General features: G+C 36.3%; 2 protein-coding genes across 2 annotated transcripts in view; both read right to left on the minus strand.

Annotated features, from left to right (window-relative positions):
* The window catches only part of LOC110686351, a 2458-nt gene extending 150 nt beyond the window's left edge, over positions 1 to 2308 (minus strand). Inside the window, exons 1-2 of the mRNA XM_021862944.1 lie at positions 1816 to 2308; positions 1 to 998 (exon numbers count right to left, since the gene is read on the minus strand). The exon at positions 1 to 998 is cut by the window's left edge and continues 150 nt beyond it. Coding sequence (XP_021718636.1) covers positions 1 to 998; positions 1816 to 2308 — 1491 coding nt within the window. The remainder of the gene's footprint in view (positions 999 to 1815) is intronic.
* A 17420-nt stretch (positions 2309 to 19728) lies between these two features.
* LOC110686323 (gibberellin-regulated protein 11-like) lies at positions 19729 to 22259 on the minus strand. The gene is made up of 3 exons (XM_021862913.1): positions 22182 to 22259; positions 20731 to 20770; positions 19729 to 19910 (listed from the first exon to the last, which is right to left on the minus strand). The coding sequence occupies exons 1-3, from the start codon at positions 22257 to 22259 to the stop codon at positions 19729 to 19731; spliced, it is 300 nt and encodes a 99-aa protein (XP_021718605.1).
* Positions 22260 to 72089: the final 49830 nt, after the last annotated feature.

The following is a 72089-nucleotide window of genomic DNA, read 5'->3' on the forward strand; positions in this document are numbered from 1 at the left end:
AAATGGCTCGTTGTTATTCACCGTGGCACTTGTGCTCGGTCCCGCCCGCACTGCTGGACGTTGTGGTCGATCTTCTTCGTAGTATCGTCTCAAAACATCTGCCCGTGTGTAGTTGTGTCGTTCATCCTCGACGATCATGTTGTGCATTATTATACAGGCTTTCATAATGTCACAAAGAATATCTTCGTCGAAGGCCAGTGCAGGTTGTCGTAGTATAGCAAACCTAGCTTGTAAAACTCCGAAAGCCCGTTCAACGTCTTTCCGAACTGCTGCTTGTTGATCAGCAAACAACTTATCTTTTTGAACTTGAGGATGTGTAATACCTTGTATAAAAGTTGGCCATTTCGGATAAATCCCATCTGCCAAGTAGTAGGCCAACTCATATTGATGTCCGTTTACCCAAAAATTTATTGGTGGTGCACGACCTTGTAAAACATCATCAAACACCGGTGAACGGTAAAGGACATTAAGATCATTACATGAGCCAGGCATTCCAAAGAACGCATGCCAAATCCATAAATCCTGATCAGCAACGGCTTCAAGAATGAGGGTTGCAGTCTTGCTACGACCAGCATATTGTGCTTTCCAAGCCGTAGGACAATTCTTCCACTCCCAATGCATGCAGTCTATACTACCAATTATGCCTGGAAACCCACGCAATTCATTTTGATGAAGGATTCTCCTTAAATCTTCATCTGTATGTTTACGTAGATATTCACTTTCAAATTGTGAAATAACCCCCTGACAAAAATGTTGCAATGCATTCCTTGAGGTTGTTTGGCCGATACGTAGATATTCATCCACGACATCGGGGGCTACGCCATACGCTAACATTCTTATTGCAGCGGTGCATTTCTGCAACGGTGATAAACCAAGCTTTCCAGCTGCATTCGGACGTTGTTGGAAGAATTGATCCCCTTCAACCACCTTATTCATAATGCGACAGAACAAAGATCTTCGCATACGAAATCTACGGCGGAATTGGTTGTCGTTATACACTGCATTACTCGCAAAATAATCGTTATATAGTTGTACATGCCCTTTTTCTCTTTCCCTATCCCTTTTAGGCTCCGGACATTTGCTATATCATTATTAAGCTGGGATTCTTGTGATGAGTGTTGGGGAATTAAAATATGAGGTAGGTGGTTAGCAGCATAATCATCAACTAACCGATCAAATTCAACGTTATTTGAGAAATCAGAAGAACTAGAGCTTGAGGTGGAGGAAATGAAAGACATGTTTTGGTTATGGTTTGATAGTTGGTTTGTTTGGGATTCTTTCCGTTTTGAATAACACTTGCATGTATATATAGTCCAAGTGACTATCAATGCATGTGAGTTGCTCTGATTTTGCATGTGAGTAACTCTGAATTGAAATTCATGTATCATTGCAATCTCTGCAATGAAATTGATGTGTCATGCATGTATATATAGTCCATATGACACTTCAATGCAATCTCTGCAATGAAATTGATGTGTCGTTGCACTCTAAATTGCAATTGAATTATAGATGCATGTGATGTATGACACTTGAACAGTTGATTTGACTCTTCAACATAAAGTTGTGGAGATTTTATTGGGAGATGTTTATTTGTCATTAACCATTACATGTGATTTTTATTAAAAACAAATTTCATAAAGTAAATAAATAACTGCATAATTAATGTTATAAAAAACATAATTCATTTCACATTAATGTAAATAAAAAGGAGTACATCTTAACATTAATTAAAATAAAAAGGACTACATTAAACATTAATTAAATAAAAACAGTAGCAAACACATTAAGCTGATCTAAATTATATGTTCCTTCTACCATAGAGTAGTGAACGTAATTCTTCCTTGTAAGCCTCTTCATCATGAGTTAGGTCCGGTCCCTTTGCCATTAGATCTTGCAGCATTTCGTAGTTAAGCCTTCTCTCTTGAATTTCGACTTGTTTTTGGTGAAGCTCTACTTGTTTTTGCTTCCTTCTTTCCCTTTCCATGTCGAAATCCATCTTCTTCAACCGCATTTGTGCCTCGATTTCCCTCGTAGCATTATTCTGCTGCATTTGCTCGGTAATGCTTAAGACGTCAACAACCACTCCTTTTCCCTTATTACGCCTGGACTTTGCCTTTTTAACGCCATCAGGTCGAGCAAGACCCCCAGAAGTGAAACCGGTAACGTGAACAACATCTTCATCATCAGTTCTACACCGCTTTTCACTTCCACTACTGTCATCCTCGACAGCATTACCGCAAGCTAATCTTTCCTCTCTTGACAACGCCCATCTCAGTTTTGTCCTCCACTTCGGGTCATTTTTAACCATTTCCCAACCATGGTGACAATTAAAATTATGTGGAGTAGGCTTGGAGGAAATATAGAATAACTTACTTGCATTATTAATTCGGTCTGCTTCGTTGTAACCAATTCCAGTTGCCCTACCAGCTTCGTCATAGCAACTACTCCATTGTATTTAAATCAGTTGCCATCCTTCTCCAACGGCTTTCCAAACTCCTCAAAGGTCTTGGCGGCAGGATGTGGGGTCTCTCAGCCTGTGCTTGATCATATGCTGCAGATATTTTTCGCCATAGCGCAGCTGCTTTTTGGCTTGTACCAACAATTGCATCCTCACTAAATTGAAGATACAAACCAATTAGAGCTTCATCCTCCGCAACAGACCACATTCGACTTCCTTTTGTTAGTGGTTGGTTTTGATTCACAGACACTCTTGAAGGAGGTGGAGAGTATTGAGGAGTGTCTGGAACATTTTCTTCCTTTTCATCATCTAATTGAGAATCAGTGCCTTGATAAACAAGAGGTAAATGTGGTTCATAGGTAGTGTTTTGGAAAGGAGTTTGATGAGGTGTTTGTTGTGTTGAATTTTGCAAAGAATTGTTTCCAGGCCTTTGTAGGAAAAGCTGAAATCGAGGATTAGTGACAAAATCATCACCCAAATCAGAGAAATGATTAGAAAAATTAGGGTTATTAGGATCCATAAGTTAATAGAGTAGAAAAGTAATAAAGCTTTTTATTTTTGGAAAAATAAATAAAGCTTTAAACAATAATTAGTAAAAAAATCAACAGTTACTAAAAGAACAAAAACTAAATTATATTTTCAAAAAATAAAAACAGCTACAACAGCAATAACATTAATGATAATTATAATAATAATAATGATAATAACAATAATAATAATAATAATAATAACACTAATAATAATAATAATAACACTAATAATAATAATAATAATATTTTTTTTTTCAGAAAAACGTAAATAATAATTATAATAATAAGAAGTGAGGATTAGGAAATTAGTGAATATAGGAGATTTTTGGTGTTTTTGAAAGTATATCAAAATATATCAAAATGCATGTCTATTTATAGAGAAAAAATTTTTATGGCCGTTGGTGAAATTTTTTTTTTATTTTATATTTTTAACGGCAATATTACCGTTTTTTTAATATAACCGTTGGGAAAATCAGAAAAAATCTGATTGGTGGAAGCAATTGATGCGTGTCGCAAGCCCATTGGCTGGCCTGACGCGCGTCAGTTGCCAGGGAGTTCAAATTTTTTTTGCTGAGAAAACACCAAAACGACGTAGTTTTGGCCTGGGAATGCACAAAACACGTCGTTTTGGACGTTTTCTCAGCCATTATAATGGGCTTGCGTCAGATTTTGCTGGGTCCCACCAATTTACTGTTCATTCTCATTTCTCCTCAACTCTTGTGTGTTTTTGGTTCTCCTCAACCGTGAGAGCTATTTTCCTCACTGATGTAGTGTTCGGGTTTTTTTTTTACACCTTAATTTTCACTCGTGAGGGCTTTTTCCCTCATTGCTGGGAGTGCTCTAATAAGCGTTCGTCACAAATGATGTTTAGTCATTTTCTTCTTGAAAAAAATGAGGCCTAATCAATTCCAAAATGTAGCTAAATTTTCATAATGGGTTAAATAATTTTTTTTAAAAAAAATAATTAAGTGACCACTTGATTGTGTAAATAATAACCAAGTATTAAATAATGTTGCATTTCAATCCAAAAGTATTTGTTACGAACAAGATTAGGGTAGATTAATTCAATCAAGGGATTAATAGAATTAACTCAAGAGTTTAGGAATGAACAATTCCCTAATTTTGTGCGTATATAATAATTAACCCTTTGTTTTTTATAATGTTCGATGCGGATGATCAATGTAATAGATATAATTGGATTATTAGATTACAACAGGGTGGGGTTCGATTCGAAAGAACAATTGCGACTATGATTACTAATATAGAAAGACTTGACCTTTTTGCTTAACACCAATCCCATTTAAATTGTTACGACCAAGATTAGGGTAGATTAATTCAATCAAGGGGTGTAGATTAATTCAATCAAGGGATTTATAGAATTATCTCAAGAGTGTAGGAATGAACAACTCCCTAATTTTGTGCGCCTATAATAATTAACCCTTTGTTTTTTTTATAATGTTTGATGCTAATTTATTAGTTGCCTAATTACTAGTACAATCTTTTAAAGCTAATTGGATTAAAAGATTGCGAATTAGCAACGTAGTTAAAAATTACTTATTAGGGTGATTTAATTTACGATTTAGGGTTATCAGGGGTTTAGGGTTATTTGGGGGTTAGGGTTAAGGGTATTTTGGGAATTTTAAAGATGGCCTATAATTGAAAGAATTATCAAGGTTTTACAGAAATTGCTACTTTTATTAAATTTAGGAGATAGTACTAATTTGTAATCGCTTTGGAGTTGGGTGATTGACATATAATTTATGTTTTTGCATCTGTATGTACCAACAGAAACTCATCGGCACCTGCTTGCTTTCTAAATCAAAGTACAGTTAAAACAATTCAGCATCTTTTTTACACTGCTTTTCCATTCCCACCATCAATGACCACATTCGACCCTGAAACCCTGTTTTCCCCCGTGGTTGCTATCTTGTTCCAACCACTGATGAGATGAGTTTCTAGGAACCAAATTTCAACACAAATCAGGAAATAGATTTGAATGACTATTCCTACTTTGTTGAACTCGAGTCACAACAACTAGTGAGGCTGAAAGATGAGGTCATGCGTGACATTGTTCGAAGTCTTGAAAGTCCGTGGCAGGAGGAGCTTAAGGGGATGGTCATGGTCTCCAAAGAAGGTATTAAGAAACCAGCCCATCTTCCTAACTTTAAAATGATGTGTTTTTTAAGTTGCATAATTTTAACTTCGAGTACGATGATTCTACCTCAAAAGTGATCCCTAAGTTCTTAAAAGATAAGCTTAACCCTGATTCTGTTTTAGATTTTGAAGGACCAGTGTATGCATTAGGTGACAGTAGGCTAAAAACTGAAATGGGGTGTTACACCGATGGGCTGCAGATTTCACCAACATCGATTTTTCTGTTGCAACTGGAAGGTCACATTCCCACCCTTATGATTTGAGTCTAATTTTAAGAAATTTGTTAATCTTCACAATCCATTGCTTGTCATTGTTACTGAGGTTAGAGTTTCTGAGAAGAATTTTGGGAAATTAGTTGGAGAGTTAGGGGGTCACTTCGATTGGAACATCGATGAGAGTGCCGGTTTGAAGGATGGGGTGATCTTTCTATGGGACAACCGTTGAGCTGAAGAGGAAGAGGTCATGTTGGCTGATTCTTTAACTTGCCCACTTCGTGTTATCACTTCTATTAAGGCAAGTAATTGGCTTTTGGTTAACTTATTTAATCATTTCCTTTTTTAGATAATGTTATTATTATTATTACTTAAATTAATGTTGTTATAATAATTACTTTTTAATCCTTGCACTTATAATTTGTTTTATTGAATTGTCAGGTTAGAGAGCCCAAGACTTCCCTGCTTGCTGCTAAGCGTGTGAAGAAGGCAATTTCAAGGATTTCTGATGCCAAACATCAGAAGGGATCATCTTCGAATGTCGATGCTGTTATTTAGGAACTAGTGATGATCAATTATGAGGTTATTATGTATGTGTGTGTTCTGTTTAGGTTATGCATTTTAAAAACTTCTATTGAGGAACTAGTAATCTGCTTTTGGTATGTATGTGTTTTATCGTCATGGACTGCTGTGCTATGTATACAGTTAGTTACATGTTTAATGTCTAATTAATGTATGAACCTTTATGTTTCTAATTAATGGGTGTTGGAAGTATTAGTAGTAGTTTTATGTTTGGATTTGATAAAGGTAATTTTATTCAAATAATGAGGATAAATATGTTTTTTATTTGAATATTAAAGGTAAATGTATTTTTTATTTAAATAATAAAGATAAATATGTTTTTTTATTTAAATAACATAGATAAAAATGGTTTTTATTTAAATAATACAGTTAAATATGTGTTTTATTTAGATAGTAAAGATAAATATGTTTTTAAGGGATCATTTATCCATAATAAACACTGATTTTTATAAAAACAAAAAAGTGAAATGACTTTTACAGATATAATTTAGCCAAAATTAAAACTGTGTTTTTATTAACTTTAATAATGTTTGTTTTCACTACCTCATACAAATGAATGTCTGATAGAATTATATAGATTGAAATACTTATAAAGTTGTTACACTAAACCATAACCAGTAATCACTAAAGTTTAAAGATAAACATTTAATATTATTTTTAACACTGCATTACAGCTTAAGGGATTTTATGTTCCTTTTTTTCTCCTCAAACTTAATAATTAAAATTATATTATAGGGAAATTCTACATTCACTGAAATAGAAACGACTACAATCTTAATTTCAACTAAGTAGTTTCATTGTAATGAAACTAATAAAAAAAGAAACAAGTGCGCAACAAGCTAGTACATAAAAGGAACTTCTACCACTCCAACTTTTTTTTCATATCCTGCTTCAAACGTTCATTCTCTGCGATAAGTCTTCTCGATTCGTGCTCCATGCATGATACCCTACCCTTGAGGATAGTAAGATCCGTATTAAGATTGTGTTTTTCACTTAAAAGGACGTTAGTGACGTCCCGTTGCCAATCTAAGACGTCCTCATCAAGCCACTAAAAGAAATCACAACCCCGTTCGCCGGTTTCGAAATTGTAGAACTTGCATGCCAAGAACCGCCTACCCGGATTATCACGTGTCCATGAAGTCCTCTTCGACACGGGGAGTCCACAGCTACACCTTATCCCTCTATTAGCCATAATCAGGGAATAAAATTATAGAGATTTATACAACAAAAAAAAAAAAAAAATAAAAAAAAAAAAAAACCTTGAAAAACAGGCAAATTAGTGTAGCGCAAATGAGGAATGCACACCTTCTCACAAGTAAATGATTTATAAAAAAAACATCTAGTACTCTCTCACAATTGTGCATGCATGGTAAGGTATAAAGAAACAAAAGATTTCATGGGTAAATAAAAACAAGATTTGTATACTGTGTTTATCCTAAAGTAATTCCTAGGGAGTAGTAAGGAATCAATTAAAAATGTAGGGTCATGGTAGGTTCCTTGTGTTATACAACATGCAATTCTATTGTTGTAAACATAATTTTATTTAGGAAAATTTAACGAGAATAATCGAACCTTTGATTGGTTCTTTCAAAATAATCCAACCTTTCGATTATTTTCAAATAATCCAACCTTTAAGAGGTATTATCTTTTAACGAACCTAAGTGACCTGTTACCTAAACAACCGATCATTTTATTTATCTTTTCATTTTATTTTTTTAAGAATCTTTTTAATTTTATTATTATTTCCATCCCTAACCTTTCTCACTCTCTTCTCCCTCATCTCCTCCTTCCAGATAACAACTACCACCTTGCCCCCACGCCGCTACCGCCGCCACCCCTGCCCGGCCCCGCCCCGCCCCGCCCCTTCTCGTTATCGCCGTTTCCTCTCTCTTCCTTTTTTTTTGTTTCAATTCTTCACTACCATTTAAGTTCTTAAGTGTGAGGTTTTGATGGTTAAATTTAACTATGAAAACTCTAGATCTAGAGTTTTCATAGTTAAATTTAACCATATTAAATCATAATTGAAGTTTTGAAAGGTATGTTTGGGGTTTAAAATTTGAGTTTCGTTTGGGGTTTATAATTTGAGGGTCGTTTGGGGTTTGTGGTGGTGGTGATTCGTGGTAAGGGTGGTGATTTGTGGTGAGTAAGGGTGGTGATTCGTGGTGAGTAAGGGTGGTTTTGACAGGTTTTGATGGGTGTAGGGTGGTGTTTATTGTTCATTGTGGGCAGGAGTGGTGTGGGCGGAAGTCTTGGGGGTGGTGATGACGGTATGCTGATATTATATGGTTTGTGATGTTCTTAGGTTTGTGATGTTCTTATGTTTTGGTGAGTGAGGATGGTGGAGGAGGCGGTGGTGATGACAGGATGGTGATGATTGCATGATGCGCGTGACTACTGTCGACCGGTGGGTATCTGTAGCGGCAGGTTGTGTTGAGTGGTGATGGTGTCTTGAGTGGTAATATTAAGTGTGTTGAGGTGGTTGTAGACTTAGCTTGTAGAGTTGTAGGTGTTATTAATGGTGGGTAAGTGGAAGGGATGTGAAGTGGTCATGAAGGAAGGTGGTGGACTGGTGGTTATGGAGAGGAGAGAGAAAGAAGCTGATAGAGGAAGGGAGAAAAAAAAGGATTTTTTTTATTTTTAATTAATTATCAGAATTTAAAAAATAAAATTATTTTTTAAATTAAAAATAAAAAAAATAACAAATAAGGAAGTGACACGTGGCTTAGTAACCGGCTTGATGGGTAGGGTGACCTGCTAGGGTTGCTAGGAGAAAATGGGTAACAAAGGTTGAATTATTGTAGAATAATCAAAAGGTAGGATTATTTTGGGAGAACCGGCCAAAGGTTGGATTATTCTTGTTAAATTTTCCTTTTATTTATTTGCTATTATAATGAATTTGTTTGGTATATATATTGTTATTATCTAGTTATTAAAAATAAGTTTTTGAAATAAGTACGTGGAAAACATGAAGACTATCATGGTAACTAGTCCTTAAAGTATTAACTTATAACATTATAATGTATTTTTATCTTGTATGGTGGATTTGGTGAACGAGTGTTTATAATATTAAATTGTAAAAAAACATGAAAAACGTATACTTAGAAAGATTTTTTTTAAACGAGATAATTTTGACTTAAAATTACTTTCTGAATTACAACAACTCAAAATTACATTTCCCCTTAATAGTAATGTTATAAAAGTTCCATTTTTTCGTATGTCGTATACTGAATGTATGTAATTGTATTTGATAGTATCCTACACGTATTTTGTGAATGAATTATTGAATGACGAATAATGTGTTTGCATCCCTTATTCTTTGCTTTCTTGATCAATTAGTGCAAGAAATGTTTATCAAACTTGTGATTGCAACTATTTTATCAAACACTTATAATTTCCTTATTAGAAACTTTTGATTTACAAGAAATATGAGAAGAAGATATTAGTTTATAAAAGGAATAGTGTCTTTCGAGCAAGTGTATTACTCTGATAGAGGGTTCATAATTAATTAGGAAAGCTAATTATTTAGTGAAGTCAAGTGATCGAAATGCCTAGCTGGAGGCCGCTTCCGATCAGTAAGATTAATATATAATTAATCTTACAGCTTGCTCTTGACTGAGCCTTGCAGCGGTCACACCCAATCGTGTAACCGAACTAAAGCAACGAATTAATCCGAATGATTAAATACGTCAATAAAGATATTACGAACTCAGACATCGGATTCCGAGCTTAGACGTCGAAACCGAGCGTCAAACGTCAAGTCGATTCTAGGAACTGACGAGACGAAAAAATATATCAAACAACAAGTCAACACCTAGCCGTAGCCTCGCAATGGCCGTAGCTAGCAGCTAGCCATGCGAGGGCTAGGATAGGCTAGCTAGGCTGTCATCGCATGGCAATGCTTGGCCGCAAGCCCAACAAGCATCTCAAGGCTTGGTTGGGCGTGTGCTCGCCGAGCAGGTGCATGCGGGCTAGCAAGGCCAGCAGTCAGCACAGCTCGCTGGGCCTCGCTAGTAATAGCAGCACCCAGTGTACAGCAGCCCGCATTGCTGCGAGGGTTGTTGATGCGGGCCTTTTGGCAGGCCCAACCAAGCACCAAGCCGCCAACAAGGCGCGCCTTGATGCCCAGCTGGCGAGATGCTATAAGGCCTGGTTTTGTGAGGGTTTGCTTGGGGAACAAAGGGAGCTTGTGGTCCTCCCATAACATATTAGCCAACAAAATCATAATACTAGGAAATAAAAAATTTATATCAGTCAATAAGATAATATGAGTGCATAGAAAAAAAAACATATAAACTAACAAATAAAAAATATAAGACGATACAATAATTTAATATTAGCAAGCAAAATGATAATATAAAAAAATTTAATTAAAACATTTCAGCCAACAACATTATATTAGCCAAAGAAATAATAATATAAGACAACAATATAAATATTTAAGCCTACAAAATAAAAATAAAAATAAAAAGAAAAAGAAAAGAAAAGAAAAGAAAAGAAAAGAAACATATCAGAGTACAACATTTCATAAAATAATCAAACATTTTTCCAAAATAACAAATTATATACAAAATTTAACTCCAAATAATTTTAATATAATAAAGATATTAATATATAAAATTAAAAATACAACTACAAAAATGGTGCAGAATGGAATTAAAAATGTTCCAAGAGAAAACAATATAATGATAAAATAAAATCCTAACAACTTTACAAAAATGATAAAAATTTGTTTGAGGTAATTATTTTGAGTATACCTCATTCTTATTTTCAGACAAATTAGATGAAGGAGGAATAGTAGGAAGAGTTGGAGTAGGATTAGGAATAACAAGAGGAGTAGGAGGAGTTTCTTGACTGTCAAATAGATTAAAAGAGGGAATTGGAAAATCAATAGTAGGGGTGAAAGTTCGGTTTTCGGTTTGGTTTTTTGCCCAAACCGAAACCGAATCACCATATTTCGGTTTCTTGACTTTTCATACCACACCGCATCACTTTAGCTTTGAAACCGAACCAAACCAAACCACCTAAATTTCGGTTTTCATAAAAAAAAACTAAACCGCACCGAATTTTCCTATCAAGCATCATAAACATCAAATGTTGCAAAAAAACCGAAACAAACTAAACCAAACCAAACCAAACCAATCCGTACAAACATAATTAAACAAGTTGGGCTGAAATTCGGAGGTTTTTTTTCCAGATTTAAAAGTTAATTAAAAAAAACAGCCAAATTTATAAAAAATAGATCTTCAAAATTTAGTAAAAAATAAGTAACACAACTATGATAATTAATAAATTCTATGGATTACAACACTAAAATCTACAAGAATACTACAATTTCGGTGAGAGATCATGCAGAAACACATCTTGCTCTTCCCAACCGACTGTAGTTCATACATATTCCCAATTTCCACTTCGTTCTTAAGCTGCCACTATAATTCCTTTTCAAAAAACCAAAAATTTTCTTCTTCAAATTTGGGTATGAAATCCAAAATATAGAAAATTAAATTTGAGACTTTGAGAGGACTTGAAAGACTATAGGAGATACGAAGGAGAGATGAAGGAGAGAGAAGGGAGGCATGAAGGAGGCGTGAAAGAAGAGTGAAAGACTTAAAGAGGAAAGAGGAAAGAGGAAAGAGAAAGGAAAGAGAAAGAAGAGAGAAGGGAGGCGTGGCTGAAAGAGGAGAGAGGAATGAGAGAGGAGAGAGAAAGGTGAAAGAAGGGAGGCGTGACTGAAAGAGGAGAGAGGAAGGAGAGAGAAGGGAGGCATGAAAGACTGAGGGTTTTGGGCATTAGGGTTTTTTTTTTATATATATTTATATGTGAAAAGGTGGGCTTATGTATTGGGCCGAAAATTCGGTTCGGTTTCGGCTTTTCGGTTTTTCATTTTTCGATACCGAAACCGAACCTTATAATTTCGGTTTCTTGATTTTACAAACAGAAACCGAACCACTAAAGAAAAAAACCGAACCATATTCCTAATTCGGTTCGGTTTGGTTTTAGACCAAATTTGTTTCACCACTACTTAGTAGTGTTCTTTTTCAATGATGATCTATCCTTAGGAACTTGATCAAGGCTGACGCTTTCAACAACAGCAGCATCAGTCCCACTCTTCTCATTATTAATTGGTGAAGAACTAGATATTTTTGAAAGACTAGCATCATCAGCAGTAGCATCATCTTTGCCACTCTTTTCTGGAATGTCTTCACTAGTAACATTGGCACCATCAACCTCTTATATATAATAATGAAAATAAAATAAAAGATTAATAAAATGGTTATATAAAAAAAATTTCAAAAAAATTAAATTAAATACTGATATTAGACATATGAAGTTTATATTAGCCTACTGTTCAATTATATCAGCCAACTGTTCAATTACACCAGCCAATTTATAAAAGATATAAGGCAACAAATAGAACATATCAGCATATATAAAAGAGCATATAAGCCAAATTAAAATCAAATCAGATAACAAAAAATATATAACAAAAACGTATCAGCCAGCCAAAAAAACATATCAGCCAACTAAGATAACATATCTGCCAAAATAACCATACATTAGCCAACATAAAATCCATATAAGCCAACAAAGATAACATTTCAGCTTAGCATTTTATGATTTCAGCCAACAAAATTATGATGTAAACAATGGCTCTAGACAACACAAATCATATAAACCTATCATTATGATGATCTCAGAAAACAAAAAAAATACGTCAGCCAAATGTTCAATTACATCAACAAACTTTATATAAAGCAAATAATCTCATGATATAACCCATTATATGAGCCAACTAATGGATAATATCAGCCAAAATTTTAAATCTATCAGCCAAATGATTACCTAATCGTTAGAAACTCCTACTTTGGAAGTATGCATATCATCTTCAGTCATCTCCGGATCATCTTCTTCTTCATTATGTACATCATTCTCCGGATTATCATCTTCAGTCATCTCAAGATCATCTTCTTCTTCATTATGTACATTATTATCCGGATTATCATCTTCTTCATTATTTACATTAGAAGAATCCTAAAAGTTGTACACTAAATATAAAATCAGCAAAGTCAGTAATAACATTAATACAATTAATTTTTTACAAAAATATTGTTACCTCTAGATAGTAATTTAATTTCTCCAACCTTTGCCTTGATCAACCAATTCTTTCTGTTTCCTAAAATTCTTTTCGACTGTATCCAACATCTTAAAGAATTCTTCATTCATATCAAAATCTGATTCTAGCTGAGAAGCTTCCTTTGATAATTTATCAAAATCTTTCTTAAGCTCTTTAAGTAGATCCAAATTCACAATACAAGCTATCTGCATATTACATTGAAGAATCAACACTTTCTTATCAACTTCCTGAAGCATATTAAGATAGAAATTATATCAATATATATAAATTAATGACAATTAATAAATTAGAATATATAAGTAAAATGAATGAATTGAAATTATAATAATCTTAATAGAAAAATTAGGTAACAGTAACATATCAACTAACATTTCTTGAAATTGCAGCCAACATTAAAAATGTATCAACCAACATATAATCCATATAAGCAAACATAAAATCAATATCAGCTGACAAAGCCAACATAAAATCCATATAAGCCAACAAAAATAACATTTCAGCTTATAGCATATTAGATTTCAGCTAACTTAAAAGAGACATAAGCCAACAAATAGAATATATCAGCAAATAACAAAGAGCATATCAACCAAATAAAAAAAATTAGCCAACAAAAAACATTTATAAAAAACGTATTAGTCAGTCAAATAAATCATATCAGCAAACTAAGATAACATATCAGCCAACATAAAATCTATATAAGCCAACAAAAATAACATTTTAGCTTGTAGCATTTTAGATTTCAGCCAACTTAAAAAAGATGTAAGCCAACAAATAAAATTATATCAGCAAAAAACAAAGAGCATATAAGCCAAATAAGAAAAAAAACAGCCGACAAAAAATATTTATCAAAAACTTATCAGCCAGCCAAATAAATCATATCAGCAAACTAAGATAACTTATCAGCCAACATAAAACCCATATAAGCCAACAAAAATAACATTTCACCTAATAGCATTTGAGGTTTCAACCAACTTAAAGATGCAAGCCAACAAATAGGAAATATCAGCAAATAACAAAGAGCATATCAGCCAAATAAAAACAAAAAATCAGCCAACAAAAAATATTTATCAAAAACGTATCAGCCAGCCAAATAAATCATATCAGCAAACAAAGATAACATATCAGCCAACATAAAGTCCATATAATCCAACAAAGATAACATTTCAGCATATAGCATTTGAGATTTTAGCCAACATAAAAAAGATGTAAGCCAACAAATAGAGTATATCAGCAAATAAAAAAAAGCATATCGGCCAAATAAAAAATAAAAAAAAATCAGCCAACAAAAAATTATATGAAAAACGTATCAACCAGCCAAATAAATCATATAAGCAAACTAAGATATTATATGATTATAAATAGACTAGGTGCCTAGGTTTTTCCTAATATAGTTTTGCTTTTAATTGAAAATCCGAGTTAGCAAACACGAGACCAAACCCCCTTAAACTCTTCTTCTCTCACGGCTCTCTCTCTCCCCTTACGCCGGTTGTGCGTACAGTGGTGGTGGTGATTCGTGGTGGTGTCGGTAGTCCATAAAGGTGGTGATCGCGGTGTTTCCCCTTCATCTTACCAATCTAGTCTAGGTAGACGGCTCATTCGAATCCCGTGGACTAAGTAGAGGAGCAATGCTTGGGGCTCCATTCTCTCTCTGACTTGTCAATCAATTCGCTACGTGGAAATCACGCTTCAAAGGTATAATTATGTGATTCTTGTGTGTTATGCATGCGATCGTGACTTTAGGTGCGTATGAATATGATTCATGAAATTCCGCTTAGAGTACCTAAATCCCTACAGAACACTCAAGCAGTATCCAATACTTGGGAAGATAAGCTGCTAAGTTAACTACTATAACATGAACTCTGAAGTAGAATTGGAATCTTGAATTCCTTTTTCTTTCTTCCTCGTTTCCTATATTTCTTATCATGCATTATCTCATAAATTTAAGAACTATTTCTGTAAGTGTTTTGAATTTTATACTTTGTTAGGAATAATTAAGAATCTAATGCGCCATAAAACAAAGTTCTTTTCCATTAGTTTGTACTTGAATTACTACATCAATGAGTCCTACTCATTAGTGTATAACAAAAAAAGATATGTTGCTTGTCAACTATTGACAAATTGAGTTCTCAACTTAATATTTCATGTTTATCAAAACTACCTAGTATTTTGAATACATGATGTCCAACCATCCTTTCGGACTTAGCCATAAAAGTCATTTATAAGAAGTTGTATTTTAGAAATGCCTTTTCTTTCTTTGAGAAGCATTCTCAAAAGATTTCCTTACCAATCATTTGGAAACAATATAGTTCGATTTAGAATTCTACAAATATATGTGCAAAGTATAACCATTTATCAAGATAACATAATATGATTTGAAATACATGCTAACTAGCAATTTCAATCAACTTATTAACGTTTTATTCAAAATAAATTTGTCCTATATGCTTGATAAGACGATTCCAAGACCCCCAAAATCAATAAGTTATTAAGCATGATTGGGCTTGTTTTAACACTTATTATTTCAAGGTAAGCAATCCAATTGCTAATAGTTCTAAACTATTAATGGTTGATAAGTCGTCGCATCTAATGCCTTCTTGACGCTTATCTCGTTTGCCACAACATCTAAGGATTCCTTACTGATATTGTTGAGTACAACCAAAACTGACGTGTATGTGATTCCATACTTTGGCAAAGCCTATACCTCACATCATCAAGAAAATGATGATGCCATGCTTTGAAATAGCTCATCACCGATTTTTGAAGTTTTAGTAAGTTATCATTTTGGAATGGCAATTTTAACTCAATTTTCTTTGGGACTTAGGCTTTCTATATTGGTTTGATTTAAGTGAACTTAACTAATCATTCAACATTAGAAATCCTAAAATTAACATGCATCTAAATATCAAGTTATATATAAGCAATAGTGAACTAGCATGACCCCTTGAAAAATATCTTAAAGCATCCAATCTTCAATCTTCAAGGTCATCTTGGCATCTTTTGGTTCCATCTTCAAAGATACGCCGTCTTTAGACTTCACCATTAAGCATGCAAGTACTAGTAACTAGGAGTAATCTAAGTAAACTAAGTACAAAAATACTTAACGGCACGCAGTCTGTATTTAGATTTACAAAAATATATAACGGAACGCAGTTCGTATTTTCTATCCTAGTTGGGCCATACTAGTCACTTTTTGTAAAAAAAAAAAACCAGCATAAAAACTTTTATAATATTCCAATCACCCATTCACTTCTAAAGTCAATGGCCCATACATATTTTACAAACAATACGAGCGATAATAGAAAACCAAGTATCAAACAAACGCACACTAGTTACTAACTTAGGTGGTTAATCCGATTAACACGCCTAATTACAACTAGTTGAGTTGTTAACCAATTATGTGGACTAACACAATTATAAGCTAAGCATAATTAAAGCTTTAAACGCTCAAAAACCGATTAACGACATTCCCAATAAAACCCACATCCATCTTAATTAAACCAATTAAATTTAATTAAGCGATTCAAGTCAATTTCGTCAAACTTACGCAATCATGTGAAAAACCGAGGCTTAGCCTCGTTTTTAAATAAAATCGCAAAACGCAAGTCAAAACTAAGGCCTAGCTCCCAAGCCAAAAGCCGGGTGATGCTAGGTTGCCTAGCCGAGCAGATTTGCTAGCGCTCGGGCTGGGTGTTGCCTAGCAGCCCTAGCAACCTTGTGTGCAGGTGCTGGCCGCACAAGCATAGCAGCGCACCGTGGCACTTGCCAGCACTAGCAGCCGCACAACATGCATAACATGCTAGCGTGCCTCTGGTGCTAGTAGTGTGCTTGCTAGTGCTAGCAACAGGCGCTGCCTGACATCCTTGCCCTCGTAGCATGCCGCACCACACACACACATAACAACCCTTCTGCATACATTTTCCCGCACATTCCAATTCACACACCCGCACCATAGCTCTCAGTCAGCAAATTGACATGGTTGTGCGAGCAGCCCTGCTGGCCGAGGGTTGCATCGAGGTTCAATGCCTCGATTTTAGGGATATGCCTTGAGATTTTAATCCCGAAAAATTCATGCGATCTTATTTAATTCTAAATCCAATTTGAATTAAATTTTGAGAAATTTTGAATTAATATTAAGTCCAACTTAATTAATCAAAATAAGCAATAACCAAAAATTATTTCCAAGAACCATTCTTTAATAATTTAGGTTACTTTGATACAATAAAAAATTAAGGGCATGATACATATTTAAATTAAATCATCCAATGATTAAAATTAATTATGACTTTGACAAAACTAATCAAATAAATTAATTAACCATCCAATGAAAACTAATTTATTCAATTAGGAATTAGGAATTAACCATGTTTGAATATTTCAACCATCCAATGAAGTATAACTTCAAACATAAACATGAACAACATGATTTTTAAATCGATTTCCAAAATCATTAAAACTCAAAATTTGTTCATTTAGGGTTTTAGCAAGTCAAGATGCAAATCAATCATCCAATAAAAATTCAATCTTTAACTATTTTAGAGGTCATTAATCACATTCAACATAAACCAAGTCACTTTTGAGCAATCCAATTGCAAATATAAGAAAATTCAAGTTTATGTGAAAAATTGAGCACTCCAAATTAAGCAAAGAGGAGTATAATTGCAGTAGATTATAGCCATAATCATTCATTATATGCCATAATTAATTAAGGTCCAAATATTTAAAATTTTCTCGTTCTAAACAAAAAAACCCTCGAAAAACATATTTCTGGGCAGATTTTGGCCACTGGAAGCCATTTTTTGTACACTTTGTGCGTAAAGTTTGATTTAGAATGCGCTTTCCACCCAAAATTCACTACTTTTTCATCAAAATTTGGGTATTTTAGCATAATCAAGCATTAGTCCGATTTTATCCAATAAAACCGAAACCCTAATCTAATTAGGTTGCTAATCCAGATTTTAAATCTATTTTAAATCCCCTTAATTAATTTTAGTAGTAAAACTCAAATACAAGAGGCTCATGATATCGTTGTAGGGTTTTACGGTGTCCCGAACACCGTGCGGAACCAAACCCCGCCCCGGACCACATGCATTAATTATTACAACTAATTAAGCATATAATTAATAAAGCAATAAACACACAAGAGAGAAAGAGTGAAAGAGAGAAGGAAAAGACCATCTTACCCTAGAAGCGTGCTTCCTCTCGAACACGAACACGAACACGACCCTTGATAGCCTTAGACTCGCACGCGTGAGATCCTCCTACTTTGCACACCCACGTGCCCTAACAAGGGTTGTATCTCGTAGCTTAGACAAGACCAAACCAAGAATATGAGTTTTACAAACTATAAGGTTTTCTCACGTTTACTTGGAGATGCCTTTTTGAGTTATACTCAAGTGATTTTTCCCAACACCCAAGGTTTGTATTTATAGGCAAAACATCTCAATTCCCACATTAATCTTTCCATGTGGGAGAAGTGATAAAGCGAGAAAACAAGCATTTAATTTAATTCTAAACTAAATTAAATACTCAAGGCAATAAGCAATCAACAAGTGTCAACACAAGAGAAGGGGTAGGTGAGGGCCATAAGGGGAGGACCAAAAGCTCCCCTTATTCTCCAAGCAAACCCTCACAAAACCAGGCCTTATAGCATCTCGCTAGCTGGTGCCCAGCCTTGGGCACAAAGGCGCGCCTTGCTGGCGGCTTGGTGCTTGGTTGGGCCTGCCAGAAGGCCCGCATCAGCAAGCCTCGCAGCAATGCGGGCTGCTGTACACTGGGCGTTGCTATTACTAGCGAGGCCCAGCGAGCTTTGCTGACTGCTGGCCTTGCTAGCCTGCATGCACCTGCTCGGCCAGCACACGCCCAACCAAGCCTTGAGATGCTTGTTGGGCTTGCGGCCAAGCATTGCCATGCGATGGCAGCTTGGCTAGCCTAGCCTAGCCCTCGCATGGCTAGCTGCTAGCTACGGCCATTACGAGGCTAAGGCTAGGTGTTGACTTGTTGTTTGATTTATTTTTTCGTCTCGTCAGTTCCTAGAATCGACTTGACGTTTGACGCTCGGCTTCGACGCTCTAAGCTCGGAATCCGCGTCTGAGTTCGTAATATCTTTATTGACGTATTTAATCATTCGGATTAATTCGTTGCTTTAGTTCGGTTACACGATTGGGTGTGACCGCCGCAAGGCTCAGTCAAGAGCAAGATGTAAGATTAATTATATATTAATCTTATTGATCGGAAGCGGCCTCCAGCTAGGCATTCCGATCACTTGACTTCACTAAATATTTAGCTTTCCTAATTAATTCTGAACCCTCTATCAGAGTAATACACTTGTTCGAAAGACACTATTCCTTTTATAAACTAATATCTTCTTCTCATTTTTCTTGTAAATCAAAAGTTTCTAATAAGGAAATTATAAGTGTTTGATAAAATAGTTGCAATCACAAGTTTGATAAACATTTCTTGCACTAATTGATCAAGAAAGCAAAGAATAAGGGATGCAAACACATTATTCGTCATCCAATAATTCATTCACAAAATACGTGTAGGATACTATCAAATACAATTACATACATTCAGTATACGACATACGAAAAAATGAGACTTTTATAGCATTACAATTAAGGGGAAATGTAATTTTGAGTTGTTGTAATTCAGAAGGTAATTTTAAGGGCACTTGTGTTCTCCACCGTGGGTTCTCTGGTTGTAATAGCAAGGGCAAACTTTTTCATTACCAGAAGTACCCGGTGGAACACACCCACAACGAGCACAACATGTACCACATGCCCTATGACATAGATTTGGTCTGCTACTTAACTTGCACCTAGTTTCGCACGCTGCTCCACAATCTGCACACGTATACTTATATGAAATAACCAACAACAATCTCCATCATCAAAAGTTATTACGAGTAACATTTATTCTTTAGTCACAAATTAAGATAGTTTTTACTATGATAAGAGTAAGAAAAAAATGAATAAAGTAAACAATAAGTTCTGTATAAAGCGAGATTACATTAATTTTATTGTAAGATGGTCAATTTGAGGGTAACTTTAACAATTTTTATATAACTTTTATCATTATAAGGATAACTTTTAATTTGTAATGGATTAGATTGTATTTTAAAGTGTAATTTCTAATGAACACATGCTGTAAAGGCTAATATGAATAATTTAATACATTATAAGTGTTTTCTAAAGGTAAATTCATGTTAGAAAAATGGTAACTTTTGTAGTATATAAAGTAAATTTAAAATACTTTTAGGGTAATTTTAACCCGTCTTAGAATAAGTTATTGAAAGTCCACTTTAATCAAGAAAGAAAGTGTAATAAGGTAAGTGAGTGTAAGAAAAAAATGAATAAAGGAATAAGAGAGGTAGCGTACTAAATGGGGTTTGCCAAAACAAAATGGAGTGAAAATGCAAATAACCTATTGTATATATTAGCAAAACAATATATAGTCAAAGTTATTATATAAATAATGCAAAATTGTAAAAGATACATTAATTTTGAAATTGAGGGAGCTTCTTTACAGGAAGAAGAAAGGGAATATGTTATTTTAATGAATTATTAAAATGAGGTACTAGATCTGTGTTAAGAAAATACGGCTGTGTCTACTATTTAGCACTCCACTAATAAATAATCATAACAACTTATTATAATTACTTACCTATACGAAGGAGAGACCTCTGAAAATTGTTACTCTCAATCTGCACATTAAGAAGATAAAGTGTCATAATAAGTTTCAAGTTTGATTAGCCATTTCTTGATGAAACAACAATATACTACAATAGGGTCAATAACAATATAAACTAGTTAGGGCCATATAGTAGGGATAAAACCAAGGGTGTTTATAAGGTTGTGTGATTAATCCCCACTAGATCTAGAGGATTTTCTTACCCTTTCTCCTATTCTTAAGGGACCTTGCTCCTAATTAACCTGGACAGACTTGACTGGTTTACCCCTCAAATTAGACCTTGGGCATTGTAGGCTTAGAGGTTTTTTTTTTTTTTTTTTTTTTTTTTTTTTTTTTTTTTTTTTTTTTTTTTTTTTGACAAGATAGATGGTCTCCTTATCCACACATTCGCTTAACATTAACATTATTTGGTTATATAGTTTCCTAGGATTTTTTTTTTCTCACCTTTAGTTCGATCTAGTGACAATTAGTTTGGGCTTTTTTGTTTAGAGAGGCACAAGGGCAGTTGATGAGAATCGATCCTAGGATATCCTAGAATCGAGAGGGAAGATCTAACCCTCTGAGCTATCCCTCACTCTTAGTGACAATTAGTATATATGGTTACTATAATATCATGATCTGATTTCAAGTTCATAGAGTACTTATTGAATGAAAAATTAATGAATTATTGCTTCAATTAATGAAAACTATTTTTAAGGTGAGAATTACACAATGTGCTTGCCATAAATATATAAGGTACATTTTCGTATATAGCATATTTATATTTTTTTTTTTAATAATTATTACTTTCTTTGTTCCACAAATATTACAAGGATGAAATTACGCATCTCAAAATACATTTTATATGTTAAATATCTATAATTACATAAGAGTAAAAATTATAAAAAGTTAATATTGTGAAAGTATTTTACGAAACGAATCTAACAAGGCCCCACATGACTATATTTTACTTTACGTATAAATCATAATTTGTGGTCAAACAAGCTACAAGTTACAAGCATGAGAAATAGTGCAAAAGTCCGATTGTTGCAATATTATTAGAAAGGAGGAAGTATAACTCAATGATGTTTACCTTACAAATTTATTACTTGTACCTTAATATCTTAAAAGAAAGTAAAATGTAGCACAAATTTTTTATAAATAAAATACGAAAAAAAACTCTCGATATATTTGTGTGTGTGAGTTGAGATTGCGGTGTAAATTATCTTAAAATAAAAATTTGTGGAAACATAAGGTACATGTTATAAAACAACCGGTTACATGCATGTCTAACATTTTCATTTTCTAATACTTATGTACGTAGTATATGAAATACCAAAGGCAATCAAAAATTAATTTGCTTACATGAATAATAAAAGATATGATTATTTTAAAAACAAAGGAAAATAAAAGGAGTTTGTATTAAACTATAAAAATTTATTTACCATTTCTTTAGCTTCAACCATGTTAAGAACAAGGAAAGCAAGCACAAATGTAGCAAGGAAAAGCTTGGAATTTGCCATAGCTACCTATTTTGATTGTTTGTTTTTCTTCTTTTGGATAATAACTAGGAGAATTAAATACTTTGATTAGATGTGTTAATTTGGAGCTTTAGATAAATTTAGGAGTGCTTAGTTAAATGCGTGCGATGATTATTTGAAATGTATGGAGGGGGGGTGGTGTATTTATAGAGAAGATAAGATATTATCTAATCTCATGTAAGAGTGGATCCAGCTACAAATTGAAAGCATGCACACCATGATATTTTACAAAATACAAAAGAATGTGAGTAGTATAGTCATAAATAATTAAAAATGTGAGTTATATAGACAAAAAAATGTGAGTCTAGAAGTAGTACGTGGAAATTAAAATAATATATATTAAAAAAATAATGGAAGCTTTAATATAAAATATTAAGTGTAAATACAACTTCCACACATGAAAATTGTACGGTGTAAAAACTAAATCAAAGGTAAATTTTATTATTTTTTCTTATTTTTTTTTAATTTTTTTACAAAGGATAAAACACACTACACATTAAAACTAAAGCAAATTAAATGAACAGTAGCTTCTGCAGCGATTTAATGAGCACGATGAACATGTTGACGATATGTCTTGTGAACATTATAGTACTGGAAGGTTTCGCCAAGTCGTTTAATCTTGCAAATGAGCCAAAGGTAATCAATGTTTCCTTGACCACCCCCCCTCCTAAGAAGGGTATGTAATAAGATTATAGGAATCTGTAACGATCGTGATGGAATGAAACCCCCGATCAGAAGCCCATTGTAGCCCATACATGCAAGCCATCGCCTTCGCATGTAAAGCTGAAGTACAAACCTCGAAGTTACTTCCGCCAATGATTCGTTCATCCAACGAGTCATCATTATCTAAGCACCAGCCCATCCCAGCACGTTGAGTATCTTTGAACCAAGAGTCATGTACCTGTAAAGAGCATAAAGCAGTCCCTTGGTTGAGTAATCCAAGATGAGCTATATAAAACCCTGGTGGGGGAGAGGCACCACCATCAGCCGCCGCCACAGAGAGGTTGCTGCCAGAAGCATTCGGCGTAAGAAAAACCGTATGTGATTCCATAACCTTCGCAAACTGCGAGGAAAAGGACCGTGTAGTAGTAGAAGCCCTAAAGATTCTGGAATTCCTACATAACCAAAGACTCCAAAGTGTACCAACTAAGGTACCTAAGTAAGTATTAGAAGTCCCATCCCGACTAATAAAAAGTCGGATATAATCTTGGATCCAATCTGAGAGAGAAAAGTCTCCATTAAATTCTGAGCGAATGCCGAGGCATCCACCCCTCCAAACTGTTCGTGCACAAACGCACATCCTAAATAGATATTGTAAATCCTCTGGTGCTGAACTACAAAGATCACAAAACACATTTTGAATCGGCACACCCCGGTGATGAAGTTCCACCTTAACTGCGAGAGCACGATGTAGCGGTTTCCGTAAAAACAGCTTCCATTTAGGTTGTAATTGGAGCGACCATAGCAATTTCGAGAAGTTTCCTGAACTAGGTTGCGCAGAAGTAGAAGGAAGTTGTTGTTGAAGCATAGCATAACCTGTCTTCACACCCAATCACGGAAGTCTTCTTTTGTCGTATCCGGTAACTCCATGGCTAAAATTATAGAAGCATCCGCAAGAACAAACCAATCGACAATTTTTTTAGTGTCCCACCCATTTGTGTGAGGATGGATGAGAAAACTAACAGTACGATCTCCTGTAGTGTTTAGTGAAATACCGGGCTTGAACTCTGGAATGCAACCATTGACCCAATTAGCCGAGCTGGCCAGAGTAGAGCGTCCATTACCTAGATATTTTCCAGTTGTAGCCCTGTTGTAAAAGAGTGGCAACTAGAAACCCTGGATCGGTTGTTAGAATTGTTGGAAAGAAAGGAAGTGCGCGCACCGAAAACTTTAGAAACTTGTAGTTGTGGGTTTGTAACAAATCTCCATACCTGCTTCATTAGGAACACCTTGTTTAAGGAGGATAAACAACGAATTCACAAGCCACCCATACCACGAGGGAGATGCATGGTATCCTTATTAACCTAGTGCATACCCTTAGAATCAGAATGCGCCCAGAAGAAGCGCATTAGTAAAGAATCGATTTTCCCTATGACAGAGATCGGAAGCTCATAGCAAGCAAGAACATGTGACGTCATAGCTACCAGAATCGAGTTAATAAAAATTAACTTTGGAGATTGAGAAAGTCGTATAACGTGTAAGCAATTAATTCTTCCAATAATTTTGTCGATGATAAGTTGGAAGTGGTCCTTCTTTTTTTCGACAAAATCAAATGGAGCTCCCAAATGGTGATTGAACACCTTAACATGCTTCATTTGGAATATAAATTTGAAGCTCTCTTGGGTAGGAGGAAAGACATTCAGGCTAAACTTAATCAAGGATTTTGAAAGGTTAAGTTCCTCCCCCAAAATCTTAGTAAACCGTTGAATGATCTGCACAATATTAGTACACGAAAGATTAGTTGCCTGAAAAAAGATAAGAGCATCATCTGCAAAGAATAGATGCGAGATAGATGGACTCGATCTAGACAACTTGATTCCTTGAAACAATTTTAGATCTTTCCCTAGGTGTAGCATACGAGACAAGATATCCATGCAGAAAAGGAAAAGGAACGGAGAGGGAGAGGATCACCTAGACGAAGACCACATTGTGGTTTAAAGGCGACAGAGTTAGTACCATTGACAAGGGACTTATAAGAAACCGTCAAGAGACATTGTTGAATCATTTGTAACCAAATATCCGGAAACCCATAGGCTCTCAAGATTCGCAAAAGAAAACTCCAGTGAATTCTGTCATAAGCTTTGCTCATTAATTTTAAGCGAAGCAAGCCAATTAGTACCTAATGTAGAATAACTCATTTTCTCCATTAATTAATGGCTCAACAAGATATAATATGTCATCACGCGTCCTTGAACAAAGGCATGATGAGAATCTGAAACAAAAAGAAGAAGATACTGCACAGTCTGGCCACCAAGCATTTGGAGGCACACTTGTTAATAGTATTACAAAGGCTAATCCGTCATAAATGGCCCATCTCTGTTGGAGTACCAATCTTAGGAATCATGACTGAAGAGACTGATTCCATTCCTTCAGGAGAACCATGTCTAAAAGAAACTTTGAATGCCTGAAACAACCGATTCTCCAACAACATCCCAGTGAATTTTGAAAAATTCAACAGTAATTCCATCCGAGCCCGAAGAATTACAGTTGCATGCCCAAGGCAAACATAGCATTTCGAATTTCTGAAGCTAAGAAGGGACGATCCAAATTAATGAGCTGAGAGGGAATGAAACAAGGAATATCTAATTCCCACAGGACCATATCAATTTCCGGGTCATACGGAGGCATAGCATCACTCTTAAAGGTCTTCTTTAGCGATTCCACAATAACAAGCTGAACGTCCGTCTGACCATGTTGGATGACACCTTGATCATCAAGTAAAGAGAAAATCTCATTCTTTTTCTGCTACTTTTGACCTTAGAAAATAGGAGTTTAGAAGGGCAATCCCCTTTGAGTATCCAATTTTTCTTGCAATGTTGTCGCCAAAATTGTAGTTGCAACAAAATATTCTCCTTTGAAGTCACTATATTAGCCATATATATAAAGAGAGGCATCTGTAACCAACTGTATTACTCACCCTCATTAGAAAGATCCTTTGAGAAATTTTTCCAATGAACACCCCAAAATTTCTTATTGTCGACACACCAAGTCCGAACCAATGCCTTAACATGTTCTAAATTCTTGGAGAGAATGAACATAGGAGAGCCAGAGATGCTTCTCTACCAAGTATTACAGACAAAGTCATGGATTTCCTCGTAGTGAGGACACCAGTTATCCAACTGATATGGACGGTTTGACTGCCGTTTAACAGCAGAGTCGTCAACGAAAATAGCAGCATAATCAGAAATGAGGATCGGTTGATTGAATAACCGACAATCTGGATAGTTATGAAACCAATCAAAGGTCATATACGAGCGATCTAAACGCTGTAAAATGAGCTGACCTGCCTCCCTATTATTTGTCCAAGTATAAGGAGGCCCTTTAAAGGGTGTAGCCAGTAAACTAGAGTTAAGTCTAAAATTTAGAAAGGAATCCCACCCCTTAATGACATTTGACCCACCCAATCTATTGTAGTGGTGCACTATTTGATTAATATCACTAATAATCAAACAATTAGGAGCTATAGAAAGTAAATCAAGAATCAAACGCCATACCTAAGGTCTATCTTCAAGAACAGGGGCACCATAAACAAACATCACACATTTACTAATTTCATTACTAACTTTTATGTTACAGAGTACACCATTTGTACAACAAAAAACGCAAGAAACTTCTTCCGAACCAAACCCAAAAACCACTAAACCTCCGCTAGTACCTACCAAGTCAATCCCAAAAACCGAAGTAGGACTAGAAAAACTAAGCAAGCTAATCACAACTAAAACAGAAACTTTAGTTTCACATAGAAATAAAAAATTTAGGAGCAAAAGAGTGTAATAATTAAAACACGTAGGGGATCTTAGGAGTAGTTTGGTCGTTTAGTCCCCGACAATTCCATGATGTGATATTCATAAAACCTTCAGGGGCTGTGAAGGGCCACCTGCCGAAGAAAAGGTGCCCGAGAACCCTGAAGCCATACTCGGTGAGGTAGCACTAATACCATTGTTGAAATTCTAAGAAGAAAACCCATCCTTCGAAACCTTGACAAACATGTGAGAGGAAGCAGTGCTAGACTCTCCTGCCTTCCGCTTACTTCTAAGAAAAACCTTAAGACCAGGAGGGTTGCAAGCCAAGTCAGTAGAACAACCCAAGAACCCAAAGTGAGCTGTTGTTGAGACATCCGAGCTGCACTTGTGGGACGCTAGCCGACGCGAACCAGAAACAGGCATGGTAAAGCCGTCCTTGCCTTGCAGATTCAAAGCATGAATTTGGCGACGTTTTTTAGACCAAGTGGAACCATAGTAACCAAAGTAAGTTGCCTGATCATACGACCTGCAGCGATGAAAGGGTAGTTAACAACTCCTTTTAGGTGGATAAACCTCTGAATGTGTTGGCGAAGGATTGACATACGCGACATTAGTCTGCTATAAAGGGTCAGCATTAGGCGGTACAAAGGAGTTAGAAGCCGCATTTGTATCCTGTAAAGAGAGTTTTTCAAACAAGGAAAGGGTCACATAATTTGCAGGATGCGAATAGACTGCAGAAGTTGCAACACCGTGCTGACCAGAAGGAGAATCAGAGCCCGAGTCATATGAAATAAAGCTTTCCTCCAAGTCTGCAGCCATTCAAAAGCCTCCCCAATATTATTAGTGCCTAAGCGAATTTCAATAAGTGGTGCATAAGGATCGCCAACAGGAATAGCAGCCCGATTCTCTTTAATAAATCGCGTTGAATTTAGGTTGTGATACGACTACGGAGTAGTGGGGTCAGTTTCAGAAGAAGTACTGCCATTGTTCCCCTGCTCCGAAACAGAACAGTATACAGAGCTATCTGAGGGAGAAGAAGTGACAACATTAGGCGAGTGAGACATTTAGCCGTTTTGGTACACCCCATTAATGGGAATGAATTCTGTTCTAGATTATCATTAGTATCCCTGGTAGGATCCGCAACATCAGCATGACCATTAGGCATATTCCTCCCTTGCATGATAAGAATCTAAATTATCAGATTCTTCGACCCTATCCGCATCCGGATTATCCTCTCCATCTTGATCATTATCCGGAGGTTCCTGGTCCTCATCATTATTATCAGGATTAGCATCATTATCACCATTCAAATCATCGTCATTACCCTAACTAGAACTATCGTCATGAAATTCAAAGTCTTGCGCCAAGAAGCAAATTGACTGTGGTATTCCGAGTAGGGATGTTCAAAAAAACCCCGACCCGGTTATCCCGTCCCGATTTCCCGATGACCTGCAAAAAACCCGACTGGAAATTTTTAAAATTTTCTGTTTTTTTCGGGTCGGGTACCCGTCCCGGTAAAATAACACTTTCATGGGCCAGGACATGGGACAAACTTTGCAATTATCGGGTACCCGTTAAAAAAAATAAAAACAGAAAAACGTACAAGGTGAATACATGCAAGGTGTATCTTCTTATAGACATGCATGATGCCTCAGGTAAGCAATACATGCATTAAGGGTAAATTAGAAAATTAATTAATACTAGTAACAATGCTTATAATACATAAAATCACCATTACTTTCAGGTTCAGTCTTAACTCATATACAAATCCTATTATATTCCTGCAATCCTACTTCAATTTGTCTGATCAGACAAAGAAAAACTAGCAAAAAGAGGTCATCAGTCAAGTAAATAAGCTGACTAACACTATGTCACCAAATCAAATATTGCCCAATCTGAAAGTAAAGAAACAATTACAACAAAGAAGATTATCAAACAGCAACAAACAAGAAGGTTTAGTTGATGCAGTAGCAGTTGAGAAATTGCAAAAGAGATATTTCATTTCATAATAGCTAAATTCTTACCGCACTTTTCTGATCACACATCTCTAATCTTTGAGGTTTGAACCATCTTTTCAAACCAGCTTTGAGCTCTTTGAATGTGATAGCATTACAATTACCAGTATCTATTGACATATAAACATTTCTGTTAAGCCAACAATGTCATCCATTAACAAGCTTCCTGCCAAGGAACAAAAAATCATTTCCCCATTCTGTCTAAAAACAAACATTCATATTATGTGACTAATAGCAGAAGAACATGAGCATGAACACAAAGAAGAATAAGTACACAATCTATTAGGTCTCGAGAATTCCAACTGTATGCATCCTTAACAATTCTTAATCATTCAGCCAGTATTCATAAATAGACTCCAACTAATTTTATACCAACTAATTTTAATCCGGGTACCCGTGTCCCGTCCCGGATAATTCGGGTACCCGAATGCCGGGTACCCGAATTATCCGAGACGGGACACGGGCCGACTTATCAACTACCCGGATCTGAACACCCCTAATTCCGAGTTCAAAAATTCTCTTGAGTGCCTTCAACCATATTCGTATATAAAGGGAAATTATGTGGACTATAAAACATTGTTAATCCCTAAGATTCGAACTTCTCCATTCTAGCATGAATGCGTCTAACAGGCACATAATCCGAGCATTCACAAATTTCTTTGTAATGACCTACACACCCGCACTTCTTGCAATATTTAGAAACGCCCTCATACCTGAAACAAATCCATATAGGATCGAATTCACCAGGATCGAAACGCCCAGGTATTAAGGGTTTAGAGAGATCAACTAAAACTTGGCCGTGAAACTCGGGCTCATCAGGAAGCCCATCCCCGTCATATTCAAGAGTCTCAACCAATCCTATAAGGTCTAGAGTTTTGAATGCCCATTCAGGATCAAGATACCCTAGAGGAAGCCCGTAAACACGAATCCACAGCCTAGTCATATCAAAATTAACAGAAGCTTGCACTGTATACTTATTGCACCTACGGAAATTACAAATTCTACCATCCAAAATGAAGGTGTGTTGCTCAAGTAAAGCTTCGACGTCCGCCAAGTTTGAGCATGCAAAAATAAAGTAACTACTAGTACGATGAACAACGATATTACCTCGTGTGAGCCATTGAGTGTCGACCATCTGTTGAACAATCGAACGACATGGAGGATTGGGCCCAAAGAATCGTCCAATGACTGCTTTGTTTCAATCGATATTAGTAATATAATGCTCGAACGGTTGATTTAAATACACTCCCATTCGGTACACGGTCCAATGATTGAAATTTTCCATTAATAAATGCCAACAAAGGACATAAATTAAAGCAAGAAGTATAGAAAATAGAAGGAGAAAAGAGCAGTAGAAAGTTGATTATTTAGAAGTAAAATCAAGAAGATGAACATTGGGTTGGTAAAAACCCAAAAATAAATCCTCTTAGTGGAAAGGAGACACTAAGTTGCGATGCATGCAGTCCATGGGTTGAATGAATTAGGAAAAGAGGGGTGAGCAAGCTTGTATAGTGGGGTAGCTCAAGAACAAACCTTGAGTACTAGGTAAAAGCTCCTCACAGAGAGAAACAAGAGTAAAAAAAATCCTAAAAAGGATTGATTGGTTAGCAAAAACAACATGGCAGTAGTAGAATAGAGACCGGGATGGAAATTGACATTATTGGTGGAAATAAGGAAGATTGAAGTAAAAAACCTTAAGAACATGTAAGAAACCCTAGAAACCCTAGGCTCCGACTCAAATATTTGAGACAAAATAAGACCTGCTTGCTTGTGTTGTATATAACCTCCTAAAATTCAAAGGTAAAAATTAAGGGCTTGTTTAGCATCGTTTTTTTATTTAATTTTTCTTTTTAAAATAAAAAACCAAAACATGAAACAAGAAAAAAGGGGTTTTCACTATTTAGTTGTCAGTTTTCAAAATTATAGATTTTAATAAGTTTAACTAATTTTTTATTTATTTTATGACATATATTATATGGTTTTGAAAAACAAAAAACTAAAAATAATAGCAATGCCAAATGAACCCGAAGTTATTATTAAAAAAAATTATGATTATAAAAATGATATTGTCATGTTTTAGTTAAAAATATTACTCTATATGCTTTCTTTTATTCTTCTTGTATAGCTCATTAGAAAATTTCATAAACTACTATTAACATATTCCCTTCGTCCTCGAATAATTGTCATACTAGCATTGATTTTTTTCCACCTCAACTTTCGTCATTTTTTTGCTATTATATAAAATAAAATGTTAATAAGTAAGTTATTATTGCATCAACTTAATGTATTTTAAAATTAATTTTTTTATTACCAGTTTATTTTATCACAAACTATTGGGTGTGGACGTCCGCACCCAATAGTTCGTGCGGCGAGGTTAAAATCCTGGCCTGGTCCATTTTTATTTTGTTTTTTGTTTTTAAGAAAAGTCTTGTATATGTTTGAACTCAACCATCAGCCCATATTTATTTCTTCCACTTAATCCGCCATTTTCAACTCCATTTTCTTATTCCAAAAAAACCGGTCATTTTCAACTCCATTTCCTTTTCTTCATCACTGTAGTTTCTACTAATTTTTACTCTTTTCTTCAATTGTTTCACTTCTTCAATTTCTACAGTTTTCGCTTATTTTTCTTCATTTTCGTCTATATTTTTCTTCTTTTTATGAAAGATTTTCAATTCAATATTATTGTAAATAAAAAAAAATGAGGTCGAATAATGCTAATTGTCCGCCATTGAATGCTACGGATATACATCCTGATGATTCACTTCTTTCAAACATTAGGTATTTAGTTTTTTCCTGAATTCTTAATTTCTTGCTTTGAATTGTTTTGATTTAGGTTTTTCGTTTTTTTTCTTTTTTCTTTTTTTTTTTACTATGATTCAGTATATAATTTCATCGTAATTCAACTTATGTTTTGTTTGTGTTTAATTAATTGAATTTTCGATTTACGATATTGAAATTTAATGTATCTATTTTTATTTTTAGCATTTGTTTTTGTTTATTAGGTTTTAATGATACCGCATTTTGTATCGAAAATTTTTATTAGGTCTTTGTTCAAATTTTTATGTCCTTTTAGATTTTGTTATGTATTTTTATGTTGTTTTTTTATCATTTATTTTTATTAACTGAAAATCTAAAGCTGGAAAAGGTACTTCAAAAAGAAAAAATCAAACAGAATCTAGGTATGATCTATTAGCTTATCCAATTTTTGTGTTGGGTGATATTTTGATCATTTCACTTGACATCTTCTGTTGGCTGAAATGTTTTTTTAATTGTCTGATACATTTTTTTGTTGGCTTATATTTTCTTATATTGTGTGATAAGATTTTTCTGTTGGCTTGTATATGGTGATATTGATGGATGATATATTTATTGTGTTATCTTATATGATGATATTGATGGTCGATATATTTATTATGTTGCCTTGTATAATCATTATGATTGTTTAATTGCTTATATGTTTTATTTAGCTGGTTGATACGATTTTTATATATATTATTTGTTAGCTGATTTGTTTTTTATCTGGCTTATATGCACTTTTTATTTGTGAAATGTTCTATGTGTTGGCTTACATCTTCTTTGAATTGGCTGAAATCATAAAATACTAAGCTGAAATGTTATCTTTGTTGGCTTACATATTTTATTTGGCTAGTTGATACTTTTTTATATAAGTTTTTTGTTGGCTGATTTCTTCTTTATTTGGTTGATATGCTCTTTTTTACTTGCTAATATGTTCTATTTGTTGGCATATATCTTTTCTAAATTGGCTGAAATCATAATTTGTTAAACTGAAATGTTATCTTTGTTGGCTTAGATGAATATAGTGTTGGCTTATATGTTATCTTTCTTTGCTTTTATGTTTTATTTGGCAGGCTGATACGTTTTTGAAATATATATTTTTTGTTGGCTGATTTGTTTTTTATTTGGTTGATATGCTCTTTTTTTTGCTGATATGTTCTATTTGTTGGCTTATATCTTTTTTAAGCTGGTTGAAATCATTAAATACTAAGTTGAATTGTTATCTTTGTTAGCTTATATGGATTTTATGTTATCTTAAATTATTATAATGATAGCTAATATTCTTATTCATTTTCTTATATATTAGTATAGTATTTTTCTCCTGTTAGCTGAATTGTTTCTTTTTTTATGATATGTATCTGTTATTAGCTTATAGGTTTCTTGTAATGTTTGTTAAGTTCATTATAATGATTGCTGATATTCTTTTTTAATTGTTGATATTTTAATATAATGATGGCTGATACTGCTATGATGGATGATATGTTTTCTTTATTGGCTGAAATGTTTTTATTATTGTCTGATATGTTTTTTTTTTTTTTTTTTTTGGTTTATGATAATAATTTTTCCTTTTTTTTTAACACTTTACTTGTTTTTCAGTAAAAGTACTAGGGATGTTCCCAAGGTTGGAAAGAAGAGCAATATTGACAAGGAACGATTTGATTTTAGGTATTTTATTTTTCATATTCCTGATACAAAATGCAAATGTGTTGTTCTTTAATTAACATTTTTTTTATTGATTTTTCAGCAATATTACAGAAGATGATTTGTCAGATAGTTCTATTGAAACTCAATCTAGTGTTTCAACTATTACCAACATGGTCAAAAGTTTCACTGATGAACATAGAGCTGTTATTGATGACATTGGTTTTGGTGGTCTGTTAAAAAATCAATCTACCTAAAGATCACAAAAGAACATTGTATCCATACTTAGTTTTACATTACAATCCTACAACAATGATATTGTTTGTTGGAGATCAGAGGATATCGTTTAATAGTGTTGATCTACATAATGTGCTTGGGATTCCTTACACTCAACTTTTGTGATTGAGTTGTCTAAATTGAAATCTGATAAAAATCTTGACAAGGATATAATGAAGGAGTGGGGGGATTATTTTGGGCTTGGCCCTATTGAACAAACTGATGATGTTAATGCTAAGAAGCCAAGGAAAAAGAAGTTTGATTATAAGATTGGAGAAGTTCAATATCAAGCTGAAAGACTTGGGTTAGGTAATTTATTTTTTTCTATATTTTATGTTCTATTTTTTTTTTGTTGGCAGATATGTACCATTTTCATGGCTAATATGTATGTTATGCTGGGTTATTTGTTTTATTTTTTGGCTGATTTGTTTCTTGTGTCGGCTTATTTTCTTTAATTGTTTGATTATATTCTTGTAATATTGGTTAATATTAGTTTTCCTGTGTTTTTTTTTATAAATTACAGGTACAAAAAAATCACCTGCTGTAGAGAAAAAAAGACAGACCGAAAAGAAAATGATGGTATATTTTATTTATTATTTTTTATATAGTCATTCTTACTTAAATAATTATATTATTTACTTTATAATTTTATTTCTTTTTTAACTGGTAAGTCTGTGAGTAAGAAAAAATATGTTTTTCTTAATGTTTGGAAGGAGAAGCTTATGGAATTCAAAGATGGTGGAGATGAATTTAAGAGGCTTTTTATTCTCTTTGCCCTCACAAATTTTTAGACACCTTTGAGTGACAAGTCTTTTAACATCAGTGCTGTTAAATATTTGTCTAATGTTCAAAATATTAAGGATTTTAATTAGTGTGGCTACATTATGAAGGTCATGTGTCATTCAATTGAAGAATTTCATAAATTTTTGGTTGATAAGAAGAACAAAGACAAAATTGAGGTAAAAAAAACTACAAAAATCGTAAACAAAAATTGCTTGTTGTCTCCCTGCTTTGCTGGTGGCTTTTGTTCAAAAAGTTTATTTTGGAAAGAGGCAATTGGGTGTTAAGCTGCCATTCATAAGCAATTGGGATTATGAGTCCTTAAATGCTCGAATCAAGGCACAGAGTAAAGACACTTTTGTTTATGGTTTAGGAATTGTGAAGCGGGATATTGCTATATCTTCAACTGTATTATTTCCTGAAAATTCTCAAGCTCCTAAAGAAATTGAGAAAGAAGTTCCTTTAACTCTTGAATTCAAGGATGGATTCCAAGTGTAGCTGGGAATGATTTAGAGTTTTATGTTCAATACAAGATTCTAAAAGGTCTTAAAACTAACAAAGAAATTCAGGCTATGGATATTTTAGTAAGGTTATCTATTCAATATTATCATATAATAAATCTAGTGAATACTTTCATTTATTTTGTTTGTTTATACAATCATTTTGTTGCCTTATATGTTTCTTAGTTTGGCTTAAATGTTTTATTTGGCTGGCTGATACGTTGTTTATATATATTTTTTGGTGGTTGATATTTTTTTTTCCTTTGGCTAATATGCTATTTTTTATTTGCTTATATGTTTTACTTGTTGGCTTACATCCTTTTTAAATTGGTTTAAATCATAACTTGCTAAGCTGAAATGTTATCTTAGCTGGCTTATATGGATTTTAAGTTGGCTGATATGTTAATTAGACTAGGAGCAAAACCCCAAACCCTCACCACTCTACCATGTGGTCGACCACCTAGAGGGAGTAGGCCCATCATGGGCCTCTTCCTCTTATGCTCAATCTAGGCCCTTTGTGTAACCATATACGATCCGTTCAATTGGGCTTTAGACTATTTTACTAGCCCAAATATCGTTAGTACCTCTAGCTATGATATAACGACGACCCAAAAGAACGAACTTAATCATCTCCATAATTTGATCTATTATATATCTAGTAATTGCACTTGACGAAGACATAAATCCTTCAATCTCCCACTTGTCTAAGACAAGTGCACAATATTCAAATTCCTTAAGTCAATATGTTTCGATTTAATGATATGATTGCATCACTTGTCGAGATCATTTTAATCTACAAATCATTTCTTGAAATCTGAGTTAGAATTGCAAAAATAAATGATTACCATGTAATCTATTTGAGCACAGCCATGCATTTTCTCAATTCTCCCTCTTCAAGAGGCCATGGCACATTTCCTAATTAAATAGGTAGACTCAATCCAATCTTGTGGCAACCAAAGCTCCCACACAACTTTTGAAGTAATTAGAAAATACCTTTTATAGTCCCCTTTTACGGAATGATGTATTGATGTACCATAGTTAAATCAATAATTGAATTAAATTAGTGTTCCACTCATGTCAAAAGAATCCACTAATATATCCGGAAGCTCTATACTTGAACTTCAAAGTAGGTCAATAGTTCGATCATGCATCATTCATGCATACCCATGTGATTGACCGAGTATCCCTATGCTCCTATAGCCCATGAAACTGCATTATCCAATCAATCTTACATGCTAGTTTATTTATTAAAATCGTTTATGTCCAATTTAATGATTTTGAACTAGAAACTTAAATTATTTATGAATTTAGTTCACTTGTGGGGTTTCATTCACCAAATCACGTATTTGATGATCCCATCAATTCATAATTATTTTGGACATTTTATTTAATATCAAACCACAATTAAATAAGAGAAATGAAAATTTCTGATTAAATATAATTCTGCAAGTTAATGTATTACATACGTAATAAGTTTTCTCAAAACAAATACAACTTTAATTACATAACTTGCTTCAATCCAGAAGCCCTTGAGTGAGTCTCATGCTTGGGCTACAAAAGGTGTTTAGTAAGCGGATAAGCGATATTCTCATCCATATGAACTTTGCAGATTTTGACATCCTGCTAGCCAACGATATCTCGAATGAGGTGATACTTCCTCTCAACATGTTTGGATTTGTAATGTGACCTTGGCTACTTTGATTGGGCAATGGCGCCATTGTTGTCACCAAACAACTCAATTCCTTCTTGAGCACTAGGTAAAATGTCTAGTCGAATAAGGAACTTCTTGATCCAAACTGCCTCCTTAGCTGCTTCCACCGCAGCCAAATGCTCAGATTCTGTCGTAGAGTCTGCGACAGTGCTTTGCTTTGAACTCTTCCAGCTCACTGCTCCTCCATTCAGACAGAAAATGTATCCAGATTGGGATTTGAAGTCATCATCTATTTGTTTGGAAACTCGCATCCGTATAGCCCTTTGACAACCAACTCATTTTTTCCACCATAAACCAGAAACATTCCCTTAGTCCTTCTCAAGTACTTAAGGATGTTCTTAGCAACTTTCCAGTGTGCTTCTCCTGGATTTGCCTGAAATCTGCTACACATGCTTAAGGCATATGCAACATCTGGCCTTGTACATATCATGGCATACATAATGGACCCTATTGCAGAGGCATAAGGTACATTCGCCATACGCTTCAACTCTTCTTGCTTTTGAGGGCATTGAGTTTTACTAAGCGTAATACCATGAGACATGAGAAGAAATCCTCTCTTAGAGTCTTGCATTTCGAACCTATCAAGGATCTTATCAATACAAGTCTCTTTACTTAGTCCATTTATTCTTCGAGACCTATCTCGATGGATCTTGATTCCCAATATGTACTCGGCGTCACCCAAGTCTTTCATGGAGAAACAACTCTTCAACCATTCCTTGACTGACTCAAAAATTTGGTCTGTCGTTCCCCACGAGCAGTATGTCATCTACATACAAGACTAAGAAAACTAGGCCGCTCCCACTAGACTTCTTATATACACAAGGTTCTTCTTCGCTCTTATGGAAACCAAACTGTTTGATTGCCTCATCGAAACAAATGTTCCAACTCCGTGATGCTTGCTTTAATCCATAAATGGATTTTTGAAGCTTGCATACCTTTCTAGGATTTTCAGGATATTCAAAACCCTCAGGTTGTGTCATGTACACATCCTCTGTCAAGAACCCGTTCAAGAATGCGATTTTGACATCCATCTACCAAATTTCGTAATCGAAAAATTCAGCAATCACTAGAAGAATCTGAATAGACTTAAGCATTGCTACCGGGGAAAAGGTTTCATCATAGTCAATACCATGAATTTATCTTAACACTTTTGCAACCATTCTTGCTTTATAGATGTAGGCATTTCCATCTTTGTCTGTTTTAATCTTGTAGACCCATTTTCAACCAATGGGTTTGACCCCATCAGGAAAGTCTATTAGGTCCCACACATCATTTTTTGACATAGAGTCCATTTCAAATTTCATGGCCACAAGCCATTTTTCTGAGTCGGTGCTCGCCAAAGCTTGCTTGTAGGTTGTGGGTTCCGCACTCTCTAATAAGAAGATTTCGAAATCCTCAGTTAGCAGAACATCAACAAACTGCTTGTTTTTTATTCTGAGTGACCTACGACGGGTAAGAGCAGCAATAAAAATATTCTCTTCAACTCTTTAAAGATTTTCATAAGAATTGGATTCAAGGGGAACGATAGGAGTCTCACTAGTTGAATTAGCTTGCTCCGACAGATAATTTATCAAATTAGTTGACTCATGCGCCCTCGCCTCTGAAGTGGTGTTATCCATCCATTTGTTGCTCGTCTTGAATTTCTTTGAGAACCATTTTACTCCCACTTGGCTTTGTAGAAAGAAATTCTTTTTCTAAAAAGACACCATCGCGAGCAACAAACGCTTTGTTATTTGCGCAGTTGTAGAAGTGATACCCTTTTGTTTCCTTGGGATAACCCACAAAGAAACACTTATCTAATTTAGGGCCTAGTTTGTCGCCTTATAAACGTTTTACATAGGCTTCACAACCCCAAATCTTGAGATAAGACAACTTTGGAACTTTTCTAGTCCATAACTCATATGGCGTCTTCTCAACTGCTTTGGACGGGCTTCTGTTTAATATGTTCGCAGTTGTCTGTAGTGCATATCCCCTGAACGATATGTGCAGATCAGTAAAGCTCATCATGGATCGAACCATGTCAAGCAAAGTTCGATTCCTCCTTTCTGACACACCATTTAATTGTGGTGTTCCTGGAGTAGTTAATTGCGAAATTATTCCACAATCCCTCAGATGATCATCAAAATCTCGAGTCAAATATTCACCACCACGATCAGATCGTAGTGCTTTAATTGTTTTCCCAAGCTGATTTTGGACTTCATTCTAGAATTCTTTGAACTTTTCAAAGGATTCCGATTTGTTCTTCATTAAGTAGATATAGCCATACCTACTTAAATCATTAGTAAAAGTAATGAAGTAGTTAAATCCACCTCTAGCTTTTAAACTCATTGGTCCACACACATCCGTATGTATGAGTCCCAAAAGGTCGCTAGCTCTTTCACCCTTTCCTGTAAAAGGTTATTTGGTCATCTTACCTAATAAACATGACTCACAGTTGTGAAATGATTCATAATCAAATGAGGATAAGAGTACATCCTTTTGTAATTAGATGCGCGATTGGTTTATGTGACCTAACCTACAATGCCATAGGTAGGTTTGGATTGAATCATTTGTTTTTCACTTTTTATGATCTATGTTGTAAACATGAGTTGTATAGTCTAAAATATACAAACCATTAATCAATTTGGCGTTAGCATATAACATATTTTCTTTAGAAATAAAACAAATTTTGTCTCTTATTTTGAAAGAAAAACCTTCAATATCTAACAATGGAACTAAAATAATGTTTTTGGTAATTGTTGGGACAAAATAACAGTTATTAAGCCCCAAAATAAGACCAGATGGGTGCTTCAAATGATAGCTTCCAATAGCAAGCGCAACAACTTTTTCTTCATTTCCTACTCGAAGCGTTATCTCCCCTTTTGCTAATTTCCTACTCTCTCTTAAGCCCAACATGTTATTAACAATGTGAGCACCAAAATCGGTATCAAATACCCAAATGGAAGATGGAGTAAGATTGATTTCTACAACAAGTATATTAGGTAACTCCTTACCTTCCCTTTTCAACGGCATGTTGTGAGGACAATCTGGTAAGTGGTAAGACCACCTACCGCAAAAGAAACACTAGCTTCCCTCTTTCTTCAAGTACTCCTTTGAGTGGTTAACCAGCAAACTGACAGGCTTGACTGTAGAGCCTTCATCATCATGAATTAGTGTGACGAGATCAAAACTAGCATGGAGTGAAAACAAGAATTGTGTCATGAGCAAACACATCATCAAATGGTCTCCTTAAGATATCCATCAGATTGAGTAATTCAATCAGTTCCTTAACATGGGTCTTAACTGACTGACCACGTATGAGTTTCTTGGTCATTATCTTGCCATGAATGTTGTAAGTCTCAAACCTTACACTGTCAGTCCAGGAGTAATAAATCTTGAGAATCGAATCAACGATTTCCTCAACATTCTTATCAATGATGCATGTAGTGTCTATAGGTTGCACATACCCTCTGCATGCATCGTATAGGCACTCCCGCAGCAAAATTGGCTCGTAATTCTTAAACCTTCTGGCCCAACAAGTTGGAATAGAGGATAAGATTAGATTCCTGACTTCCTCTGCATTTAAAACATCTTTTGCATGCCTTTCGGGAGTAAAATCGAATGTGAATCTGCTTTCAATGGGAATATATAGGCGAGCTTCGAACCCCTGACTCTTTAGAACACTTCTTAGCTCCCTCTCCCAATCCCTGAAGTTTCTTATATTTAGCCTTATTTTCAATTTGGTTGGCATGTTAGTGTTGTCATTAATGCTATTCATCTACAAACAAAAATGAGGCAAATTTCAATAATTATGTTTAATAAATTTAAAGTACCATTACTTTAAAACACTTTATTCAATATTAAATTCTCCCAATTGAATTTTAAGTAATTCGAAGACCTTTATTTGTGTAATAATTAATCGGACTTTGGCCCTACCATCAACCATTACATTTTCAAGGTGAGTAAACTCTTTAATGATTACAACTCTTGTAACTCGTGGTTGAATAATTAACCATCTATTGTTTAATTATTACCCTTTACTTCAAGATTCTAAACTCTTTAGGTAATTTTGTTGAGCATAACCAATTATGTAAAACTTGATTTACCCCAAGTTACTTAAGATATAAAAATGACACCCAGCCTTGGAATGACCTATCATTAATTGTCGAAGGTTATTGGGTTTTTAATTGGAAAAGCAATCTCAATATTACCGGGACCTAGATTTATTATGTTATGATTAATATAGTGAATTCTAGCGCATCATCAACAACATAAATAAAACCTAGCAGCATAATCTACTAATGCATTAGATAAAGCATGATATAGTATGGCCCCTTTGTCCTAAGAAACTAGACTTGAAAAGCTCCCACTTGAACCTTCATGAATCTCCATCCACCTTGCTCCTTTGGGCCTTCACTTCATGGGCTTCTTTGGACTAAACTATTTAAATAACTAATTTATTTACTTTAAATAAACGGTTACAAAAATACTTAACGGTACGCAGACCGTATTTAGATTACAAAAATACATCACAATGCGCAGATTGTATTTAGAATCTATGGGCCATACTAGTCTATATATAGCAAAATAATATCATATATTATAAAAAGTGTCATATAATAAATCACTCAACATGCTTGCCTAAACCAAAATATCGAATATTTTAATTAAGGCAACGCAAATCCTAAAATATCTCATATTTTTAAATTCGTAATTAGATAATATCATATATTATTCATTACCATCTATAAAATATCATATATTTTAAATTTGGCATAAGATAGAATAAAATCTTATTTTAATACGAAAAGATAAATCATATTTATTTTCCATGATTATCCTAACTAACTTAGGATATTCTATCCTAATTACTAGTCAATCAAATAATTTTAAAATCAATTTTTTTCCAAAACTAATTATGGGATAATCACATAATTTAAATCAATTGTTTTCAAAACTAATTATTGGATAATCACATTATTTAAATCAATTATTATCCTTTTGGAATATGCTCAAAATATCCTAACAAATCCTATCCAAAATTAACAACTTTAATTATGGATAATTATCAAAATAACAACTTTTGAAAATTGATAAAATCTTTCAAAATAAAATCTAATTTTAATTTGAATTTTAAAATAAAATACTTTCTTTCTTTTTAAAACCGAATGCGCCAGCCACCGTGGTGTGGCCAGCCAAAGCCAGCCACTATGGTCGTACACCTTGTGGTACGCTGCCGCAAGCAGCGACGTAGAGTAGCAGCCACAGCAGCAGCGTGCAACCCTTGCACGGCTGTTGCCCAGCCACCCCAGACCACCTGCCCTTCCCCTTCCCTCCTTCTTGGACCAACAGTGGCGGCAGCCACCGTGGCTGCGCCACCCAGCCGCAGCTGCCACTCCTAACCTCAAAATTAAATTTTTTTTATTGATTTTTAATTTATTTAAAACAACACTTGTTCAAATTAAATTAAACTAGTCCAAAATTAAAATCAAATCCCAATTCAATTTTAAAAATTAGGGTTCTTCATGAAATTAATCCTAAATTAATTTAACACTTAAAATTAATTTATTGATTATGTAAAATTCACAATTTATACATCAAATCATTGCTATTAAAATCATGAAACATTTTTAATTCGAAATCAAACAAAACAAGCACATAAAATCAGATTTTTACGGCTTATTTCGTTTGAATTTTTCGAAAATATTAGGGTTAGGGTTCAAAAATTTTGAATGCATTAGGGAGAAAAATCGATCCTTTCTTTGATGATTTTGAGCAAATTAAATCACATTTAATCAATTCCAAGAGTTAAATCACATTTAATATAATAATTGAACCATAATTAATTAATTCTCCCTCTTAAGTGATTACAAAATTATGAACATGGACTTCAAATAATTGTATTATTATAATCAAGTGTGTTCATGCAAGAGGCTAACTTATACCACTTTAGGGATTTAGGTACTCTAAGCAGAATTTCATGAATCATATTCATACCCACCTAAAGTCAAGATCGCATGCATAACACATAAGAATCACATATTTATACCTTTGAAGCGTGATTTCCACGTAGCAAATTGATTGACAAATCAGGGAGAGAGTAGAGCCCCAAGCGTTGCTCCTTTTTTTAGTCCACGGGATTCGAACGAGCCGTCCCCAAGACTAGATTGGTCAGATGAAGGGCAATCACCGCGATCACCACCTTTATGGACAATCGGCACCACCAAAAACCACCACCACCACCACCGTATGCACAACCGGCGCAAGGGGAGAGACAGAGCCGTGAGAGAAGGAGAGGTTGAGGGGGTTTGGTCTCGTGTTTGCTAAATCGGGTTTTCAATTAACAGTAAAATTGTCTTAGGAAAAACCTAGGCACCTAGTCTATTTATAATCCTATTATAATTAGACTAGGAGCAAAGCCCAAAACCCTCACCACTCTACCATGTGGCCGGCCACCTAGAGGGAGTAGGCCCATCATGGGCCTCTTCCTCTTATGCTCAATCTAGGCCCTTTGTGTGACCATATACGATCCGTTCAATTGGGCTTTAGACTATTTTACTAGCCCAAAGATCATTAGTACCTCTAGCTATGATATAACGACGACCCAAAAGAACGAACTTAATTATCTCCATAATTTGATCCATTATATATCTAGTAATTGCATTTGACGAAGACATAAATCCTTCATGTTCCACTTTAGAAAGTGACCTCTTTAAACTAAGTTATTAAATTACGAGCTTGGAATGAAGCAAGTGGTGCTACATCAGCTGTAAAGTCATATTCTTTGTTTAAAGACCTTTTAAAGCTAAGGCTGGAACAAATAATGGTTATTGTGTTCCATAATCAGCAAACGTTCTGCTTACACACAGAAAGACTCACATTCAAAGTAAAAGAACAATAGTTGTTGGTTTTATTTGGATGTCATGGTAGTTTAAGCCATGAGTCAAGAATTCTTGATTATAAACAAACATTTCCGTAACATAAACTCACAAGGTTCAAGTTATGGACATGATTTGTGTTCCGACTATCTTTAGCAATGTCACATCAACAAGAACATACTCAAGGCTCTATTAGATACTCTTGAAAGTTGTCCGATTCGGAATTGTTCTAAGACAAGGAAGTCTTTCTTGTTGAAACCAACAAGAAAGGAAATATTGTTCTTGGAATATACAATTGAGTCCGAAAGCTAAAGAGGATTCAATTACTTTGATGTTTTCACAAGAATTTGAATGAATATGACTATATTCATCAAATATGAAACAAACTGGATCTTAAGTAGCTTAAAAGCTCAGTGAAGTATAGAATCGACTTGGTAAAATATCAAAACATCAAGATTAGATCGAGTGATGTTTGCTTGAGCCAAGAGTGATCATCTCAAGGTTATGAAATTGAAATTTCATAATCAGCTCCACAAAAAATATAGTATGTCTTGATGGAGACCTCGAAGCCATTAGAAATGACTCGAACGATGATGGATCACATCCCTTCCTATAAAGTTCTTTAAGATATGCACCAACGACTAATGTTACACTAAAAAAATTGTCGAAGCTAAGAAAGGACACCATATTAAGTTATGGATAGAAATAGTTTCTAGCGTCTTTTCAAGTATATGTCTAGGGCTCTTACCTCAATGGGAGCTCATTGGCTCAGTAGGAGCTAAGTGGCTCAATAAGGGCTAAGGTAGCTCAAGTGGAAGCTAATTGTTTGTTTCGCAACGAACTTTTACCCAAAGACAATATACAAGTCTCATTGTAAGCATTCAAGTGAGACTAGGGACATTACTTCCACAACCAAATTGAGAATATAATACTTGTTGCTCGAAGTGGTATCTTTTTGGAAAAGCAACACATTTCCAAAAAGACAAGTGGGAGAAAAATGAACTGATGACCATCGAGACGAGCAACAAACGGAAACTGAATCTCGAAAGACTTTAGAAGGGCTTCATGAGAACAATTGATCAAGAATACTCAAAGGACTTTACAAGTGCGTTAAGAGAATTCACTACTCATAAAACTTTATAAGTGTTGGAGTAAGATCAATATAGTCAAAGGGCTTTAAAAGCGCCTTGAAACTCAGTGTTTGATGCAATTACCCCGTATAGGTATAAAAGCTTGGATTAAATCCTATAAAGTTTCTATTAAGTTAGAAATGAATCTAAAACTTGCAAGCATATTATTTAATATTGGATAGTAAGGGATTAGTTCTTTGTAAGATAGCTACGACAAATCCAAATTCCGAAAGATGGTTAGAGGCCATAAAATCCGAAATAGACTCCATATTTGAAAATCAGGTTTGGAGCTTGATTAAATTTGTAAGAAGGGTAAAGACCCATCGATTGCAAATAAGATTTCAAGGAGAAAACTAACAAGTATGGAAATTTATATGCTTACATAGCTAGATTGGTTGAAAAGGTTATAATTAAATTCATGGCGTTGATTTTAATTAAACCTATTCACTAATCGGAATGCTTAAGTCTTTTTTGTTATTATTCTAGCAAAACTTCCATATATGAAATAAGGCAAAATAGATATCAAAACCACCTTCCTAAAATGGGATTTTGGAAGAGACTATGGATATAACCTAAGGGTTTTGTTAATCTAAATAATGCTAGATTTGAAAGCAAGCTCAAGAAATTCATTAGTGGATTGATAGAAGCATGAAGGCATTGAAATGTGTTTTCTCACAAAGTTAATAAAAGGTTTAGCTTATTGAGAATTATAGAAATTCTTTTAGATAAGAATTATAGTGGTAGCAAAAGTTGATTTTGTAAGGTCCAACATGTGTTTGCATCAAATGCTAAATGCTTAGATTTGAAAGTAATTTTCATTAATGGACAAAGCTAAGGCGATACTTAGTACATAGTGGGAATTAAGATCTATTGGATAGACTTAATAAAATGTTTGAACGAGTAAAGGAATTTACCGTGTTAAAGATGAAGGACTTGAAAAGGCTTTCGACCCATATGAATAAGACTATGTAATTGTTTGAACTAAGTATAACCTACGCAAATACTAAGTCAAACATGAAAGACTCTAGTAGGGACTTTCTACCATATCATATAGCAAACTGTTTAGCGAGACTCGATGAAACTAATGAGCTAAAAGTCACATGAGTAGGATCAAATTGGAAATAGTTCTTCAATTAAATCCATCATGTATGCTGCGATATGGAATCGTCACATGACTTGCTTGCTTAGAGTATAAGAAGCATAAATTACCAGTCGACTTAAATCTGAGTAATGGATCACTAGATAAAGACCAAGAACATCCAAAGCACTTGGTTAAGTAAAAGGATGAGTTCTTGATGCATGGAAACAAATATAATTTAAGTATTGATGTTGCGATCACAACCTTAGCAAGGATTAGATCCTTAATAAGGAAACCATTTATAAGCACGAGATTAGATGCGTCGTGGCTCGAGAATGGCAACATGGACTTACGCCCATGTGTAATGTGTGTAAATTTAAGGTAAATTTCCATGATCACAAATGATTAAGGTATCCCAAATCATTGTGAACTGGTTGGAGTAAAATACAAACAAAGCATCATTAGAAAGTCTACTAAAGTATATGTTGAGAGCATTGCTGCCTTAGAGGCAATAAAAGGAAAGTTGTTCAATGGATAGTTTTTTGTTGAACTTTGATGATTGTAGGTTGTCAAGTTGAAGGTCTCAAATCATGAAAATGAGTGGAAGCCATCACTTGGGCAATAAATCCTAAATCACATGTAATCCATAGCACACTCGAATTTTATCGTCTTATTATGAAAGTGTTCGATAATGAAGATGCTAAGATTTGCAAAGTAATCATAACTAAATATGTGCAATAAGTTAACCACAACATTCACAATTGCATAAAAAAAATCAAGCATATTAGATATGGGTGTGGTTTCTGTAATTGTTTTGTAAAGAGTATTACTCTTAAAACATTTTGGAGAACCATTTATCATAAGATGAAATGTTAAAAAGTTTCATAGTGAAATAAATATGCTTATTATTATTCCATGATCATTTAGTTATGGTTTAGAATTAAATGGTAAGTCCATTCAATTTGACGATATTCAATATGGGATATCGAGACAATGTCTTGGATAAAGAAACGCCTATTAAGTGAACATTGAATGTCATATCGAAATTATCCCTAATTAAGGTCATTTAAAGGATGGACGATTACTGACCGTGTGAGATTAGTGTATAGTATGATTTATAGCACTATTTTTTGTGCTACAAGGACATGAATGTCATAAATCATTTGCACAGATATGAGTTTGGAACTATACTGGATCGATCTATGAGATTACTTTAAGAGATTTAAAATTGTCATAAGTATATTTCTCATTATGGCTATCGGTACCTCTTTCCTCAACCATGAGTATTGTAAGTTCGCTTGTTTAAGTACTAGTCTGTTTTGATGTTGTCAAACATCAGCCGTAAAAGGGGATTATAAAGTAAACACTCGGGCGGCTAGCCCTCTTAGTAAGAATTGAACAAGTGTATTACTCCGATTAGGGATGTCACTGGGGTGGGTCTAGTAGGAGACCCGCCCCATCCCCGCCCCGATGGGGCGGGGATGGGTCTAGCTTTGGCGGGTCGCGGGGCGGGGATGGGTCTAAAATCCATACCCGCCATGGGTGATGGGGCGGGGATGGTTGTTATGTAATACCCGCCCCGCCCAGACCCGCCCCATACCCGCCCCGCCCCGCCCCGCCTGACCCACCCCGTACCCGCCCCGCCCCGCCTGACCCACTCCATACCCGACCCATACCCGCTTTATACCCACCCCATACCCGCATAAGACCCGACTAGCCATAGCATAATACGATTAAAAAAAAAATTACTACACCTAATGAAATCTAACCCAGTAACCCACTTACCCAATACCCACCCTCATTCAGTCATTCACTCATTCTCAAAACAAAAACCCTAGCCTCACTGCCTCACTCTCTCCTCTCACAGTCTCACTGCCTCACTGTCTCAAGCGCTGAATCTCTTCCTCAAGCCTCAAACCCCTCTCTTCGATCCTTCTTCTTCAACCTCGTGGTCCTCGTCTGCAATCAAATCTCTTCGATCCTTCTTCTTCAACCTCGATCTTGCAAGGCTGCAACTCATTCAATTTAGGTAAACGTTTTCGCATTATTATCTTTGAATTTTCTTAATTCAATATGTTCAATTAAGAATTTCTTAATTGGGTTTTCGATTGAAAGTATGTGATTCGTCTTTTATTTATGATTTGTTCGATTGCGGTTTTCAATATTTCATTTGATTGAGCTAGGGTTTCGTGTTATATTTGTATGATACTTTCAATCTAATGCAATGTAGTTGATTACTGTTATTTTTTGTATGATAATGTATGAATATGATGACCTCCAAATTTTTTAGTTTATTAGGGTTTTAATCTAGAATTTTCATTACTTGTTTTTTTGTATTTAATTTCACAAAATAGATATAATAAATTCGAAATATGTATAGATTGTAATTAGTTTTTCTCATTAATTTCAGACTTATAAGTTTATGTTTATTATTTTAGCTTATGTGTGATAACTAAATTCGGATTATGTCATTTGACCACTTATTCGATCATTATAGATTTAGTTACATTTTTTTTTATTTAATTCATTTACTAAGATCAATCTCTGTAGTACACACTAACTTAACACACTTTGTATATAATTAAGTGGGGATGAATTTTGATTGTATTGTAGTTCAAAATATATATACTGATTTTTTACTAAATTTGAATTGAAAATGACTGGCTATTAGCCTATGAATGATGCATGGTGTGTGTGAGCGTTTGTGTTTGTATCTATGTTGCTCAGTGGCTATAAATTTGTGTTGTAGCCTGTATGTAGTGGTTAGTGACTTAGTGTGATAGGTGGTTAACTGGTTATGCAGCAGCAACAATATATTAACATAGCAGTTACAGTATGACATTATGCATTGATAGGCCTTTCAACATGATATCTTCCGATAGCTGTGCTAGAAGCATGATCTGCCTTTGCTGTTGTGCATTGCTAATTTGCTATTATTAATTTATTATTGTTGTTTCTGAGATGTCAAATGTGTTCAATACTGTAGTCAATATGTCTAGTGCATTAATTGTCTTTATTTAATTTTTACAGGGGAGAATGACATCTAAAAATGAGAATAACGCTAGTGTTCCCACTTCCGCTAGTAATACTCCAATTGCAATAGATGATGATGAAAGTCCTCTAGAGACTAATTCCGATCCTTCTCTCCTACCAATTACTAGTAGGCATACTTCGGCAGTGTGGTCTGATTTTAAGAGAAAGAGAGTTGGGGATGTGATAAAAGCTGAGTGCAACCATTGCTCCAAGCTACTTGCTGGTGGGTCAAAAGCAGGAACTACTCATTTGAAAGATCATATAAAAATATGTCCAAAGAGAGTATGTCAAGATCTTCGACAAACAAGAATGTTTGGTACAAAAAAAAACTTGAATGATAAGAATGACACGATGACATTGGCTCCTTACGAATTCCACCAAGAAGATGGAAGAAGAGACTTGGCAGAGATGATTATTTCGCATGAGTATCCAATTAGCATGGTTGAGCATATTGGTTTTAGAAAATATAGCAAGACACTCCAACCTGGATTTAAAGTGCCGTCTCGCAACACAACTAGAAAAGATATTATGAAAAGATATGAGCTTGAGAAGGAGAATGTTGCAACCTTGTTGAGGAAAGCAAAGGGTAAGATTGCCTTAACTACTGACATGTGGACAGCTGACAACCAGAGAAAAGGTTATATGGCGGTCACCTCACATTTTATTGATAATACATGGAAGTTGCAAAGTCGGATCATAAGGTATTGTTTTCTGGTTACTTATAACTTGTTTATTTTTTTTGGTTGTCTTTGTATTGCTATAGTTTTTTGTGTGAATTTTAAAATCATAAGAATTATAAGTTGTGATGATGGATGATAATAATGAGCCCATATATCCACAATAGTATTGAATAGACAAATAATATATGTTATTTTCATTGGTTTTGGTAGGTTTTTATATGTCCCCGCCCCTCATACTGCTGAGGTTCTTGCTGATGCTTTGAAAGAAAGCATTCAATCATGGAATCTTGATCTTAGGTTGTCTTCTATAACCGTGGATAATTGTTCAACTAATGATGCAATGATGGAAATTTTGAAAGGAGTGTTTCCATATGGCTCACTTTTATTGCGAGGTGATTTTTTTCATATGCGTTGTTGTGCTCACATATTAAATTTGATTGTTCAAGATGGTTTAAGTGCTGTGGTATCAAATGGTGTTCAAAGAATTAGGGATAGTGTTGTGTTTTGGACTGCTTCTGATAAGAGAGTACAAAGGTTTGAACAAGTGGCTAAGCAAATAACTCCTGAGTGTAGTAGAAAGTTAGCACTTGATTGCAAAACCCGGTGGAATTCTACTTATGAAATGCTTTCTATTGCTACTAGTTATAAAGAATTGTTTGTTGTTTTAAGTGCTCGTAATAATTTATATAAGAATCCACCGACCCCTGAAGATTGGGAAAAAGTTGAGAAAATATGTGAACATTTGGAAGTGTTTAGTAAAACTACCCTTAATTTTTCAGGAACAAATTACCCTACGGCCAATCTTTATTTTCCTAAAATTTGTGCTTTGAGAATTGCTATTTCTGGTTGGCTTTTATCTCCTCATGATTATGTAAGGAAAATGGCCGACATTATGTTACAAAAATATAACAAGTATTGGGCTAGTGTGAATGGCTTAATGGGAGTGGCAACAATACTAGATCCTAGATACAAAATGGCTCTTATTCGCTTTTATTTTGCAAAAAATTTTGATGAGCATGACTTTGAAATTGAGGTTAGTAGAATTAGTGATCTTCTACGAAGATTGGTTGATGAATATGGGTCTAAGATGGGTAAAACTCAAGGTAGTAGCAACCAACAAGCTTTTGATTTGGGTAGTAGTAGCAAATCCAATGAAGAGACCTTTATGCAAGAATTTGCTGAATTTTTACAACAAGATAAGGACTCAAGTCATGATATATCATATTTGGATAAGTATTTAGATGCTGCTAATGTGCCTCTAGTCCAAGATTTTGATATTCTTAACTGGTGGAAGACAAATGGAGGCACATATCCCATTCTTCAGCAAATAGCACGAGATATATTGAGCATTCCTGTTTCTACTGTTGCATCAGAGTCCGCATTTAGCACAAGTGGTCGGGTTCTTAATCCTTATCGTAGTCGGCTTTTACCGGAAGCTGTAGAAGCTTTGATGTGTACTCAAAATTGGATATGGGCTGCTTCTAAAAGTAAATAGCTAAAATAAAATTTTATTTAATTAATAATATTATTTATTTATTTATTTTAATTAATTCACATTGTATTTGCAGATTGTGGAGAATTTAAGGATGATAAATATGCTAAATTAGTGGGAGAATTAGAGGAAGGATTTGAAACATGTGATATCGATTCTGGAACAAGTGGACTTTGCACCGAATAATTCAAGGCCTAATGAATTTCTTGTTATGTATTTGAATATTTGTAGACTTGTAGTTATTTTTAATATTTGGACTTTGGACAATTTGGAGTTAGTGTTTTTTTTTTTTTCTCTTATGTACTACTAATTTTAAGTTTTTTAATATGTAGTAATGTAGTATGTATGCCTAAGGTGTTGCACTTTATGAAAATGGTTGATCTTGCAGTGGTTTTTGTTGGATTTGAGTTAATGGGATTTGTATGCACTGCTACTTTTTCATTAGTCTACTATGAAGTCTGCAGGGTTTCAGTTGACACTTGAAACTTGAAAGACAGTTGCTTTTCTCAATACTAAGTTGGCGGGTATGGGGCGGGGAATTGGCGGGGATGGGGCGGGGGTTTGGCGGGTATGGGGTGGGGGTTTGGCGGGTATGGGGCGGGGACGGGGATGGGGCGGGGGTGGTTTTAGAGTTGGACCCGCCGGGGCGGGGACGGGGATTATTTTCATACCCGACATGGGGATAGGGATGGGGATGGGGATGAAAATGTGAGGCGGGGATGGGGATGGGAATGCCAAAATCCGCCCCGCCCCGCCCCGTTGACACCCCTAACTCCGATATAGGGTTTGGAATTAATTAGGAAAGCTAATTATTCAATAAAGTCAAGTGATCGGAATGCCTAGCTGAATGCCGCTTTCGATCAGTAAGATTAATATATAATTAATTTGACAGCTTACTTCTGACTGAACCCTGCGTCTCACACCCAATCATGTGACCGAACTAAGGCAACAAAGTACTCCAAAGGATTAAATACGTCAATAAATATATTACGAACTTAGACGTCGGATTCCGAGCTTAGAGCGTCGAAGCCGAGCGTCAAACGTCAAGTCGATTCTAGGAACCGACGAGACAGAAAAAATAAGTCAAACAACAAGTCAACACCTATCCGTAGCCTCGCAATGGCCGTAGCTAACAACTAGCCATGCGAAGGCTAGGCTAGGCTAGCCGGGCTGCCATCGCATGGCAATGCTTGGCCACAAGCCTAGCAAGCATCGCAAGGATTTGTTGGGCGTGTGTTCGCCGAGCAGGTGCATGCGAGCTAGTGGCGAGCCTTCGCTAGCAAGGCCAACCGCCAGCAAGGCTCGCTGGGCCTCGCTAGCGATAATAGCGCCTAGCTGCCTGCATTGCTGCGCGGCTTGCTTGTGCGGGACTGCTGCGAATGCGGGCCTGCTGGCAGACCCATCCAAGCACCAAGCCGCCAACAAGGCGCGCCTTGGTGCCCAAGGCTGGGCGCCAGCTGCCAAGCTGCTATAGGGCCCGGTTATGTGAGGGTTTGCTTGGGGAACAAGGGGAGCTTGTGGTCCTCACCTACCCTTTTTCTTGTGTTGACACTTGTTTATTGTTTATTGCCTTGAGTATTTAATTTAGTTTAGAATTAAATTAAATGCTTGTTTTCTCACTTTATCACTTCTCCCACATGGAAAGATTATTGTGGGAAATGAGATATTTTGCCTATAAATACCAACCTTGGGAGTTGGAAAAAATCACTTGAGTAGAACTCAAAAAGGCATCTCCAAGTAAACGTGAGAAAACCTTAGAGTTCGTAAAACTCATATTCTTGGTTTGGTCTCGTCTAAGCTACGAGTTACAAACCTTTTTTGGGCACGTGGGTGTGCAAAGCAGGAGGATCTCGCGCGTGCGGGTCTAAGGCTTTCAAGGGTCGTGCTCGTGTTTGAGAGGAAGCACACTTGAGGGTAAGATGATTTTTTTCCTCTCTCTCTCTCTCTCTCTATCTATCTATCTATCTCTATCTCTTTCTTGTGTGTTTATTGCTTTATTAATTATATGCTTAGTTGTAATAATTAATGAATGTGGTCTGGGGCAGGGTTTGATTCCGCACGGTGTTCGGGACACCGTAAAACCCTACAGTTTAGAATTCATAATTACTTAAAACTATGCTACCAAAAAAACCCATTACAAATTTACAAAAGTTGATGAAGGTCTCGATCAGTGGCAGAGAAAATTTTTCAACAAGTGGGTTCAAATCAATTTAAACTAACTTTTAATCAAATATAAATGAATTTATTATTCTAAATTATCAATAAAAACATTTTTATAAACTTTCACAATGATTTAAAAGTCTTATAAATACATTCATGTTATATTATATATTGCACATATATATTATATGCATATACATACTTGACACATATAAATATGTGTGCTTACATTGACATATTTATCTGAATTTCCATATCAACTTTCTTATATTAAATAATTCAATTTAAATTAGTAATATTGTTTAGGAAAAATTGCATTAAATAATACGACCTTTGCTCCGTCCGCTAAAAACAAGTCCACCTTTTTTTTATTTCAGAATAATACGACCTTGGGGGTGTCATTGTTTGATTGGTTTGAAAATTTTATTTGTTTTTTAAATTTTTTTTAATGATTTTAATTTTTAAAAGATTATTAAAAAATTTAAAAAAAAAAGAAAAGGAAAAAAATAACCCCAACCCAACCCCCACCTCCCCCTCCGGCAGCCCCCTCTCCCCACCTCCCACTACCAAAACCTCCATCCCCTACCAAGCTGCTGCCCTGCTCCCTTCTAAGAGCAGCCACGCAATTCCAGCCTCCCCTGCTCCAGTTCAAACAGAGCAGCCCGCATCTCCACCTTCCCTCAACCACCGCAACAAAAAGCTCCACCTACAACCTTCGCAGCCCATTCGACACACAAAGCCACCGCAAATACCACCAATCACAACCCACAAAACCGGCCACCTTAACCTCACGCCCAACCACCGAAACCACCCTTCATCTCCACTAAACCGCTGACCAACAACGACATCAATTCGCCGCTGCCTCCGCAACTCCCATGTGCCACTCCATCACCCCACAATCTCCGCCACACCAAAATCGGGCAACAGCAGCAAATTCCAGCAGCGCACCAACTCTCACCTCGACCACCAACTCTCAATTCACAGCCGCTTCCAGCCACAACTTCGCAGCTCACAGCTCCACAATCACGCACCAATTCAAAGTCCTACCTCTCGCCATCTGCTCCACCACACTACCTATCTCCGCGCAACCACAACAACACCACCAACCGAAAGCAGACTTAATGCGGTTTCGGTGGTGTGGGATGGGGTAGAGGAGGGGTTTCGAGGGGAGGGAAGGGGGTTACGAGGAAGGTGGTGGCGGTTTTATTCGGCGGTGTGGGTTGGGAAGGGAGGCGACTTCGGCGATGGGGAGAGTGAGGGGGTTGTAACCGGTAGTGCGACAGGGGAGGGGGGTGGTTAAGTGGGTGGACTGGGAGCCAGAGGTTGGGGCTGGGAAGGGGAGGGTCGCCGGGGAAGGGGAAAGGTCGCCGGGGAAGGGGAAAGGGTGGCTGGTGGTGGAGGTGGGTATTTTTTTTTAAAGATTTTAATTATTAATTAACCATAATTAAAGTTTTAATTAAGTGTTAATTAGATTATTAAACGAATTTATTGAAAATTTTAACCGGTTATTCAGGTTGTAGGTAAAATAACTTGTTTAAAGCGGAGTACCCCTAAAGGTCGTATTATTCTGTAATAAACAAAAGGTTAACTTGTTTTTAGCGGACGGAGCAAAGGTCGTATTATTTAATGCAATTTTTCCTATTTTTTATCTTTTAAATGTTGTAATATTTTTTTTACAAAAATTAAATGAGGTCAAACTCTATTGTTTTGAACTTAGCTTCGCCCTGGCTATTCCCTATCAGCTTGAAAAGAGCCTTTTCCTTCCTCCATTGAAGCAGCAACCTAGGTAACATATGTTTCCTAATAATTGGGTTTTAATTCACAATCTAGTGTTAATCTAATTCAATTTAGGGTTTTTTTTTAATGATAATTGAGCTATTAATTATTGAGATTTGAGATAATATTATGTGATTTATTTTGAGAAAAAGAATATATATATTGTTGTAAAGACATAATTAGCATGATTAGGTGAAGGAATGTTTATCTTCCAAGAATTTTATCTTTTTCGTATCATTAATTTGTTTATTAATTACTAAAAGTTTATAGTCTTTATACCAATGCCGGAATTTTGCTATTCATTTTTAATCGGAAAGAATCTGCTAAATTGCTTATTAATGATAGTAAAGATGTAATCTTTGCCTAAAATACCTAATTTGAGTTTCTAGAAATTCATACTTGAAGACATTCAATTTAGGTTTATTTGAAATTCAATTTTATAGCAAAGTTGTCTGTATTTTGTTGATCGATATAGTATGAATCTAACCTATCCATACAAATAATGTATTTGCAAGAAAATTTAAAAAAGGGATGCACAGTTATCTTGTTGTTTTGGGTTTTAATAGAATCTATAATTTGCATTTCGTATAAGGTGTATTTTGGTAGACTGAACCATCCACAAACACCACAATCGAGGATCGTGTGTTCATGACAGACACATATTCTTCTGGGTTTTTTACAACCCCGATTGACATACTCGCGAAAGGTTCTTGTGATAGTGATGTAGTGTTATATAAGAGCTAAAATTTTTTAGGGGTACGCAAAGTACATTTTCCCAATTAGCCATTTGGGAGATACTTAATTCGCTTATATTTTTACCCCTTTAGCCATAGGATTTTTTATTTAAGAGAAGCAAAGTTTTCAGTTTATGTCAGCCGATTTACTATTCTTGCAAACTTTATACCTTAACCATCCACTATCATGAAAGAGTACTCCTTCAACGTGGATTTGATTCATCTGGAGATTGTTTTGGTTCCTGCACATAATTCTGTGGCATTTTTTAATGCTTTAGAAATAGTATAGGTTCCTGACACTCTAATCTTTGACAAAACTTCATCCATTCACCTTAGTCACACCATGTTAGGATTTGGAGATAGGATTTTTGAAACTACGTCTCGGGTTAATATGGGGGGTCGTTTGTCAACTACAAGATTGATTCTTTATGGAGAACATGGATACCAAACGATGATTTCTTGGAACATACGAATTTCACTAGGGTTCTTGAGAAAAACACTAAAGATGTACACTATGCCAAGAGTGGTAATTTGGCGACGACGAAAGATGATGCACCTCCGACAGAAGTGGCAGAGCAAATCTTTTCAACAAGTGGGTTCAAATCAATTTAAACTAATTTTTAACCAAAAGTAAATGAATAAAAAAAAATCCTAAAAACAAATTCATATTATATTATATATTATATATTGCACATATATTAACGTATTCATATTATATTATATATTATATATTGCACATATATTCACATACAAATATGTGTAATTTACATTGATAGATTTTTCCGAATTTTGCTATCGTATCTCCCATATTAAATAATTCAATTTACATAATTTTTTAAATGTTTGTAACATTTTTTTTTTACAAATATTAAGTAGGTCAATTGACCCTATTAGCTTGAACTTAGCTCTGCCCCTGGTCTTGATCCATCTCCGCCACCAATCACCACTTCTTAACCTTTTTTTTTAACACAAACAAAGGAGAATATATTGATTAAAAGATTATCTTTACATCAAATATATCACAGCAAAACGTGATGTAGGTAATCAAAACCCAACCAACACTACTACAAATATAAAAGTCATTACTAGAAAGCAGAAGATAATTATACAATAACAGCCACCTTATAGTGAGAGCTAAACTAGAAGTTAAAGGACATCTAACCAAGGAAGAGGTGGCATTAGTTTGCTGCTCCAGGGACCAGCTCCTGCTCATACACACTTTTAACACAATCTGGAGGAGTGAAGTAAGTCCTATGACCAATGTTCATATCATTCCCAACTTCGGCAAGCTCATGAGAAATAATGTTGAGATCTCTTCTTATGTGAATGATATTCACATCCTTGAGCTTATTAATCCCAGCAGCAACATCATTGCTGGCATCGGCCAATTTATGGTGGATGTTAGCATCCATAGTGTCAAACATCACCTTGATAGAGAGGGCATCAGCGTATAACTCCACCTTTTTTGTTTTAAAAGTCTCAGCCATGGCAAGAGCATCTCTAACAACATATAATTCAGCAGCAAGAGTAGAAACCACATTGTATTTGCTCGAGAATCTAACAAACCAAGAGCCATCCTTATTGCAAATCACACCACCACCTGCAGCCATGTTAATTCTTCACTAGCCACCAGTGTTGATTCTATTGTAACCAGGTGGAGGAGGGATCCTAGCTTGGGGCAAAGAAGCCGATGTGGATGTGGAAGAAGAGGAAGTAAAAGAACTGGCTCCCTCTTTTTCTTTTCCCTGCATCAAATCGTTAGTCAAGTAGTAATTATTGAAAAATCTTGCAAAAATAGCATGAGCATGAAACATTTTACACTCAAAAATAGTTATATTCATGTTCTTCTAAAGATGCCAAAGAGCCACTATAAAAGTCATCTTCCAATGAGAATCAAGGCTGAGATTGTAATTCAACCACTCAATCCAATTAAGATTCATAAATTTATCAAAGTTAAAAGTAGAAGGTAATTTGATCTTAGAAAAAATATCATTCCAAAGGATATGAGAAGAAAAACAATCCCTAAACAAATGTACATGAGACTCCTCACACAAACCGCATCTAGCACAAGAAGGGCTGACCAAAGGAAGGAAAACATAATTTTTTTTAGCCACAGGGAGGATAAAATGCATATAGTTCCAAACAAGCATTCTGTATTTATAAGGGGCATTAATTTTCCAAATTCCTTTCCACGAGTTACAGAAGGAAGAGTTTAAGCAACAATCACTAATTAAATGGTGATAAGCTGATTTAATATTGAAAACTCCATTCTTTGAAATAGACCAAGTAATAAATTCATCCATGCTATCAATAATAGAGATGGGAATAGCTAAACCTGGGCACAGTGCCGGGCCGGGCCGCCGCGGGCCGTGCCTGGCGGGCCACGGGCTGGTTCGTGCCGTGCCCGTCGTGCCGGCGGGCCCAGGATTTCGTGTCGTGTCGTGCCGGCCATTTTCACAGGCCAGCCCACGGCACGGCACGGCCCTCGTGCCTGGAGGGCTCGTGCCGTGCCGGCCACGTGCCGGCCTACGGGCTGGCAGCGCGCTGGTGCAGTTTTCAAATAATTTTTTTTTTTTTTTTTATGACAACATTATAAATTAATAAGTTTATAATGTATATAAGTTATAAAATTATAATTATAAGTTTTATAAGGTTATAACTTATAAGTTTATAACTTATAAGTTATAAGTTATTAAGTTATGAATTTTATAATTATAAGTTGAATATTTATGTTTTATAATTTGTATATTCAATATTTATATTTATATATTTACTTTATACTATTACTTTAAAATTTAATGTTTATGATTTATTAGTAATTGGTATAATTTTATTTTTTTTTAATATGAATTTACAAATTGTAACAAAACGGGGAAAAAAGGCAAATTGGACTTTGGATGTGAATAATGCGTACTTTATATTATTATTACTTGAGTTGAGAAAATTGTACAATGATAAAAATGATAAAAATCATACAATGATGGTATTAAACAAAAATTGGAAAATGATAAAATTGATATTTTTAAAATCGTACAATATACAATAATTGTCTATTCTTCTTCTCCTTCTTCTTGCTCGTCTTCGTCTTCGTCTTCGCCTTCGCCTTCAAGGTCATCGGCTACTTGCATAGATTGGGAACTAGCCGAACCCGAACCGGAAGCGGAGGTTCCTTCTTCGTTGTCGTTGTGGTCGTAAGAACGGTCTTGTGAGCGATTTTCCGCATCCAACCAATCTTTGAAACACACGCACATTTCTAGTGTTTCGGGTTTTAGACTTGTTCTTCTATCGTCTAAAACCCTTCCGGATGCGCTGAAAGCTCGTTCGGAGGCGACGGAGGAAACTTGGATAGCAAGAATGTCTCGTGCCATTGTCGCCAAAGTTGGATGCTTCGAGCTTTGTTGTTTCCACCATGCAAGGAGGTCGAGGCTGTTTATCTCATCGTCGTCCATGCCTTTGGTGAAGTCGTAACTCAGGTACATCTGCAACTCCGAGACGTCGCTTTGCGTTCTCCTGATTGATGAATCACCTGAAAACCTTGAAATCAAGTTAGTAGCTTGTGAAAATAAATGTTTGGCCTTCTTACTTACGTTTTTGGATGGTTGGGAAGGCCCTGAGCGAGGAACGGTGCCATATTTGGCTTCATAGACTCTATATAAAGCAAAAAACTGATCCTTCACATTAGTCTTACAGTTTTCTACATCATCGTCAAGAAACATGCATTGAAAGTAAATGTCAACTAACATAAATGTGTTTTCATACTTTTGCCTAGGATCTAATATGGAAGCAAAAATATAAATCAAAGGAATCTCACTATAATATTTATGCCACTTTTTTTCCATTGCTGGAAGATACTGATCATAATCACTTTGATGGCGATGATCAGCGAAAAGTTGGGCGAGTAAGCATGCATTAGAAAGAAATTTTTGAGCACAAGGATTGTAAACAGTAGAAAAACAATACGTCATGTTATATAATAACTGTAAAAATTGCATATATCTTTCACAGTTATTCCAATCATCATCATACAAAGCATTTTGTGGAAATTTTTGGTTGTAAAATAATGTTAACGGGCCCTTGTACTCAATTGCCTTTGTTAACATGTCATAGGTGGAATTCCACCTAGTTGGGCAATCGGTTCTAATTTTTATTACCCTTATCTTTTGTTGTTTTAGAAAACTCTTCCATTCTTGGTATCTCATGTTAAAGCTATTAATAGACATAATAGCATCTCTGATTTTGCTGTAGTATGGGCCAATTGCCCGAACTCCATCCTGTACACATAAGTTAAGTACATGGAAAACACATCTAGTATGAAGAGCTTCACCGTCTAATAGTACATCGGTTAAGTTTTATTTGATAAGATTAGCTGTGTATGTCATAGAGGTTGCATTATCAAAAGTCATAGACATCATTTTATCTCGAAGGTTGTATTCGTCTATTGCTTGCATAAAATGGTGAGCAATGTTAATGCCGGTGTGTGGGTATTCCAGCATTTTGAAATGTATTATTCTTTTTTGTAACATCCACTGATCATCTACCCAATGGCAAGTCACACATAAATAGTGATATTTATAACCACTATCCCAAGAATCGGCTGTTAAAGATACTCTACAGTTAAGGTTACTCAATTCGGCTTGTAACCGGACTTTGTACTCTAGGAAATTTTTCATTGCGGCGGAACGAACGGTTTTCCTAGAGATTCTTTTATGTTGGGGTTGTAGTGCTTTGTTAATGTAGGTGTTGAATGCGTCACTTTCCGAGAAAAGAAAAGGTTAATCGGCGTGTACTATCATTTTTCCTAGTTCATCCCTATCCCTCTCATAGTTGTATGTAAAGCCGTATGGATGGAATTGGGAAATTTTGGGCTGGGTTGGATCACTAGCTGGTTTTGCACAAGCTTTCATGTGTCTAGATAAGTGTCTCGTCCCGTTTTTGGTAACTGCCGTGAATACACTATTACATGTTTTACATTTTGCCCATTGTTCACCATCTTTACTTAGGACAAAATAACGCCATACCTCACTCCTTCGATTTTTCAAAAGTAGCATCTCAGTTTCGGTTAACCATTCATGATGTGTGTGATGGTTAGTAGTGGGACTAGTGGGAGTGGCAGTAGAAGGGATAGAACCGGAGGGAATTCGGGTACTTTCTTGGCTACCTTGGCTAGAACAATAGTTTTGTTGATCACCGATATAATTAGGTGGAAATTGGTATGGTGGTAGTGGAAATTGGTTTAGTGGTGGTGCTGGAAATCCCGACGTATTATATGGCTCATAGCCCGGGGGGAAGTAAATGGGGTCATTGGTTTGACTCGTAATTTGGGGGCTCGTTGTATTTGGTGGTTCCCTAGAACTACTACTACGGATAAGTCGGCCTTTCCCCCTAGACCTAGATGATGGGTTGTTCGATGCCATAATTAACAATTAATTTTTTAATAAAAAGTGGTTAACTATAATAATAATAATTAATAACAACAACTTTAACAATAAAAATATCAATAATATTAATTAATAACAACAACTATAACAATAACAATAACAACAAAAATAAATAATAACAACAATTGTAACAATAATAATAATTAATAACAACAATTATAACAACAACAATAACAATTAACAACAATAATAATTAAACAAGATTATTCTAATAATAACAATAAAACAATAATAAATTTAAGATTAGTTTAGATCTTACAACCGTGCTTCAACGCTCCACTAATTACGATTACGAACTTTTTAATTTTTTCCGATATTAGGAAAATAATTAGAGAATTTAAGAGAATAATTAGAGAATTTAAGAAAATAAGGATTATTAGAGATTTAGAGAATATAAGAGATAAGAAGAAGAGATTGTGATTTTGTGATTTGGGAATGAAATGGAGGTGAGTATTTATAGAATTTTTGGGGAGCAAATTGGCAAAAAACTAGCCGTTTTTTAGCCGTTTTTTTGGCTTATTAAGGAGCTAGAATAAACGGTAACATTACCGTTGGCCCGCGGGCCGTGCATGCGGGCCGGCACGACGGGCCAGCACGGCGGGCCATGCCCGTGCTCGTGCCGGGCCGTTCCTGGGAATTCTCAACCCTGTCCGTGGCACGGCCCGTGGCACGGGAGTTGAACTTCGTGCCGTGCCGTGCTTGAATTCAGGCCGTGCCGGGCTGCGCCAAACGGCGGGCCGTGCCGGGCGGCACGCGGGCCAACCCGGCCCGTGCCCAGGTTTAAAAATAGCCAAAATTAAATCAACAAGAAAATCAGGAATAATATAAGAAACATCCTCGAGATACAACTTACCATTTCTAATGATATTGCAAACAAACCAGTGAGTTTTTGAAGTTGGAACATCCAGATTGAGATAAAGATAGATAGGTTTGTCTCCAACCCAGTGATGATACCAAAGAGAAGTAGTCTTACCATTTCCAATACCCACCTTTAAACCCGAGGCAAGAAAGTGCCTCCCTTTTAAGATATCCTTCCAAATAGGGGATTAAGAATTGTTAGGAATGCAATCAAAAAAGGCAGTGTTTTTCAAATATTTTTCATTAAAAAATTTCACCCACAATTTTTCAGAATTATTCAACAAAGTCCATCCTAACTTGGCCATGAAGGCAATGTTCCACTCCCTTAACCATCTTATACCTAAACCACCTATAGAAATGGGTTTAGTAACATGACTCCACCTAATTCTCGGAGAATAATGAATGTTGTCAACCTTGTTCCACAACATTCAAGCCTCTGCTGAATGAGATCAGTACCCTCCCTTGCACTACATTGGTCCAGGTATAGGGGATTCCATGAAACCATAAATCGACCAAACAAATTTGGATGATGAACATCACCCAATATGCCTTGCATGAGGCACAAACTCATCTCTAGCAGCACCCCTAACATTCCAAAGAATGATTTTCATGTTGAGATTTGGAAGAGGGCGTTGCAACGTGACCTTTGGCACGTCATTAGGCCGTGCATGCATCGGGAGAAAGAAGCTCTCCCAAACCCTCCAATGTGTCATGAGGTTCATTGGTCCCAAGTCCTCCAATTTTATCGGAGTTATTAGTGCATGCACCTCTTGAAAGAAATTCAGCCGATTGATAAATGTCACCCGAATCTAAGTTCCCACTACTTCTTCCTTGGTAAAGAACAGAGTTATAAGGCGATTTGGTACCCCTATGTCGAAGCCGCGAGTTTCGAATTGCAAAAGAGTTACCAACATTCTTCTTGGAATTGGTAGTGAGTCGTGAATTAAATCTTTTTGGGAGTGATCTCCCCTCCTCCTTTCTCATCAGAGCATCTATCAGAGTTAATGCATTCGAAAACTCGTCCCGAGCAGGTAAACATCTCCTCATCACAGCAAGAGGGGCAACCGGGGTGAGATCAATGGTTTCTCTTGTGAGGGTAGAGTCTGAGCAGACGGACCCAAATTTTGTTGCCTCGCTAACTTCATTAATGGGGTTGCAATCGCCCCATAATTCGGTAGGCCTAAAGTCACCGGAGGTGACGATGGGTGAGACAGGGATTTGGGTGGGTTTTTTGGAGATGGTATTGGTGATTTTTGTAGCTTCCTTTTTTATACTTGTATGTCATTAGGGGAGTTGGAGCTTTCTCCAAAAGAGATTGTATGACTGATTATGGTTGTGGTGAGGGCGGAGATTTTTGGTGTTGATTGCTCACTTTCACAAGATGGAGAAAAACACTGAAAAGAAATAAAGCAAGAATAACAGGCAAAGGATGTTGAGAAGGGGTTTTATCAGAAAGGGAGTGAGGAATATCAAGAGACAAATCATCCACGTGGTCTAAAATTTCTGTTGCATGGCTTAAGCTAGGAGAAGCTAAAAGATTCCTTTCTTGAGCAACTATAACAACAGAGCCGTCATTTTTTCCTGGGAAAAAGAAGTAGAATCCTTCTTCAGACAAACTAAATCTACTTTCATATCCCCCAAAATTTCTTGATCTTTTTTTCTCTTTCCCGATTTGCCCCCAAGTTTTCCTCTTATAATGACTATTTAATTTATCTTCAAAATGCTTCTTAATCTCAGAAGAAAGCTTAGAAGGATTTGCAACATCACATTGTTGTTATCAATGCGATTATTATTTTTTTATTTTAGCATTGTTATTATCATGCTTTTGAAAAGATAATTTTTTGAGACATTGTTATTATCAATGTTTTTTGAATTAACTTTGTTATTATCAAAGCTATTTTTACTCAAATTTCTTTTCTGCTTTCTTTTATTACAAATCATAGGCCAACGTCTATAATCTGGATCCGACCCATCAAATGGGCCTGGGCTTGAGACTTCAACAACCTTTGAATTCAATGCATCAAATGCATTATGCTGAGTAAGCATATCTATATTCGAAGTCAAGATTTCTGCTTTGATAGAAATTTGCAGCTCTTTAGAGCTCAAGACTACTTGGTCCTTATCTTGCAAAATTGGCTCATTAACATAACTTGCCCCATTTGAAACCTGAGAAACACCATTCAAACATTGCTTCTCTTCATGCCCTACTCTGCCGCAGCCAAAACAGAGACAATCTAGATTTTCATATACCACTTGCTGCCAAGCTCCTCCCACCCAAACTTTTGTAACAAGGGGTTGATTCAGATCAATTTCAGGATTTTTTTACCAAATTGAGCTTTGTTGAAAAACTATTTACCAAATTGGTCTCGTGGCAAAAGTATTTCCCAAACTAAGCTTTTGGGGTTTACACCCAGAGTTTTTTTAAAAAAAAATTCAAGAAGTAAAACGCTAGGCTACTTGTTTGACTTTTTTTGCCCAAACTTCGTATTTCATAATTTATTAAAAAAAAATACCCCAATACTATAAAACGTAGCCTCAGACAGCGTTTATACCTTTTAATGAAACGCTGTCTGAGGCAGCGTTTATTGTTCAGAATAAAACGCGTCAATTAGGGTGTTTGTCAATTAGAGTCAAACGTGGTTGATGGTGGTGGGGGTGGTGGGAATGCTCTTGCATTGTTTAGGGTGTTTTGCATTGCATAAGGGTCGTCGAGAGTGGCGGTCGGTGGTGGTGGGGGAGGTGGTTGATGGTGGTGGGGGTGGTGGTTGATGGTGGGGCTGAGGCTGAGGCTGAGGCTGCTAGGTGAGGCTGATGTGTAGGGGCAGCAACATATGGACAGGAACAGCAACAGATGGACAGGAACAGCAGCTGGCTGCTGGTGATGCAGTCCAGCAGAAAAACGCTGCATGTTAACATAAAACGCTGCCTCAGGCAGCGTTTTAAAGCCCACATACATATTCCAGTATATTTTGCCAAAATACATACCAGTATATTTTGCCAAAATACATACCAGTATATTTTGCCAAAATACATACCAACAAGTCAACCCATAAAACGTTGTCTCAGACAGCGTTTTATGTCTTGTATTTTTTTTAAAAAAAAATCTGGATATAAAACGCTGTCCGAGACAGCGTTTTATCCCAGAAGCTTAGTTTGGGAAATACTTTTGCCACGAGACCAATTTGGTAAATACTTTGCAAAATTAGCTCAAATTCGTAAAAAAAAATCCTCAATTTCAACACACGCGCGCATAGCGGGAACGATTCTGATAGGACGTCGTCAACCTATCAAGAAATAAGACCTAACTCGATCCTACTCAACTAGTAGCAAGGGCAAGAAAGGGTCGAACCCATGAGAGGCGTTGAATCAACCACCAAATGTTATTGTTTAAACAAGCTAGATTAAGTCGGGGGTTTTAAGTTGGTATTACGTCACACTATTCTAATTCAAATCAACTAATTCTAAGAGGTGATTAACAATATTAAGAAGGCCTAGGGCATGGGTTACACCACTTAACTTCATCACGGACCACAAGTAGCATGCATAGAAATGGTGATTTAGGGGATAAATTAGGGGAAGTTATCAAATGCACCCAACTACTCTCTCAAGCTAGAGGGATTACTTGACATCAAAACCATAACCTACTCTCGTGATTATGGGCAAGAAACAAGTGTTAAAACATCCTCACGATAACATGCAAATTCCCTTGACTAGAAATTCCTATTCTCATGGCAAATCAAGTCAATCAAGCATAAGGGAGCTTCCTCAAGTTCATCTCTCGATCCTTCGTTGAGGAAGCTAGATAAATAATTCAAGCAATGGCCAATTACAAGAATTAACAATGAAACCTCTTAAACTCAACTAATTAACACCCCACAATTAACAAATTAGTTCATGCAACAAGTGTTGGTGATTACATTGAGGGTTCACCCAAACCCTAGAAATTAGACTACTCACAATCCATGGAGGTTAAAGCAATTAAAGATTTCAAGGAATTCATGAACAAATTAAAACTAAGGATTAAGTAGAATCTAACAATTAAACATGCAAAGAACAACCAAGCAATTAATAAAAAGCAAGAATTAAAGATAGAAGAGAGAAAGAAAGAGTAAGAAAGAATTACTAGAAGCTTCAATAATTGACTAACAATGGTGGAACTTGTCTTCTACAATGATTGGATTGAAAAACCTTCAAAACAAGAACTAAAATCTATGCTAATTTGAGGATTTTTGTGTTTCAAACTAAGAGGAGTATGAAAATCTGGAAAAATTGGGAACCCCTCTAAAATGGTCCAAAGGGGCTATTTATATTACCCCCTAAAATAAGAGGACGGTGAAAACAAGAAACGGGTAAACTGTAGGTCTGCACGGACGTGCTGAAGTTGGCACGTCCGTGCAGACCAAGGCAGAAACTCAGTTTAAGACGACCTGCTGCAGCACGGGCGTGCACCTTTGGCACGTCCGTGCTGCATCATCTGCACGGACGTGCAATATTTGGCACGTCCGTGCAGGCCTTGGCAGAAAGATGGCTTCAAGTCTGCACTCCTGCACGGACGTGCAACATCTTGCACGGCCGTGCAGGGTCGTCTGGGCCCTTTTCTTCGTGTTTTCTTCTACGATGCTCTTGTACTTGGATTCTTTCCATCATTTCCTTGCTTCTAACCTCGGTTTGGTAACCATGGGCTTCATTTGGTCGTCTTTGGACCTAAAATCTCAACAAAAACACTAACAACCCGTGAAGCATAGGATACACAAAAATTGCATAATAATAGGGTAAAAGTGAACCAAAACACAAATTTGTTCAGGTAAACTAGGTTCAAATACGCCCTAAAACCGCATAAAATAGCAAGTTATCAAATCCCCCCAAGCTAAGCTTTTGCTCGTCCTCGAGCAAACTAGTCATGACAAAACAAATAGAGGGAACTAACTTGTTATAGAAGGTTGAAGCAAAAGTTAAACCAAGAAAGGGTAGGCATACACAATAAACCGAACGATCACTTTTAGCAAAAGTGAGAAGCCGTTTAAACCTACAAGTCGCCTAGTAGGACGAGTCCATCTCTCGTGAGGGTTTCCAAAGAGAATCACCCACAACTCCCACAAAAACAACACACGATTTTTTTTTTTTTTTTATAGCCCAAGTCAACTCATCAGGATGTGATTCAAAAGCAAGACAAGTGAACAACTTTCAAGAATTACCAATCATACAAATGTACACATGAGTTGGGGGTAGAGAGGAAAACTAAACAAGGTTGCACTAGGATACTTCCTTTGGCCTTTTACTATTTCATTAGAGCACACCTAGATATTCCAAAGTTGTAACAAGCCCTCTTTCGGTTATAAAATCTCAAAATGCTAGTCCACCTCCCAAAATGCACACCCAAGGCCCCTTAACTACACTCTAACTCGGGAATTTCATAAGAAACAACAATGCAAACAAGGTGTGGGAGGCATCCACGAGTTGACCTCTAAAGAAGAGAATTTTTTTTTTTTTTTTAGAAGTTTTGGGGTAGTTTTTGTTCTCCCCTTTTTTTTATGCTCTTCTTTTTTTTTTTTTTCAATTTTCAATGCCCTCGCCTCTTTTAACTGTGAGCGGCTCTTTCTTTATTGAGAACGTGTGGCTTATTACGCCACTTATTACACATGATACAAGTAGAACCAATTCCCTAATAGAGTTTCATTTCGGGGAGGAAAGGGGACACATCAAGGGCACAAGGGACCACAAATTTATTCAAACATATCCTACTTGAGCAAATTAGACAATATCTTATACTAGGCGTGCAATTGAGCATTCATTGGCTTTCATTTCATATACTCCAATGCAATCAAGATTAATAGACCTCTAAATGACCCCCAACTCGTGCACACACTCTTCTAAAAAAAACTTTTACTCATCACTCAAGAGTCAAGCAAGCAAAACATATAATCGTCATATGAGTTTCATCCTTGGGCACTTTTTCATCATTTTTTTTTTCATTTTTTTTTCTCTTTTTTTTTCTCTCTTTTTTTTTTTTTTTTTTTTTTTTTTACTTAGGCATAAAATAACTATACATCTAAATAAGGGATAGGAGAAGTATTCACAATGCAAGGGATTTGGATTTCAAAGGAAGCAATTTGGATTCAAAGGGTTTGGATGTTAGGGAAATGGGAATAGGGGCATGCAAATCAACATATACGTACGAGAACACAGCATGAACCAATGGTAAATGAGAAAATACTCCCCCCCAAGCTATCATAAACATTGTCCCCAATGTTGAAACGATATAAGCACAAAGAGAAGGGGAAGGAGATACTAACTCATTGGTTCGGGCCCCCTTGGGAGCTCGAACCCCCGGGGTAGAGATGGTGATATACATTGCGGAAGTCGCCCAATTCCGATCGAAGACCTTCAAAGCTTGACCTCATTCCGTCAAAAGAAGTCCTCAAGTCTTCATTTGACTTCCTCATGGTCTCAAACTCGGAATTCATGCGGGCGAAGTTCGCATTCATATTAGCCATCTGCTGCTCGAAGGTGAGGAATGGGTTGCCTTCACCCATGCCCTGACCTTGGTACCCCTCTTGGTACCCTTGTTGGAACTCGTACTGCTGGTGAAATTCTGGTTGTTGCTGAAATTGTTGTTGTTGATGATGTTGTTGTTGCTCTTGCTGCTCTTGCCCTTGTTCCTCTCCCTCTTGACCGGGAGCCCAAGGGAAGTCCCTCTCAAAGATCCAGTTCGCCTGGTTGTAGATGGCGGTGGCCTCGGGGTCGGGTAAGTAGGCATAGGGGCGCCTACTCACCATCCACAAATAGGGGTGGTTCCCCTCTACATCCGTGAGCCATTTCATGGCTCTCAGCGACTGCATATCCAACTGTGTTGGACCTGGAACAACCTGCTCTTCTGCAAAATCAAGGTTAAGAGCAGCAGCAATTATAGTAATCATACCACCTATGGTGATGTTGCCTGATCCTGTGGCAACATCTTCTAGGTGGTCCATAAACCAAGAACCCACATTTAAACTCGTACTACCCTCACTCAGATGCCATAGAAAGTAAAGCTCTCGAGTAGACACGACCCCTGAACTGTCTCCCCTAGCAAAAACTGTGTTCGCTATGGTACGCTGGGCGATCCTAAAGGCAAGGTGAATAATGGTTGTGGCCTTATCAGTTCTAGGGTTATACCCAAACAGCCCTGTGATTCTTCTCCAAAATTCACCCGCCATATAGTTACGGGGTTGCCTATCCTTAGGCCCCATAGTTCCAGAAACAGGCCACCCGAAAGCTTGGTTAACTCTCGCTACGGACATTCTATGTTGGGCATTCATGAGCTGGAAGGTCATGTAACGGGGGGATCTTGTGGTGTCACGGTGCACACAAAGGGAGGAGAGGAATTCTAGGGTCAGTCTCCTATAGGTTAAGGCATGTAACTCTAGCCAAGAACCTAGGTCGGCTCCCTCGAATAACATTGTGATGTCAGCTCCTACCCCTAAGGCGTCCGCCACCTCACTATCATAGAATTTGGTGGGCTTGACCCGCCTCCTACTGATTTTAAGGAAATTGGCCGAAAAGGCCTGGTCAGCGAAAACTATTCCCATTGTGTCCACTTGCGGTGGATCAACGGGAGGAGGAGGCGATGGGTTCCTAAATCTAAGGGAAGAGGTGTTTCGGGATTGGTTTCTTCTTGGCATGGTTGTTTTTATTTTGTTTTTGTTTAGAATGACTAAACCCGCCACACAAAGAGATCAAGACACTAAACCAATTCACCAAGCAATTTTAAGGTCAAAAACCCAAGACTTAGCCACACCAAAGGACACCACAAAGAATAATCCACACAATCACAAAAACTCACAAAACCTAAACAATTAATCCTCACAATATTCAATTAAACCCATAATGCTTTACATAAAAGCACAAATACTCAACAACTATCAATTCAACCAAGATTGCAAGCAAAAATAAGCACAAAACAACAAGTTTCAAGTATGGAAATAGTAAGTGGAAGGAACGATTATACTGAGCTTAACGTGGGTGTAAAACCCGCCAATGAACCTTCCTAGCCTTCCTTTCCCTTGCTTGAACCTTTTTCTTCAACCAATTGTTAAAATTTCAATCCAAAAGAAAACCCCCAAATTGATTTTTTTCTTCTTAGGGTTTCGGTTAATGGGTGATTTTTGGGTTGAAGATTGGAGAAAGGAGTAGTATTTTGCGTTTTTGTTGAAAAGGAGTGTTGATTATGGTGGGAAATGTTGAATTTTGGGTGAGAATTTGAGTGTTTGAGGGTTGAGAGGAGGAGTAAGAGGGGTTAGAGAGAAGGAGGAGAACCGTGGGTTTGAGAGGAAGAACAAAAAATTGTGGATTTTTTTCTTTTTTTTCGAGCAGTTTCGGCCTTAAATACTTGGTATGCACGGACGTGCAGCATTGGCACGGACGTGCAGCTCAAGTCAGAACGTGCTTAACTTTCTGCCTGTAAAAGCACGGACGTGCCATTATCGGCACGGACGTGCTGCTTTTGGCACGGACGTGCTGCTTTTGGCACGGACGTGCTTAACTTGGCAGAATACTTCTCAACTTTCTGCCTGTAAAAGCACGGACGTGCCATTATCGGCACGGACGTGCTGCTTTTGGCACGGACGTGCTGCTTTTGGCACGGACGTGCTTAACTTGGCAGAATACTTCTCAACTTTCTGCCTGTAAAAGCACGGACGTGCCATTATTGGCACGGACGTGCTGCTTTTGGCACGGACGTGCTGCTTTTGGCACGGACGTGCTTAACTTGGCAGAATACTTCTCAACTTTCTGCCTGTAAAAGCACGGACGTGCCATTATCGGCACGGACGTGCTGCTTTTGGCACGGGCGTGCTTAACTTGGCAGAATACTTGCTGCTTTTGGCACGTTTACTCTCCTTTTTTTTTTTTTTTTTTTTTGAGTAAAATTACTAAAATACTCGGGTTGCCTCCCGGAAGCGCTTCTTTATTGTCACTAGCTTGACCATATTACGTTTTCAATCACGAGGGATATCAAATTCATATAAATGAACTACCTTTGTTTCTTCTTGCACGAAACCATCGAAGTATGCTTTCAACCTTTGGCCATTAACTTTGAATGGTTCACCTTTGTCGTTGGAAATCTCAATGGCGCCATATGGGAATATCTTTGTAATGGTGAAAGGGCCACTCCATCTTGATTTTAGCTTTCCCGGAAACAACTTCAACCGGGAGTTAAATAGCAAGACCTTGTCACCCTCCTTGAACTCTCTCTTGTTGATGTGCTTGTCGTGCCATGCTTTGGTCCTCTCCTTGTAGATCTTTGCACTCTCATATGCATCTAACCTCAACTCTTCCAAGGCATGGAGGTCAAGCATCCTCTTTTCTCCGGCGGATTGGATATCAAAATTCAAGGTTTTGATAGCCCAGTGCGCACGATGTTCCAGTTCCACCGGTAGATGGCATGACTTCCCATAAACGAGCTTGTAAGGGGTGGTGCCAATAGGAGTCTTGAAGGCGGTGCGGTAGGCCCATAGAGCATCATCCAACCTTGATGACCAATCCTTCCTTGACCTATTCACCGTCTTCTCTAGTATCAACTTAATCTCCCTATTTGAAATTTCAGCTTGACCACTTGTTTGAGGGTGGTAAGCCAATGACACCTTGTGCCTCACTCCGTATTTTTCAAGGAGAGCCTTGAAAGATCGCTTTGCAAAGTGCGATCCTCCATCACTTATTACGGCACGTGGCACACCAAACCTAGGGAAAATGACTTTCTTGAACAACTTGACTACTACCTTAGCATCATTTGTAGGAGATGCAACCGCTTCAACCCACTTTGATACATAGTCGACGGCCACCAAAATGTATTTGTTCCCAAAAGAGGATGGGAAAGGTCCCATAAAATCTATTCCCCACACATCGAAAATTTCCAGCTCTAAAATGTTATTCAAAGGCATTTCGTTCTTTCTTGACAAATTACCGGTCCTTTGACACCGGTCACAAGCTTTAACAACTCCCCATACGTCCTTGAACATAGAGGGCCAATAGAAACCGCATTGCAATATTCTCGCCAATGTCTTGTTAGCACTCATATGTCCTCCACAAGGTGAGGAGTGACACATTGTGATAACTTCATGAATTTCATCGTCGGGGACACACCTTCTAAAAAGACCATCAACACCTTGTTTGAAGAGCAAGGGGTCATCCCAAAAGTATTGGCGGACATCATGGAGGAACTTCCGCTTTTGTTGATAGGTGAGGTCGGGAGGAAGGATGGAGCAAGCCAAGTAATTTACAATATCCGCAAACCATGGGGCCGGGGCTTGAATGATTGCGAATAATTGATCATCCGGGAATGAATCATCAATTGGCAAAGCTTCAATTTCACCTTCTACGATCGGTAGCCGTGAGAGATGATCGGCTACTACATT

This window comes from Chenopodium quinoa, unplaced genomic scaffold (assembly GCF_001683475.1).
Source record: "Chenopodium quinoa cultivar QQ74 unplaced genomic scaffold, ASM168347v1, whole genome shotgun sequence".
Classification (NCBI taxonomy): Eukaryota; Viridiplantae; Streptophyta; class Magnoliopsida; order Caryophyllales; family Amaranthaceae; genus Chenopodium; species Chenopodium quinoa.

What these genes read in the sequence shown, in the direction of transcription:
- LOC110686323 (XM_021862913.1), bottom strand. Translation starts at nt 22,259, where the DNA reads ATGGCAAATTCCAAGCTTTTCCTTGCTACATTTGTGCTTGCTTTCCTT. An exon ending in TGGTTGAAGCTAAAGAAATG is followed by an intron (nt 20,771 to 22,181) that starts GTAAATAAATTT and finishes CTTAATGTGCAG; the next exon opens with ATTGAGAGTAACAATTTTCA. An exon ending in GAGGTCTCTCCTTCGTATAG is followed by an intron (nt 19,911 to 20,730) that starts GTAAGTAATTAT and finishes ATACGTGTGCAG; the next exon opens with ATTGTGGAGCAGCGTGCGAA.